Source organism: Colossoma macropomum, unplaced genomic scaffold, assembly GCF_904425465.1.
Source record: "Colossoma macropomum unplaced genomic scaffold, Colossoma_macropomum, whole genome shotgun sequence".
Lineage (NCBI taxonomy): Eukaryota > Metazoa > Chordata > Actinopteri > Characiformes > Serrasalmidae > Colossoma > Colossoma macropomum.
This window is the reverse complement of record NW_023494801.1, coordinates 32365724-32437812: the sequence shown is the minus strand read 5'-3', so window position 1 is coordinate 32437812 and position 72089 is coordinate 32365724. Positions and strand designations below refer to the sequence as shown.

At 40.1% G+C, this 72089-nt stretch overlaps 1 protein-coding gene across 3 annotated transcripts; it reads right to left on the bottom strand.

Annotated features, from left to right (window-relative positions):
• Positions 1-29995: 29995 nt before the first annotated feature.
• Positions 29996-67206, bottom strand: med25 (mediator complex subunit 25). 3 transcript variants are annotated; one of them, XM_036589931.1, is made up of 20 exons: positions 67003-67206; positions 65193-65333; positions 65065-65110; positions 64856-64980; positions 64019-64117; positions 63768-63888; positions 61266-61425; positions 58800-58933; positions 57881-57950; positions 52862-53121; positions 52610-52705; positions 48278-48363; positions 46943-47000; positions 44792-44899; positions 43525-43698; positions 41819-41926; positions 41520-41591; positions 34554-34721; positions 32535-32649; positions 29996-30654 (listed from the first exon to the last, which is right to left on the bottom strand). In XM_036589931.1, the coding sequence occupies exons 2-20, from the start codon at positions 65327-65329 to the stop codon at positions 30548-30550; spliced, it is 2244 nt and encodes a 747-aa protein (XP_036445824.1). In that variant the 5' UTR covers positions 65330-65333; positions 67003-67206; the 3' UTR covers positions 29996-30547. The 3 variants fall into 3 exon arrangements, with proteins under 3 accessions (XP_036445824.1, XP_036445826.1, XP_036445825.1); XM_036589932.1 differs by having other exon boundaries at positions 30433-30654; positions 32535-32646; XM_036589933.1 differs by lacking the exon at positions 41520-41591 and having other exon boundaries at positions 30307-30654.
• Positions 67207-72089: the final 4883 nt, after the last annotated feature.

Genomic DNA, 72089 nt, shown 5'->3' with positions numbered 1-72089 from the left:
ACAATGATTTTTATTCACTATTTGTATACTGTGTTGCACTAAATCAAGTTAAACTGGACTAATATAGTCAGTCAGTGTTCTACAAGTACTGACGATATACATGATATGTCCAGAAAAGCATGCTGTATTGTATTGTGTCGATAACGATATATAGTCATATTGACCAGCCCTAATTTGCACAGCAGCGAATGATGCTTTTCCAATATTATACATGCCTAAAAAGAGCATTTGCCCCAAAATCAGTCTGTACTTGTTGCACATCCAGAATGAGTCACACTGTTTTCATTATAATTTCTTATATCATCTCAAGGTCCATCAGCATTGCATTGTATGTCCACATCATGCAGCCCTAGTCCATGTGGTTACTGAATAATAAGCCTCAAGGTGTCATAAGCCTGGATTTTAAGGAGTTAAAGAGTCTGCAGAAAACCTACAATCCCCTCATCGCACTGATCACATTTTTGCATCCGCCAGAACTTGATAGAAGCGGCTCCAGGTGAACTTACTGCAGTATGTGAGTCGTCAATAGTGCAGGTTGCTGGACGAAGCCCCCCTCCGCCGGCTGCAGGCTGCTGCTGTTCTGCAGGCGATGGCGCAGGTGAGTGTGTCAGGAAGGCCGTGTTACACGCATGATGCGTGACACATGCTAATCGACACGCTCGTGGAGAAGAGATGATCCCACCTTTGAGGCTCTGATGCTTTCTTCCATCGACGTCACGAGCAGTGAAATCACTGGGAGAGAGAGAGATCAGTCGCTTTGGAGATGTTTTGGGTTCATACTTGTTGTGTATGTGTATATGAGGGAAGGGGGGGGTGGCAGGCTGTGCTCTCTCCTCTACGGCTGTGTGTTACCTTGGCAACGCTGAAGCGCAAAGCCTAGACCCCCCCCATACACACACACACACACACACACACACATCCTTGCCCCTGCCAAGCATGCTTACCTATAGCTTCATTTAAACGCATTTAAATGCTGTTTCATGGCAGTTTGACAGATCATCGGAACAGACAGAGCTCAATATCTGGTGGTACGATTTGACCGAGGGGAGGACATGACTGAGGGGCTGGAGGGGTGGTAAATGAGGGTCAGTGCAACAGAGAGAGAGAGAGAGAGAGCGAGAGAGAGATGTAAAAAGTGACTGATTTTCCCCGAGTCTGAATATAGAACATTATCAATTCAGCACTAATCACCCAGTTGATAACCCCTCATATCCGAGCCCAGATCATTCTTTTTTACCCCCTACAGTATTCACGAGGCACCGAGCTTCATGGAAATGAGACATCTGCTCTGCTAATATCAGCTAAGGCCGCAACATTTAGTTGCAAAGCTGATAAGTCAATGATTCTGGCAAAACAGAGATGCATTGTTCACTTCAAAACAAGCAATAATGCTCTATAATGTCCACACAGTCATTCTGACAGACTGTAATACACTACAGGAAGTGTAGGGGGCGAAATGGCTTCTACTGTTTCATTTATAAAGCGCTCTATAATGTTCATATGATCCACACAGTCACTCTGACAGACTGTAATACACTACAGGAAGTGTAGGGGGAGATATGGCTTCTACTGTTTCATTTAAAAAGAGCTCTATAATGTTCATATGATCCACACAGTCACTCTGACGGACTGTAATACACTACAGGAAGTGTAGGGGGCGATATGGCTTCTACTGTTTCATTTAAAAAGCGCTCTATAATGTTCATATGATCCACACAGTCATTCTGACAGACTGTAATACACTACAGGAAGTGTAGGGGGCGATATGGCTTCTTCTGTTTCATTTAAAAAGCCTCTATAATGTTCATATGATCCACACAGTCATTCTGACAGACTGTAATACACTACAGGAAGTGTAGGGGGAGATATGGCTTCTACTGTTTCATTTAAAAAGCGCTCTATAATGTTCATATGATCCACACAGTCACTCTGACAGCCTGTAATACACTACAGGAAGTGTAGGGGGCGATATGGCTTCTATTGTTTTGTTGCACCTTAACATAAGGAAATTGGTCGTACAAATTCTAATAATATTCAATATAGTGTACTCTAATAACATGATTATAATTGATATGTGATAGTATGTATATATATATATATATATATATATATATATATATATATATATATATATATATATATGATGTGATAGATTAATCAACGATATTAATAGCTGTTAATTAGAGCTGTACGTCAGTGTCGTCCGTCTCTGTTCTCTGTGTTTACTCGAGGACGTTGGTGAAGGTAAGACGTTGGAAGATGTGCTTCTGTGTCTGAAATGATATTCATGTCGGACTGGCGTGTCCTCAGGGGGCCAGGCACCGCCAGTCCCCTGCAAATCAGCCTCCTGAACCACATCCCTCCTTCTCCCCTCTCCTCTGTTTTCATCTCCTCCTTTTCTCTCCTCCTCCAGCTCTCCACTCTCCATCTCTCCGCAGTACACAATAGAGCCCTCACTCTGCTGACGACACATCTATAACATTATCTCTCCGGTTCTACACCTAAACCCACCAGAGAGAGAGAGGGAGAGAGAAAGAGAGGAAGAGAGAGAGATTGAGAGATAGAGTGAAGGAAAGAGAGAAAGAGAGAGAGACAGAAAGGAACAGAGAGAGAAAAAGAGAGAGAAAGAAAGAAAGAGAGAGACAGAGAGGGAGAGACAGAGAGATAAAGAGGGAGAGAGAAAGAGAGAGAGATAGATGAAGACAGAGAAAAAGACAAGAGAGAGGATAAGGGACGAGAGAGAGAGAGAGTGAAAAGGGACGAGAGACAGAGTAAAGGGACAAGGGAGAGAGAGGGCTGGTTGTACATCTATAGTAATGTAACTAATCAGAATGTCTGCACTCATCCCTCCATCCCTCCGTCCCTCCGTCCCCCTCCTGCGCTCTATGCAGTAGCAGTAGCTGTATTGTTCGCTCCATTGGAATTGAATTCTATAGCGGTGGATGCACTCAGTCTCTCAGCGTTTGCATCCTGGCCCTTTCACTGCCCGCCTCCTTCCTCTCTCTCTCCCTCTCTCCCTCTCTCTCTCTCTATTAAATTTCCAGTCACACAACAGTGCAGTGGATATCCCTCCCTCCCTCCTTTTCGCTCCCTCTCTCACACACAGACGCGCACACATCCTCCTCACCTCCTCCCTCCCTCTCTCTCTTTCCCCTCTCCTCCGTCCAACCCCCGTCTTTTCTCCCACAGATATGTTGAAATGGGCCTGGAAATCTCTCCATCTCTCTTTCTCCCTCTCTCTATCTCTCTCTCTCCCCCCCTCTCTCCTCTCTCTCCATCATTTCAGCCACTTCTCCTTCTATTTCCTCACCCACACTCCTCTAATTTTTCATTATTTTCTTTTTTTCCCCCAATGTTTAAAGCTAATTAAACACTCGGCCCGAATGCCCCCCGTTCCCCCCCGGCTGGATAGGTGTCACCGTTCCGCAGTGTGTGTGTATGTGTACTCTGGCGGTCTGCCTACTTGCCCCCTCTCTCCCCTGTGAGAGAGTGCGGTGTCTCCGGCGGGGCAGCTGGAATGTGAATGATGGTGTGGACACCACAGGCCATTAAACGAACAGTGATGCAGGCCGGACGGAGGATTAACGCAGCTCGCGCGATGAAGACGGAGCAGCGAGTGTCACTCTAGTCCGCTGATCCTCACAGTCAGGAGAGAATCACCAACAGAGTCAGAGATCAGATACACTCCTAAAAAAGACGGTTCTCCTAGGGTTCTTTAGTGAATACAGAGGTTCTGTATAGAATCATGAACACTTAAGAAGCCATTCGCATGCTTAACTGATTCAGATTGATGGAGAATGTGTTGATTCTACATAGAACCTTTTTGAAAATGGTTCCGTATTGCAACAAAAAAGGTTCTGCTATTCTTGTAACAGTAGAAGAACTTTTTTTTGGTGCTAAACAGAAACCTTTTCAAAAAGGTTCTCTACAGAACCATCCACAATACTTTCTCCATCAATCTGAAGAACTATTTCACCATGCAAATGGCTCTTTGAGTGTTCGTGGTTCTGTATAGTAATAAATAGGGTTCTTCTATTCTTATAATGTCAGGTTTATAACCATAGAAGAACCCTTTTTGGCGCTATCTAGAAGCTTTTTCAAAAAAGTTCTATATAGAGCCATGAACACTCAAAGAGCCATTTGCATGCTTAAATGGTTCTTCACATTGATGGAGAATGTGTTGATTCTACATAGAACCTTTTTGAAAATGGTTCTGTATAGCAACAAATAGGGTTCTGCTATTCTTACTACATCAAGCTTGTAACAATAGAAAAAAGGATCTATACAGAACCATACACAGTACTTTCTCCATCAATCTGAGGAACCATTTCACTGTGCAAGGAACCATTTAAACATGCAAATGGCTCTTTGAGTACTCATGGTTCTATATAGAAGAACCTCCTAGAGAAGCTGTATTGTTCTAAGCCTGACATCGTAAGAGAAGCAGAACCCTTTGTTTTGAAAAGCAGAAAAGTTTGTTTTGAAAATGGTTGTAAATGTATTGTGTATAATTCTATGTAGAACTTTTTGGAAATGGTTCTACAGGGCACTATAAAGCGTTCTGCTATTCTTAAGATGGCAGGCTGTTGTAACAGTAGAAGAACCTTTTTTGGCACTATATAGAAGCCTTTTCAAAAAAGTTCTATATAGAACCACGAGCACTCAGGGAGCCATTTGCATGCTGAAATAGTTCCATGCATTGTGAAATAGTTTCAAAATGATTACTTTTTTTTACATAATTAATTATTATTTTTTTGTTTAGTGGGCAAATATTCTGAAAGTATTCTTCTAAAAATGTGTAACTGTAATCTGAATGCTGCTTGGACTGAAAGCAGATACTTAATTTCTGTATTCTGTAATATGTATACCCAAAACACCTCTGTTACTCTGTTACATCCCAACTCTGGGGTATACCAGGGGTTCCTGGTATAAAAGGCCCATTTATTTATCACCAAAATTAAGGCCCATGTGATAATAAAGCTCTAGTGTTTTGGGACATTTTCAACACAGCTATTTTTAGGTGCCCACCCACACAATATGCAGTGAACTAAATGTATCATTGAGCAAAAAATTAAATGGATTAGGGTAACATACTGGTTTATAGCAGAAATCGGGGAGAACAGTGGCAGAAGTGAAACATTTCTGCAGCACATTTTGTACACCAGTCAGTTACAAGTGGACAGTTGAAACTTCAGAGGGAATTTATTTTGTCTTTTGAGGCAAGGGGCAAAAAGTCGACAAAGCTGCCTGGGTGCACCATTGAGGGAGGGCCTATACTAACATTGTTTACCATTTAAAAAACATTTTACATTTCCTTTTTTTTGTTATGTCATTTATTTTATTGATTTTTGTGACAAAGTGCCATCACCAGATATAAAATATTTAAAAATTAGTGCAGAAATATTTAACTTGTTGACTCATTCATGGTAGAGACTCAGATTTCTTCACAGTGGTGGTGATAGGAACCAGGGTTCAGCAAATATAGCCATTTTATTTACTATTCAAAACCACCAGTGAACCTACACGAGTCTTCTGAGCTTCATATGTAATGTTTATGATGATAAAATCGTAGAAAATCCCCCCAAAAAAAATAAAAATAAATAATAATAATAATTTTAATTCGAATTTAATTCTACCACCCACTATTAGTGAATTGTAAAAAACACATTTTAGGCCGAAATCTTCTCAAATCTATCATATAACAATGTGTCAGATATCTGGCAGTGAATTCATAACCATTTCATGTAGTAACTTCCTGTGAGGGAGCTTTTAGAGGTGGACGTCTGGTTCCTATCACCACCACACTGAACAATTCTGACTCTAAGTTTCTCTATAACAGAGCTTTTCACACCAAACCACTCTGGATGACTCTGTTTACGTCTTAACCATTTAATTATGCAGAAATTTTGAATAATCAAAGAAATTTCTCTTTAATAATTGTTTGGGGACTGAAGACACCGAATGATCCAGTTTTGAAAGCAGTGCAGTTGTATCGGGCCTTCGTCGCTGTATGTTGCGCTTCATAATGTGTCACATTCTCGAGAAAGGTCAGGACTGCAGGCAGGTCAGTCTAGATTAAATAATCATGGACGTCCCTGTAAAGGCATCGTCCTGAAGGCAGTATATTGTTCCTGTTTGGACAAAACTCTCCATTTCTGTCATTTTTCATTTTTTGACATAATTTCAAAAAGGCAGTTTGTGTTGTCTCAAAATTGTTCATGATGAACAGAGAAACAGAAATGGTCTAAAATTACTTGGAAAAAATTATTTCTCTGTTTACTTCCATTACAAATTAAGAATGTTTTTCTCTGTCCTGTAAAGTTACTTTCTTGAAGATATGAGGTTTTGTTTCGACAGCAGTGATATTATTACTGTAGGAACAAAACCCTTTTTGTCATTTTAATTTTTTTTCATCATTTGAAAACCCTTTTCTTTTTTCTTTTTTCACTGTATAAGAAAAATTCATGAAGAACGGGGCAATAATGGTCCAAAGAGTCCAAAATTACTTGGAATAAAACTTTCTTACATTCACTTACATTAAAAGTTAAGAATGTTTTTTCCTTCTTCTATTCTGCTAAGGTGACATAAGCACGTAAGATAGTGCTAACAGCATTAGCATTTATGCTAGCCTCCACAATATGTGTGTTTTTGCTCATATTTTCACCACCAACAGAGAAAAATATTGATTCTACACATCATTCTGTGGAATTGGAATACATTTTGAAATGTATTTGAAATGAAGCCCATTGCACATATAAAATATGCCAATGTATAAAAAAGCACACTTCAAGCTTAATAAAAGCAAAATATGATTAATGCTAGAGACACGCTACAAGCAAACTAATGCTTCTACGCACTGAACTGGTATCGCATGAAAGTAAGTCTACTATTAAACCTCAACGCTGCTACTCAAACTGTAAGCTACCGCTGCTAATGCAAATTGAAAACCACGTTTGACGAAGTTTCCTGGGGTATTTTAGTGAGATCCTGCATGTAACAGTATTTGTATTGTGACTAATTGGCCAAAAAAGTCAAACTTTAAGACCCAATATTGTGAAAAGACATGCTACATTAGCTGATTAGCTCACTAGCATTTCTCTTGCGCACTGATTTCCTAGGCTGAATAGCCAATCAGTGAACTCTCACACTCGAAACAGACATATAAGTATGAACAATATTCAGGCTTCAGTATAACTACTGTTTCAGCTATGCAGTGCACTTTAGTCCATGTTTATACATAACAGCCATACAGTGTCTTAAGACACTTTTCCACTGCTTAGTATGGCTCGACTCAACTCTACTCACTTCTGGTACCAGCTACTTCCTTTTCCACTGCAGATGTAGTAAATGGTCTAGCCTCAGTATATACAGTATAGCCTCAATGTAAATTGTTGTCATAGTGACGCCGAATAAAACTTCAAAATTTTGTCTAGAAGAGGCTGATGGCAGCAAGACAAAAGACTACATCAGAGTTCAGATGACAAGACGGTTCGAAAAAGGTGGCGCAAAGGGTACGCTAACCTGCCAGCTACGCTTAGCGTAAGTGTTTAGCAATTCTCTCCAACCAATCAGGGATCTGTAGTGTTTTTACGTCACCTTTTGGTATCAGCTCAGCTCTCTTGGAACCTCAACGGAGGTGGTACCAACAATATTACGTTGTACCAGGTACCAGATTTGCCTAATGGAAAACCAAAAAAGGCGAGTCGAGTCGAGTCAAGCCGGTACTATGCAGTGGAAAAGCAGCTGCAAACCACATGAGCATTACTGAACAACTCCATATGGTTGAAGCAAGTGCGTGATGATTTAGGCATGCAGTTAGCACCATGCTAATTGGTGGGGTATAAGCATACATTATGTATTAGCTACATTAGCCTTTTAGCTGCAGCGCAAAAAGAGGCAAACTTCAGTCACGAAGCATGTCTTGGCTGATCGACTACTGTCGTGGTAAGAGGAGGACTGTGTGTATGTGGTTTTTGGCTGAACTGTCACTTTACAGTCCCGGGCCCGCTGGGTATTTGCTGTGTGTTTGTGCTTCTACTTTGGGAAGGCTGTGCTGCTGCACCGCTCTGATGCATTTTAGCCCTGCAGACAGCGTTCTGTCGCCTGCTTGCCTGCGTTTGCCATGCAGCGGCTGTAATGAGTCTGTTCTCCGCAAGGGCTTTTCTGCCGCATTAGCTTCGTCTCATGATCCAGAGTGCTGGAGCACATCGCAGCGTTGAAAAAAACACTGCAGCTCCAGGTTGGTGCTGAGTCTTAAACACTACTCATGCTGGATTAGCTTCCCAGATGAGGCTATATAATGTAATTTGTTGAGATTTGATTGGCTGGTTGGTTCTGGATAAAGTCTCTGTGTAATATGTCCAAATTTCTACTGACAGCCTGGACTGAAAGGGAACCGGTCTCACTCAATAACAATAACAACACAGCCGTGTTCATTCACAGGTTCTGTTATTCGATTACTCCAGATTCATAATGGATTAATATCTGTACCCAAATATTAATGTAATGACTGTAATAGTACACACACTGCAAAACCATACTGGATTACAATCATGCCACAGTTATTACAGTCAGACTGTAAAACTACACACACTGCAGATTCATACTGGATTAAAATCGCTCCACAATTATTACCATCAGACTGTAAAAACTACACACACTGCAGATTCACACTGGATTAAAATCGCTCCACAATTATTACCATCAGACTGTAAAAACTACACACACTGCAGATTCATACTGGATTAAAATCGCTCCACAATTATTACCGTCAGACTGTAAAACTACACACTGCAGAACCATACTGGATTAAAATCGCTCCACAATTATTACTGTCAGACTGTAAAACTACACACACTGCAGATTCATACTGGATTAAAATCGCTCCACAATTATTACTGTCAGACTGTAAAACTACACACTGCAGATTCATACTGGATTAAAATCGCTCCACAATTATTACTGTCAGACTGTAAAACTACACACACTGCAGATTCATACTGGATTAAAATCACTCCACAATTATTACCGTCAGACTGTAAAACTACCCACACTGTAGATTCATACTGGATTCATACTTTTGATTCCAGAGTTTCAGTGTTCAGTATTTTCATACATACAACTTATGTTTAGTAGTTAATAAAAAAAGCTGAAAAGCTGCTCAGTGGTGATGACAGTTTGGGAATTTAGTGTCGTCTCATTTTTGGCTGTCGGTCAAACGTAATGTCCATTTTCTGTTTGTGCTCAAAGTAAGAAGTAAAAACGTTCAAATGGCTTGAGCGTCTCCTACAGCCGTCAAAGTCGTTGCTTAGCAACGGCGTCTCAGCGGAGTGATACAGTGTTTGTGAAAAAAAAACGTTGTTATGGTGAAATAACAGCACGTTTTAGAACGCTTCTCAACCAATCAGCTTGCGTGGCCGGAACTAACTGTATACAGCAGCATAATATACAGCTAACATACTGTCATAAAAAGGCTACAGTACTGTTGCCATTATTCAGTGTTATGGCCTTAAATTAGCTAAATTATGCAGACTGACTGTTTAGGACTCGAAGATCAGGACTATTGACTTGGGACTTGACTTGAGACTCGCCTGTACTGACTCAAGACTCGACTATCTTGACTCGGGACTTGAGTGTGAAGATCTCAGACTTACTTGTTACTTGCAACTTAGTGACTCATTCTCACCTCTGATAAATACAAATTTGCAGGGAAAAAACAGGAGCATATGATGACCAAGTGAAGGCCTCAGCCAGTCCCTTTGTGGTCACATGACCTCATAATCAGATATTTGTCCAATCTAAGAGCATGTTAAAGTGGCTCAAAACTGATCAGATTTTTGTGTTCACATTTGTGCCACTTCATGCATGTAATGTGACCACAGCCTTACGCTCACCCGTGCCTGCGCTGCGCCGGCGGCCTCCTCTGCAGACTTCCGTCTCTTTACCTCTCCAGCATATTAGGCCATGTCAGAATTACGCATCGTCCTGAGAAGCAGTGCTTCAGGGCACACGTCAAAATATACCGCATGCTGTAAGTAATTTATGCTATGTTTATGTCAGAACCTGAAGCTTCCTCCTGCGGCTGACAGCGAAGAGACTTAATTGCGCGCTCTTTTGAAGGGCCGTGGTGAGATGAGGAGATGTGACGTGCGTCGCTGCTGCGCTTATGACATCCCTACCCACCCCAAACAGACAAAACAAAAACAATACACCCATATAAAATTAAAGCCTCGCTGTTACTCTCAATAATGCATTAAAATTTAAGCACTGCATCAGTGCCTCAGCCAACGTAAACCAGTCCCTACAGTTTCACCTCTCTCCCTCTCTCACTAATGGAGTCCTATCAGTGTTAATGCGCTGCTCCATTGTGCTCCACGACGACTCCATCTCTGGACCTCCATGAAGAAATGGTGCATTTGGTCCCTGTTTGTTCTTTTCTAGTCTTTTTGAGATGGACGAAAGTTAAAAAGCCCATAAAAAGAATCAGCAATGAAAACAAAATGTGACAAAACACAGTCTAGTACTTTATCATGTTTCTTTTGTTTTTTTTTTTTATGATGAGTATCTCCCCAGATCACTCCTCCCACCCTCCAAAAAAAGTTTTTGTGGTAGTGTTACATTTAAGGGTCATTCTACAGAAACGTCCACTTCTCTATCTCTCCATAGGAGTCACTGGTGTTACTGATCCTCATTGGTGTTACACATAAGAAAGGAAACACCAGAGACATTTTAATAAACAATGCATTTTACAAAATGGCTGCTGCAGAGCATTAAACCACATGTTGTCAATCATGAAAAATCCACTAAAATATGTAATTTAACCCGTTTTTTTTTTTTTTCTCAGTTACCTCAGAATAAAGTCGGTCACACCAGTGACTTCAGCTAAAGGCTTCATATGAAATCATGAGCTAAATGAGAAAATCTCTGATAACTGAAAGACACAGTGGACTCACCATGAGCTTTTCTTCATAGATCCTCAGGAAACAGGTAAAAGGAAGTCAAGTGATGTCATCAGTGTGATTTTTATTTCAAAATAAGAGATTTTTTGTTACGCGGTAACACCAGTGACACGACTCCTGGGGAACTTTCATTATATATTTTATAATATTTATTTTGCATTTGTTTTCTCTGTGTCATTTAAATCATATATTTCATAGTCATGTATAGTTTATTGCAGTTAAAATTGCAGAAAAACATTTTTCTTCAAAACATGGCACTCATCACTTCTGTCGTGCTTGGGATTCTAGATAATTGATTCAAGAACCAATATTGATAAATTGATGGCTGAAGAAGGTGTAATTGTTAAAATAACTTACTGTTTTATTTTAAAATATAAATGAATTGTAACCCTAACATGTTTTTCTAGTGTAATATATCTGTAAACACTAGGGACACAAAAATGGACGTTTCTGTAGAATGACCCTTAAGTCGTGTCTCTGCACTGAATATATTCTTATTCTTGTTCACTGAAATGTTCAGTCAGAGTGTGACTTAATAAGGGAATCTATTTGGAAGCAGCATGTACATAAACACAATTTCAGATTTTATTTACTGAAAATAAAATATCAGAATATGTACGTTTGTAAAAGATACCAGTACGCTACTGTTATTTTCATGTTTTAGGATGTAACTGAGGCAACATGGGAACATAGGAAATACAGGATCTTGGAAATATAGGCATCTGGAAATACAGGACTCTGGGCATAAAGGACTTTTAGGAATGTAGGACTCTGGGAATATAGGACATGGGAAATATAGAACTTTGGAAATATAGGACTCTGGAAATATAGGGCCCTGGAAATATAGCACTCTGGAAATATAGGGCCCTGGAAATATAGCACTCTGGAAATATAGAGCCCTGGAAATATAGCACTCTGGGAATATAGGACTTTCGGAATATAGGGACCCTGGAAATATAGAACCCTGGAAATATAGGACTCTTGAAATATAGGGCCCTTGCAAATATAGGACTCTGGGAATATATGACTCTGTAAACATAGGACTCTGGAGATATAGGACTTTGGAAATATAAGACTCTGAAAATATAGGACTCTGGGAATATAGAACCCTGGAAATATAGGACTCTGGGAATACAGGAATATAGGAACATTGGACTCTGGAAATATAGAATATATGACTCTGTGAACATAGGACTCTGGAGATATAGGACTTTGGAAATATAGGACTCTGGAAATATAGGACTCTGGGAATATAGAACCCTGGAAATATAGGACTCTGGGAATATAGAACCCTGAAAATATAGGACTCTGGGAATATAGAACCCTGGAAATATAGGACTCTGGGAATGTAGCACTCTGGAAACATGAGATTGTTTGTATAGTTTGTCTGTATTTATTGTCTGTCTGCTGCTGTTCTGTGCTAAATGTAGCACTGTGTCCTTGAGAAAACTACAGTTTGCTCCTCTCTCAACACGTCTGTGAGGAGAAGAAATGACAGTAAAGCTGACTTTGACTTTGACATTGAACGACCCTGGTCAGTGTATGCTTGCCTGCTGGGTAGCTGAGCATCTAGTTTCCCTAGCAGCTTAGCTAGCATGTTAAAAGACGGTTGGCGTTGCTCTTTAAAGAACAGACTTTGACAAGTAACTGTGGAACAATTGATGCAAATTGCTGGATCTCCTGCCAGCCTCTCCTTCATTTACTCTAATCTGATTTTTACAGAGTAACTTGACTCATGACTGCACCTCATCACATCTCAACAACCTGATTGGAGGAAAGTTGGCAAAATTTGCTTCTCATTCAACTCCTTTTTGCTCTCTGGCCTGCTTTGCTCTGCTACTGTTCCCACAATCCTCTGCACACAACTGTCACATGTCCATATGAAATCAATGGGAGGCACAAGGAAAACCTTCTTAGCACAGGCTGGCAAAATTTGCGTGCTGCTGTCTTTCTCTATAGGAAACAATGGAAGGCCAAACGAAAAGTGCTTCACTCCGCTGTAACGTAAACGCAGGATGTCCTTTAAGTAAGTCTGATTCAGCTGAGGAGCTCATGTTCTTGGCAGTAACCAAACCAGTGAAGTGAAGGGGATGTTGGAGCACATATGTGCCGACACAGTGACAGACTGGGTTTAGCATCCCTGCTGCTGAGCTGTGTCGTTTGGCTCGCACGGATAGATGACCATCACAAAGCCAAACGGCCACTGAACGATCAGGTGGTGATGTAAGCGAAGCGATCCAATCAAACGATGGCAAGAACACAACCCGCGTTTTTATTGGTCACTCAGAGGCGTGTAAAATCCGCTCCAGTGGTGTTTACACAGTATGGACTGATGGTATGCCCCAGTATGTCCACAAGGTCAAGGTGAGGTCATTGATTTTTAAGTCAGAACACTTTTTGGCAAAATTCTCCTCATATTCTGGCAGCTGTCAATACAGTACATGTTCAGAGAAGATATGCAGCCTCTATGGCTGCCCCAGCTTCTGCAAATGGGGGAAAGCAAACAGTGTGGACCACCAACGTCCAAACAATCAACACAAAGAGTATCTACCAGGGTTGGGCTGATAGACAATGCCATCCTTCATCGTCGATGGCTGACAGAGATCATGATGTTCAGCCAGCATGGTGATGCCACCCCCCACCACTGCCCTGCATCTATTGAATGAAAAACAAGTAAAATATTCTGTGCTGCTCAGGCTTGAATTGATGTTCTGAACTAGAAATCCGCCGAGGGTAAACAAATGCGCATACTTTTCACGTACTTCTTTATCATTCTAATAGCTAAAACAAACGACTCTGACTCTGTGTAATATCTTTTCCTACACCGTTTTGGTGCAGCCGCTGATGGGACGCTGCTTGACGTCACACGTCAGACAGTATTGGTTAATTACTTGGGAATTAAAATAGCACAAACGTCTGACTGACGTCACTCGTTGAAACTTTATGGCTTTATAACCTGAAAAAAAAGCACAAACATTTCTTTTACCAGCACAAACCAACACAAACATAGCACAAATAAATGCAACCATTTTTGTGTGACGTAGACGTTAACGGGGGGCTGAGTGACGTCACAGGTAACAAAATGTACTGTTTAATTTCTCAAAAACGACAGACGATAATTTCTACAGTACAAATGCAGCACAAACGAACATTTCTGACCACATGGGGGCAGTCATGTAACTGATGGAGTACTTTGCTACAGAAATCTCAGTTTGAACACAGCAAGATGAATTTTATGGTTTTGAAACATTAAATATATTAAATGAGTTGATTGCTAGGGCTAATAAACAGCTATGTTCGTAAAGTTAACAGTTACATTTTAAGTGCCAATTAACTGTTCGTGTTTCAGTTCAATAACGTAACACATTAATAAACCACTTTTCTTAGAAAACTGCATTTTCAGTCGTCCCAACACACTATAACTGCACTGCACCTTGAAATATAATCATTAAAATTGCGTTATTATTGCATTAATGTGTTCGTCCATATAACATCTCACACTTCAAACATCATGAGTCATAATTCATACATTATAGGTTATGAAAATGTATATTTAGCCCCTCAGCATTCACTCAACCCTGTAAACACATTCACCCCTATAAAATATCTGGAATATTAAAAACATCATAATTTGAATATGTGGAAGATCATGGGAAGAAGAAACATTAGTTTTTCTTTGTTTTCAATGATCTTGCGATTTTGACTGATGAGGTCAACCCTGTTACACAAATTATGGATTTGCAGTAAATTATAAGATTTTATATAAATAACTAGAATGTCTTTAGAGTGCGTGAGCAATTCAAAAGGATCCCATTTCTACATGTCATTAGCCTGGATTCTACTTAACCACATTTTGTGTGTTTGCTAATGCTATGCTAAAAACTCAACCTTGTCACTGTCAACTCTGTTACTGATTTAAGACACTGTCAGCAAAGAAACTGTGTGGAAAATGTTCCAGAAATGGGTTAATATATATTTTCGAATGGTTAAATGTGGGTTTTCCTAGATTTAAATGTTGGAAAAAACAAAATGAAGTTTCATTTTTAAGAGTTATGAGGATTAAATAGCAGCCCAGCTGTGGAATCCCCCTGCTAGACAGCTAATTATTTAGCATAGCACATGCTAAGCTAATAAAAAGAGCTCCAGGCTTCAGAGAACTCAGTCCAACAAGGATAACGTTAGCTAGCTCAACCTAATTTTAGCTAATCTTGGCTAGCTTATTATTCCAGCTGTGGAATCCCCCTGCCAGGCAGCTAATTGTTTAGCATAGCACATGCTAAGCTAACAAAAAGAGGGCTTCAGAGAACTCAGTCCAACAAGGATAACGTTAGCTAGCTCCCTCTTATTTTAGCTAACCTTGGCTAGCTAATTAGCTGTGTCCATTAGCGCTCAAGCCATTTTATTAATGATAACAACAGAGTTAGCACAGCTCTCCCCCCCTTCAGTAAGATTTTAGATTAGCCCCCAGATCAGCCTGGTGCCCCGTGTTCTTCACTCTGTGTGAAGGTCGGGGCTTCAGCTCTGTTTTCTTCCTCTTATTCGCTTTTTCACTCATTTCACTGCCGCCTCCAGGCTGTAAAAGTCTGGGCTGAAAACCCCCTCTGTGCCCTTTGACCTGTATCGGCAGGACGAGCAGCATGACCCTCAGTGGTGGGCGTCCGCCTCGGCCGGACGAACTCAGCGCCGGTCCTGTTTCTCCTGGACAGCAGGTCCAGCCTTCACGGCCGGCAGCGCTGGCCCACTGCCGCCCAGCCATGTCACCCGCGGCTTCTCAAGCACTGCGATTACACCCAGTAAACATCTCCACCGTCAGCACTTTCAAGAAAATAAATAAATAAATAGATAAAATAGAGGGTTTTTTCCGTTTCTACTACACAGTAAGAAAGTAAAGCGTTGAACTGATACAAATGTGCATCATTTCCACATGAACAAAATATCTTTCATCAACACAGTTATTGCCGAAAGTAGGTAAACATAATTCTGTTGATTGTGTTGATGGCCTAGAACCCATGTGTCAAACACAAGACCCACAGGCCAAGTCATGCCTGTGACACAGTCCTATTTGGCCTGCGAAATTATTTTAATTTCCTATTAACATTAGCCCGTTTCACCATGAGCTGCACTACAATCCCCAGCATGCACTGCAACATAATGTCCGTCCATAAAAGAAAAGATGCCGGGTGTCTAGTTCAAGCAACCAGGCAGGTTTAAAAAAACTACAGTACGCTGGGGACATTTAAAGAGGTCTAACAGTTACCTGTAGCTACTGTAGTCTATTGTTTTATATAAAGCCCATTTATAGTTGAATGTTACTTAAAGCTGAATGTACTGAGCATCTACAAACCATCCAAATAAAGGGTTACCCAGTTCTGGCACATTTTGAATAAACAATGGCCAGTTTGGGTCACAGCAAAAGGTAAAGTAAATATACAATAAAAACACAACTGGCCCAAAGATTTGTTGAGGTTTTTTAATATGGCCCTTTTAATGGTTGAGTTTGACACCCCTGATCTAGAATGAGGGTGCAGTGCCCACCGACCTTAGTTGGGTGACCATGCCAGTTCAGATTTGTCTAAATTTCTGCATAATTAAATGGTTAAGATGTAAACAGTAACTCACCAAACTACTCAGAGTCAGAATTGTCCACAGTGGTGGTGATAGGAACCAGACGTCCACCTCTAAAAGCTCCCTCACAGAAAGTTACTACATGAAATGGTTATGAAGATGCTGCATGATGTCTGAGATGTTGGCGGAGTGATACATGCAGTCAAAAGTGTGAGTCAAAGTAGTACCCAATCAAAACTTTTTTTTTCCCTCCAAACATTTTTTTCTTTTTTTCCAGATGCCGCAATTTTACCATCTTACCATCGTGAGACACTGTTTTATGTTTTGAGGTTTTAGCCTAAAACACAATTTAAAATCCGGTGATGTTTGAGGGGTGCAGCAGTGTGTTGTACGCCAAAATAGTCCCCAAACAAAACATATTTTTTCAGATTCACCCCCATCATCAACATCACATATTGTACATTTCTTAAACACACTACAGTATAAAAACTCAGAAGACTCGTGGAGGTTCACTGGTGGTTCCGGATGGTAAATAAAATGTCCATATTTGTGTTGTAGTCATGGCGACCCCTTGGTCCTATCACCACCACTGTAAAGACATCTGAACCATTTCACACCAAACCACTCTGAATCACTCGGTTTACATCTCACACACTGAATTAAGCAGAAGTTTTGAAAAATGGGTGGAATGCTCCTTTAACACAGTTTATTAAAACTAATTTGGTGTGACCGTCCATCAAAACCTACCGCTGTTTTAATGTAACAAATATCCAGATGCTTGTGAAGGTGATTTACATTCATGAGCATCTGAACATTGTGTTACTCCGCAGGACGATAAGCGCGCATGAGCCGCGTCGGGCACCCTAATCTACAGTGATGCAGAGATCCTAATACGGATATTTAAACAGATTATCGTTATTTATGGTGCTAAAGGGCCTTCAGGTTAAACTGCTGTAAAAATCCTGTTTTAAGATTATTTTCCTGATTGCATGTCGAGATCTGACATAAATGTTTTCACACTAGACTGCAGAATGAAACTAAATATAAACATAACATACAGCTAAACGTAAATCAGAGCTAAACATGTTGATGGGGGGCTTAAACTCAGGGCCTGCAGGGTTACATCACTGCAGAGTGGAGTGTTTTTGGTGCATTCTTGGTTGTTGTTAACTCATAAAGTCAGAAAACTGTCATATTACTAAATCATAACTAGCAGTTGACTGAGTCTAGATCAAGGGTGCTTAAACTTTTTGTCTTGGGGGCCCAAAATGTAGTGTTTCTGGTGGGCTGGGGGCCAAAAAGACAAAACAGTATACAAATAAAGAAGGTAGGGAGGTTTAAAGTCAGTGTATTTTACAACATCGCTGCAACAAATAGTATCTTGTTAAGTGAAATGATCTTATATCTAGTCGATATATCTAATATTTTCCCATTTTGAGATGGTTGTGCACTTATTATAAGATTATCTAGCTCATTTCTAGACATTGTTTATTTGTTTTAGCTGATTTTATCATGTATAATTATCTCAGTATAGTGGCAGATAATTTTGCTGGTTTCAAGCTCATTTCTTACAACAAGCAAAATTATCTGCCACTATAGTGAGATAACTTTACATAATAAAATGACTGAAAACAAGTTAAAAATGTCTAGAGATAAGTTGAATAATCTTAAATTAAGCTTACAACAATTTTTGATTACAACCAAAAAATCTAGCCTAATATAAGTTTTCATTAACTCTGGACAGTAATTTTGTCCCGCTCAGATTTAGGGCTGAAAGATTATTCGTTTTTATTTTGAAATCATAATTTAAGAGAGTGCAAGTATCAAATTTCAAAAGCTGCAGTTTTTCAAAAATAACAGCCTACGTCAGGGGGCGGCAACTCAAATTTTGTCAAGTTTAAACAAAAATCAACCATTTTATTGGAGTAATGTTTTACCATCTTGGCTGCAAATATGTCTCAGTATGTGCTGATGTTCTAGTATAGGCTAAAAATATAATATAGATGAAAACACAGACTTACTTTAGCTCAGCTATAGCTGCTTTTCTCGCATCTCTGGCAGGAAGCTTTTCCACAAAAGTAGAAGATTTTCTTGTAAAATGTCTCTTAACGCTCGACTTTTTTACGTGTCTGAAGTCGCTTCTCATTCACCAGCTTCTTGTTTGAATTTTGCCAACTCTGTAGCTGCACCATTTAAGGTGGAACGGGAAAATTCGAACAAGAAGCTGGCAAATGAGAAGCGACTACAGCCTCACAACTTTTTAGTTTTTGTCAGTTTCTCGTTGCAGATTAAACGTATCAGGAAACCAGCTGGAGTGATTATAAATGCACTCGCCTCCAAATTATCGATGTTCATCTTAAATCTTTCTCTTTGTCATTTCATTAGCTACTAGCTAGGCGAGATTGTTGTCTGCGTTGCTATGGTGACCAGCAGTCTGCACTCCAATCTTCAGGGTGAATTAGCAGTTCTACATTAATGTGGCCTTAAGCTTTAAGTGGGGAAATTTACCCTAATAACAGAGCTTTTAAACTGCCGGTAGATGAGTTAGACCAATCAGAAGCAACTAAACCTCCCTGTGTTGTGACATCACAACCACAACTTACTGGCTGTCTCACACAATACATTCAGGGGTTAAATCTCAAGCTAGAAAAGGGTTCTATATAGCACCAGTAAGGGTTGTTCTAGTATTACAGGCTTAATATCGTAACAATAAAAGAACCCTTTTCAAAAAGGTTCTATATAGAACCATCTATATAGCACACAGGTTCTATAAAACACATTCTCCATTAATCTGAAAAACATTTAACGATGCAAAGAACCCCCTTTAATCATGCAAAGGGTTCTTTGAGTGTTAATGGTTCTATCTAGAACCATTTTCTTTACTAAAGAACCTCTGAAGAACAATCATTTTTAAGAGTGTAGGACCGCATCAAAGCCCATTTAGGGTTCTCAGCTTTTTAGAGTGTACAGCTCTTCAGCTTGGTCTGTTGTTGCCGCGGCACCCGAGAACGTTCTGGCTGCTGATACATCACAACTCGCAAACTCAGCTAACGTGGAAGCTGTCCGAGTTACGACTCTGTCAGTCCAGAGTGCAGCTTCCTTGTGGTGAAGTCTGTGGATATTCACAGCCTTTTGGAGGACCATCTGACTCTGCATGAAGGCCTGGGTGGTTCTCTGATGAGTGGGATCAGTAAGAACACTGAACTCGATGTGTTCCTTCAGGTGCAGAGTCTGACACCTCTGATGTAGATCCTTTAAATGGATCACGTTCACACATTCGCCTCGTACACCTCCAGCCCTCTGTCATGTACCTTTTTTAAATCCTGCATTTTTTCTCAGCTGTTTTTTTCTCGCTGAGATCTACGTGTGTCATTTGTGTGGGTCATTAAACAGGTCATTTTTACATTTTCCAACATCTTTTTATCCCTTTAAATTAAACAGGCAGATTTTTGTTACTGTACCTTTAAGACTGATATATGTAAATGAGCTCTGTTCTGATTGGGTGCCCTGAAATGCACCTTTTTTAAAAAGCATTCCTGGCTGAAACACTCCTTATAACTTCAGTGGGAGTGGGTGGAGCTAAACTGTATACCTCAAACCATGGTGAGTGGTTAAAAGGCAACTCCACTGATTTTTCAAAAATTCAGCATAATTAAGTGGTTCAGATGTAAACAGAGTCGCTCAGAGTGGTTTGGTGTGAATCTCTGTTCTAGAGAAACGTACTGAGTCAGAATTGTTCACAGTGGCAGTGATAGGAACCAAACGTCCACCTCTAAAAGCTCCCTCACTGAAAGGTATTACATGAAATGGTTATGAATTCATCAATCTCACACACTAAATTATGGAAAATTCCATGTCCATAAATTCTAATAGACCTGTCTATGTGGTTTCTGACACTGTTTGACATGCCGTGTGTATAAACATGACCGCTGTTATTGTTTTCAGCTGTGCATCAGACTTTTGTCCATGTTTCTTCATTTCATAAGTGATTAGCAACATAACAGCTAAAAGAGCATCTAAGTACAGTAGAAGTAGCCAATATTAATGTCTTTAGTCCATGTTTATAGATCACAGTATATAATAACAACATCATAAACCACATAATCAAGTCTAATGGAGAGTACTTAGTACTTAACAGAGGTGGGAACAAGTCACTAAGTCTTGACACTCAAGTCCCAAGTCAAGATAATTGAGTCTCGATTCAAGTCCCGAGTCAGTACAGGCGAGTCTCAAGTCAAGTCCCAAGTCAACAGTCCCGATCTTCTAGTCCTAAACAAGTCAGTCTGCATGCCTCAGTTAATTCATAACACTGAATAACGGTAACAGTACTGTAGCCTTTTAATGGCGGCACATTAGCAGCGTATGGCTGTATATTAATTTTTCATTATTTATTTATTTATTTATTTCACCCTTCCAAAAATCCATGGTACACAGATCACTACACTTCTAAAAAGGACAGTTCTTCAAGGGTTCTTTAGTAAAGAAAATAGTTCTAAAAAGAACCATGAACATTCAAAGAACGCTTTGCATGGTAAAAGTGTTCTTTGCATCATGGAAGGGTTCTTAAGCGTGTGCTGTAGGTGCTTCTATATAGAACCTTTTTGAAAAGCGTTCTATGTAGCACCCATAAGGGTTCTTCTATTGTTACGATGTCAAGCTTGTAACAATAGGAGAACCCTTTTGGATGCCCTATAGAACCCTTTTCAAAAAGGTTCTACATAGAACCATCTACAGAACATTCTCCATCAATCTGAAGAACCATTTCATGATGCAAAGAACCCTCCTTTTTAAGAGTACGTGACAGGCATGTATACACAGAGTCGTGCAACTACGCATGAAAAGAATTTTAAAAGTACAACTGAAAAACTTCATTTTTGATGATTTCTATGTAAATTTTTTTGTAAACATTTGATGGACAGGATTAAAATAAAGACTAGCTCAGCACTAAAACTACTTCCGCCCTGAAAACAACCGCTAGTTTGAATTGAATTTAGATGACAACAGAAACCAAAACGACCAAACTGAACAAGTTTTACAGAAAAGACAAAAAGATTTTGGTGAATGTCCGAAGCTGAAGTTGACTTTTTATTTGCCAGCAGCTTCTTATTTAAATTTTCCGTTCCACCTTAAATGGTGCAGCAGTTACGTTCCGGCACCTGACCGCGGCACCATTTAAGGTGGATCGACAAATTCCAATATGAAGCTGGCCAACTTCAGTCAACTTCAGCCTCATGGTGAACGTTGCGCTTGTTTTACCTGCAGAAGCTGTTAGAATTGGTCAGATAGACACGCTGTGTTTGTTTTGTCCTGCTATCGGGAGGAAAACGGTCAGTTCGCCTGGTGAGTTTCTCCAGTAAGGCTGGAGTTTAAGTGCTGATCAAGGGCATTGATAGAGTCGGTCAGTCCGAGTCACTGGTGTTGAAGCCAAAGTCGAGACCCAAGTCTTTACATGTCCTGGCTGATCAGTCAGGGGTCAGTTTGGGGTTGGGGGCGGGGGGGGGTGCTGTATAAATGTGACTTCATCCTGTTGAGAAATGGCTGATCTGTCCCTCTTAAGATGGAGGAAGCATCTCCAGGCCTAGAAAGCGCTGCTTCCAGAAGCCTCCGGCTGCTCCTGTGAATCTGAAACAAAAGTCAGTGGAAATTAACTGCCCCAGAGCAACTCTCAGTGGCTCCCTGACCCACTTTACTCCACTGGCTGGGGCTCAGCGATGGCAGAGCAACCCCCAGCAAGAGCGAGCTGAACCACACAGCAGCTGGAGCTGCAACAATGCTCTCTCTCTCCCTCTCTCTCTCCCTCTCTCTCTCTCTCAGGCCTGTAAAATACACGAATCTGGAGCTGCTGATTCAACTGCATCGATTCAGGCACGTTCAGAATGATTTATAATGGCTTATTACAATATTCAGTAAAGGCTAATTTTAGGCTGCAGTAAAAATCTTGTGGACTTGTACACTGTTAGAAATAAAGGTTCTGTACAGGTACATTTATCATTCATCGAGGTACAAACAATGTAAACGTTCCCTCAAAGGTACAACAGTGGTTTTAAGGTCTGATTGTGAACCTTAAATACGTTTTTCCAGGTGAAAAGTTCGTATTTGTATCTTTTCATAACCGAATGTTTTAAAACAGAACAGTAAAATAAAAGCCTGGAGACGAGACGGGGTGTGTGGAGTCAGTACAGCTTAGATATTCATGATACATTATATTTTGCTTGTGTATGTGTCCACCCTGTGATGGACTGACGGCCTGTCCAGGGTGTTGCAGCTTTCTGCCCAATGTGTGTTGGGATAGGCCTCAGCACCCTGTGACCCAGGAGGATAAGCACCTTAGATGATGAATGAATAAATAAATGGATGAATGAATGAATGAATGAAATGTCGCAATATTTTTTCTGACATCTGATAAATTGGAACAAAGTAGTGCCATATTTGAGATTTCATTAACTGAATTAGAGATTTCAGATTTCAAATTTGAGATTGTACTGAGATTAATTGTGAGATTTCAGATTTTAAATGTGAGATTTCAGATTGTATTGAGAATTAGGATTTCAAATTTGAGATTTGAGATTGTAGAGATTTAAGATTTCAAATTTGAGACCTGAGATTGTATTGAGATTAAATTTGCAATTTCAGATTTAAAATTTAAGACTTGAAATTGTATTGAGATTAAATTAGAGATTTCAGACTTCAAGTCTGAGATTGTATTGAGATTAAATTTCAGATTTCATGAACTGAATCATGATGAAATTTGAGATTGTGACAAAATTTGGTGTTTCAGGATTAAAGATTAAATTTGGAATTTAATGATGAATTGTAAATAAATTTAAATTTTCATTGACTGTATTAGGATTCAATTTGAGATTTCATTGATTGTACTGTGGTTAAATCTGAGATTTCATGAGTCGAATCATGATCAGGTTTGAGACTTCAAGATGAACTGAAGGGTGATTTCATGATGCAGACTGATGGTCATGATTCCTAAATAATCATAATCAAACCAAATCAGTGTGAGATCAGAGATTTACCTCCTCTCTCTCTCTCTGTCTCTCTCTCTCTCTCAGAGAACAGAGCGGTCTGAAGTTCGGAGGTCAGGCTTAATGCAGCAGTGTGGAGGCACCAGCCGTCACTTTTCCAGCCGCCGTGGCAATTTACTCAGTACAGAGACGCACTCGCACCGCCAGCGCCGCACATTAGGAGACAAAACACGCATCAGCGTCAAAGACCAGCTCACAACAAACAGCTCTGAGAGTATTCACTAAAAACAATACTGATACAGAACTACAGCACACACAGCCAGAGAAAGTAGGACAAGGAGGGAGAGAGAGAGAGAGAGAGAGACAGACAGAGACAGAGAGAGAGACAGACAGAGACAGAGAGAGCGAGAGAGAGACAGACAGAGACAGAGAGAGAGATAGAGAGACATAGAGACAGAGAGAGAGGAGAGAGAGACAGAGAGTGAGTGAGACAGACAGAAGAAGAGAGAGAGGAGGAAAGAGAGACATAGAGAGAGAGAGAGAGAGAGAGTGAGTGAGACAGACAGAAGAAGAGAGAGAGGAGGAAAGAGAGACATAGAGAGAGAGAGAGACAGAGAGAGAGAGAGAGAGGGGGGCTGTTGACATGACCCGAGTGGCTAGGAGAAGGATGAGGACCAGTCACTGAGAAACAGAAGAGCCTCTATCTTTTAGAAAGAGAGAAAGAGAGAGAGAGAGAGAGAGAGAGAGAGAGAGAGAGGAGAGAGAGAGAGAAATAAAAGAAGAAAGAAAGAAAAACAAGAGAGAGTAAAAGCAGGGAGAGAGAGAAAGAAAGAAGAAGAGACGAAAGAGAAAACACAGAGGACTGAGAGAAGTGGAGACAGTTTAGAATCAGATCCCAGTGTCAGTGTATCTTAGCAACAGTCTCCGTTTCCCGGGTGATGGGGACTAACATCACTTCCTGTCTGTGCGTGTGTGAGAATGTGTGTATGTGTGTGTGTGTGTGTGTGTGTGTGTGTGTGTGTGTGTGTGTGTGTGTGTTCGTGCGAAGAAATAAATATATACATACATACATTTAAGCCTGTTTCCGAACACTGCGCAACATGTAAATAAAGACAGAATGCAATGATGTGAAAATCACTTAAACCCTATATTTCACTGAAAATAGTACAAAGACAACATATCAAATGTTGAAACTGAGAAATTTTATTGTTGTTTTTTTTTTTATTGGCCCATTTTGAATTTGATGCCAACAACACGTTTCAAAAAAGTTGGGACGGGGCAACAAAAGCCTGGTAAAGTTGTGTAACGCTATAAAAACACCTGGCGATTGGCAACAGGTCAGTAACATGATTGGGTGTAAAAGAGAGAGAGAGTCTTTCAGAAGTAAAGATGAGGAGGGGTTCACCACTCTGTGAAAGACTGCACGATCAAATAGTGCAACAATTCAAGAATAACGTTTACTCAACATAAAATAGCAAAGAACTTCTGCTTTTCATCATCTACAGTACATAATAACATTAAAAGATTCAGTGAATCTGGAGAAATCTCTGTATGTAAGGGAAGTGATCTTTGGCCCTCAGGCGGCACTGCATTAAAAACAGACATGATCTGCATCTGCATCTACAAATACAAGTTACAACTCCACCATGCAAAGAACAAAACGTACATAAACAGGATCCAGAAATGCTGCCACCTTCTCTGGGCCAGAGCTCATTTAAAAAGGACTGAGGCGAAGTGGAAAAGTGTCCTGTGGTCCAACAAATCAACATTTGAAATTCTTTTTGGACATCATTGACGTGTCCTCCAGGCTACAGAGGAGAGGGACCGTCTGGCTTATTCTCAGCACACAGTTCAAAAGCCAGCATCTGTGATGATATGGGGGTGCATTAGTGCACATAGCAAGGGTGACTTGCATATCTGTGAAAGCAACATTAATGCTGATTAATATAAGCAGGTTTTGGCAACATATGCTGCCATCCAGACAACATCTTTTTCAGGGAAGGCCTTGATTACTTCAGGAAGACAATGTAAAACCACATTCTGCACGTATTACGACAGCGTGGCTGTGTATTAAAAGAGTGCTAAACTGGCCTGCCTGCAGTCCAGACTTGTCAATTTTGAAAACATTTGAAACATGAAACGAAAAATGTGACAAATGAGCACTGCTGTGTCTGATCCACTCATACCAGCGCAACACACACTAACACACCACCACCACGTCAGTGTTACTGCAGTGCTGAGAATGATCCACCACCCAAATAGTATCTGCTCTGTGAGGGTCCATGGGGGTGCTGACCACTGAAGAACAGGGTAAAAGGGGGCTAACAAAGTATGCAGAGAAACAGATGGACTACAGTCTGTAACTGTAGAACTACAAAGTGCACCTATATAGTAAGTGGAGCTGATAAAATGGACAATGAGTGTAGAAACAAGGAGGTGGTCAGAATGTTATGCCTGATCGGTGTATACTTGACTAAATATTTGAATGATGACTCATCTCTTTTAGCACGTGCAGAATTGTTGTCGCATAGTAAAGCCCTGATATAACATATCATCACAACATATACAGTATACATGCTGCGCTGAATCGGCCTGAAGACAGCACAGCATCGATTGTAGTGCTACTATTTCACTGCGCGGTGCAGCTTTTCCTGCCCTTTGCTCATGTAAGAGTGAAACTGTGTGTTCAGATGCAGCTGCATGTGTTTGCAAAACCTCTTCTCCTCCTCCTCCATCACCATGGTGATGCTCTCCATCTAAATGCAGGTGTGCCTACCTCACCTTAGTCTTACTGTACACAGCAGTGCATTTCACAACAAAACCACACAGTCCACCAGCACAGGGTCTCTCTTTGTCCCACCACGAATTCACAAACAATGCACAGAATATTAAAATGATACTGTCGCTGTCGTATCAAAACCCTTCAAACCATCTTTTTTTTTTAATAATTTGAAAATGCCAGCTGTTCTTTACCTTGGATGATTACTTTATGATAAACAGAACAATAAATATGGTTCGAAATGCACCAAAATTTTTTATAATTTTTATTTTGAATGGTTAACTCCTCTTGAATTGCTTATTATATTATGTAGGCTGGGATCAGAAAGGCGACCAAAAGCAGAAAGCATGAACTAGCAACAGCCTAGCAACACCTTAGCAACCACCTGGGCTAGCACAGCAATGGCCTAGCAACACCTTAGCAACCACCTGGGCTAGCACAGCAATGGCCTAGCAACACCTTAGCAACCACCTGGAATAACATAGCTATGGCCTAGGAACACCTTAGCAACCATCTGGGATACCATAGCAACAGCTTAGCAACACAGCATATGGCCTAGCAACATGTTAGCAACCACCTGGGATAGCACAGAAACAGAGTAACACCTTAGCAACCATCTGGGATATCATTGCAATGGCCCACAACACTTTACTTACCACCTGGGATAACATAGCTATGGCCTAGGAACACCTTAGCAACCATCTGGGATACCACAGCAATGGCTTAGAAATCCTTTAGCAAGCTCCTGGGATACCAGAGTAACAGCCTAGCGGGATCCTGGGATAGGATAACAACAGGGAGTAGCACCTTAGCAACCACCTGGAATAGCATATGACCTAGCAACACCTTAGCAACCACCTGGGATATCATTGCAATGGCCTGCAACACTTTAGCTACCACCTGGGATAACATAGTTATGGCCTAGGAACACCTTAGAAATCTGGGATACCACAGCATATGGCCAAGCAACACCTTAGCAACCAACTGGGATATCACAGTAATGGCCAAGCAACACCTTAGCAACCATCTGGGATACCACAGCCTAGCAACAGTTTAGTAAACACCTGGGATATCATAACACCAGAGAGTAGCACCTTAGCAATCACCTGGAATAGCAAATGGCCTAGCAACATGTTAGCAACCATCTGGGATAGCGTAGAAGCAGAGAGCAACACCTTAGCAACCACCTGGAATAGCACAGTAAAAGCCTAGAAACACCTTAGTAACCACCTGTGATAACAAAGCTATAGCCTAGGAACATCTTAGCAACCACCTGGGATACCACAGCAACAGCCTACCAATGGCCTACCAATACCTTAGCAACCACTCGGGGTTACTATAGCAACAGCCTAGTAAAATATCAGCAACCACCTGGGATAGCATAACAATAGATGGAAACACCTTAGCAACCACATGGAATAGCACAGCAATGGCCTAGCAACACCTTAGGAACCACCTGGGATACCATGGGAATAGCCTAGCAAAACTCTGTCAAACGACTGGGATACCATAGCAACAGAGAGCCTTTATTACAGCTTCCATACTTTTCAGGAAACATGCGGAGGAAACTCTCTAAAGTTCAGTCTTAGAAGTTGTTTTAGTATTTTCTGCTTCTCACAATCCCAACAAATTTAGGCTCCTCAGTTCATACAACCTTACTAAACATCTCAGATGTCCAGTTTCAGTGATTCTGGTTCAAATGTTCTTTCCTTTTCTCAGTGAGGTTCTTCTTGACAGCTACACATCCTTTCAGACCCACAGCGCTGAGTCGTCTTCTCACAGTGGAAGGATGGAAACACCTGTGGATGTTTTCAGATCTGAAGCAGCTTGATTTTCTCCTCTCTCAGAGATGAAAGCTTTAAGTGCTGTTTATCTGATGGGGGCATTTTTGCCATCTACCAGGTCTTCCAGGTGGTTGTTAGGAGGCACATTTTCTCTGTAGCTTTTTTGAAGTCCAGTTTTGGAAACTCCTGTTTATTCCTTTTTTCCTTTGACCCACAGATTAGCACACCTGTGTTAGTACTTATGGGAGCTTTGTACTAACTGACCGCAGCGGTCAGGAGAGCAGCGATGGCCTGTGTGTGTGTGTGTGTCTCTGCACCATTCATACAGACAGCGTGGCGTGCACATGCGGTCAGCCTGATTGTGTGTTATGCCAGGGAAAACATAGCCAAGTGGTGCCATCTGGTAGGACTAGTTGGCACATGGGGGGCACTGTATGGTTCCACGACATATTGGAGTAGTTAAAATTAACACTGTGACACCGTTTGGCAGAAACAGGCATTAAGCAATCTACTGCTCCGTCTATTTCAGTCACTCTGACTGCTCACACACACATACACACCGCGCTCATGTTCATCTGCGCTCCGACACAAACATACTACACACACATACATACTGTACTGCGCAAAAGTCAGAGACCATTCATTTCATTTCCAGTCAAAACAGCCATGCTGTTCACTTTTCAGGAGATATTTCTGAGGAGATTAGATATCAGATAATCCACTTGCATAAGAAAGGAGAACGTCAAATAAAAAAATAAGTGAAAATACAGGCATTTCCAGAACACTACAGAGAAAATGGGGCTATTAACAACCACCTGGAAGACCTGGTCGACACCAAAACTGCCCCCATCAGATAAACAGCACTTAAAGCTTTCATCTTTGAGAGAGAGGAGAAAATTAAGATCCTTATTAGTCCCACAATGGGGAATTTCCACCTACATACACTAGGGGGCAGTGAGTACACTTGCCCGGAGCGGTGGGCAGCCCTATCCGCAGCACCCGGGGATCAGTTAGGGGTTAGGTGCCTTGCTCAAGAGCACCTCAATCACAGACTGTCGGCTAAGGGGATCAAACTGGCGACCTTCTGGTTGCAAGGCTGGTTCTCTAACCTCCAGCCCACGACTGCCCCTAATCTTAATCTTAATCTCAAACACTAGAGGGCGCTCCCAAACTAGTCCAAAATGAATAGGTTAATATGGAGCATTTGAGCAAATGCTTCAATCATGGAACCAGTCAGCACTCAGTAGCAGTAATGCTAAACAATCATTGGTTTTCTTTGCTTTTTTAGTGAAATACATCCTTCCACTTTCTAAAATTAGAGTGATTAAAAACTATTTTAACTTCTCGTTTTTAGCCGTTTTGCTCCATTTACTCCCATTCATTGAGGACTTGCTCGCAGGCGCCCTCTGCTGTTTTGCAGTCCTGTATTAGATATAATAGGGGAAATAGGAAGTGGCCACACTCCTCAAAAAACAGTTTTGGTGTAGCTGTCAAGAAGAACCTCACTGAGAAAAGGAGACGGACACATCAAACAAAGAAGCTGAACGATGGACTGACCACCCCAGAGTCCAGACCTCAACACCACTGAATGTGTTTGATTACTTCAGAAAATGATCAACCAGCTTCTAAGACTAAACTTTGGAGGTGTGTCTGCAGATTCTTTGAGGGACTGAAAGTGAGTCTCCTGAAAAGAATGGAAGCTGGAATGAAGGTAAAGAGTCACTGAACACTCAAACAGCTGAGATTAGATTTAGTTGTTGTGGCTTTTTTTCAGCTTTTTCCCTGATTCTGAAAAACAAATAATGTGGCTGTTTAGAGTGGAAATTAAATCAGTGAAAGTCTCTGACTTTTGCAAAGTACTGTATATCCATATTTTTCCTGCTGTAAGACACTGTTTTTCCGAAAAAAAGACCTCTTCAGATGAGTCCCAAAAAATTGCCTGACAAAACGGATCAACTTTATTTCATTTTTGCATAAAACAACACAGCCTAGTCTTGTAAAGACAACTTAAGAAAAAAGTAAAACCTATGCAAAGTAAAAGTTCCATAAAAATACAATAACAATAATAATAATAATCATAATAATCTGCTCAATTAAACCGATAAAGGAGGAAAAAGAGCAAACGTATCATTAGACAGCGACATTGTTCAGTTTAACTTTAGCCTTTAGGATCCTGCTCTGTCTTGTGGGATTATTTCAGAAAGCTGGATTTCTCACATTAGCCCCAACATTTAAGACGAAAGTCGAGTTTGTCCAGTACGAGAGGAGGTCAGAATGTTCCAATGTGGCTAATCAGTTTCGGGTTCAAGTTATCCAGCTTACAGAGAAATCCTGCTTTGTGAATAATGTGTGTTCCTCCATATGTAAATATGACCGTTTCCATGTAACTCAATATCTAACCTGCCCAGCTGCAGTTTTCTTTTAAAGCAAAAAGTGAAAAAGAGAAAAGGAGCAGGACTCAGTGAGGGATTATGGGTGATGAAGTCCTCAAATAAGGTCCATAAGAATCTCATCCTCCATCACACTGGACACCTGAGGCATCCCAGCATTCTGAGCCACAGAGCCCCTCGGACCCGCCTGCATCAGCATCTGACCTGAATGGAGGGATCGAGAAGAAAAGAATGTTTTTAAGTAGAAAATCAAAAATCTTAAGCATTTTGAAGGTCATTAAAGGGAAATTCCATCAATTTTTCAAAATTTCAGCATTATTAAGTGGTTAATATGTAAATGGGGTCATTCAGAGTGGTTTGGTGTGAAATGCTCTGTTCTAAAGAAACTTGCAGAATCAGAATTGTTCACAGTGGTGGTGATAGGAACCAGACGTCCACCTCTAAAAGCTCCCTCACAGAAAGTTATTACATGTTGTAGTAGCCACATTTACATGCAGCCTAATAATCCATTAATAATCCAACTAATAGCTCAATCAGAATAGAATACATCCATGTAAACACCATTCGGAATACAGTTTCTATCTGACTGAACGAGGTGGTTGGTCCTGTAAATAATCTGTTAAATAGAAGAATAATATCCGTGTAAACGCCTGTATCTGATTACATTCCCTATCAGAAAGTTTAAGTCCGTTCTGATCATGTTCGTCGCGTCATAGTGAAAGTTTATACCGTTCAACATGGCGGAGCAGAAACTGGTCTGCAGAGGAGACGAAGTTTATGCTCTGATCTTTAAAAGACGGCGGTATGACGGACGTCCAGCTTATGTGTCTCAGAACACGACGTCTTCCTCTCGGCCTTCTTTAATAAGGACATGTGAAGGACGTTTTCCTGAGTCTGACATCATTTTAAAGCAATTAAAAACACAAACACTGCTCACTGCTGCTCATCTCACTCTGACTGGACTCACAGGATGCTGGTTGTCATGGTAACGTCTACTCTCCATGCATGCATATAATTTTGGATTACTTGTAGTGAGCATGTAAACAGAGATTTTCATCAGATTGTTGAGTAAAGTGAGAATAAACACCTCAGTCTTCATCTATAATCAGAATGTATTCAATCAGATTGGCAAAAATCTCTGCATGTAAACACAGACAGTGTTTTATGATGTTTTTGGACTAAAATGTGTATTTTTAATACCTTGAAGGTGGAGAGGTACATGCAAGGCATTATTACACAAAACAGACTTCCAAGAAAATCAATTTTCCACTATTTTACCATCCCCAACTTTCCATATAAGCTCAGAAGACTCGTGTAGGTTCACTGGTGGTTTTGGATAGTAAATAAGATGTCTACATTTGTGTTGTAGCCATGGCGACTCCTGGTTCCTATCACCACCACTGTAAAGAAGGTCTCTACAATGAACCATTTCACACCAAACCGCTCTGAAATTTCATTTTTGCATAAAACAACACAGCCTAGTCTTGTAAAGACAACTTAAGAAAAAAGTAAAACCTATGCAAAGTAAAAGTTCCATAAAAATACAATAACAATAATAATAATCATAACAATCTGCTCAATTAAACTGATACAGGAGAGCAAACGTATCATTAGGCAGTGACGTCGTTCAGTTTCATCCTGCTCTGTCTTGTGGGATTATTTCAGAAAGCTGGATTTCTCAGATTTGCCACAACACCTAAGCCGAAATTTGAGTTTGTCCAGTACGAGAGGAGGTCAGAATGTTTCGATCTGGATAATCACTTTCGGGTTCAAGTTATCCAGCTTACAGAGAAATACTCTGTTCACATCTCACACACTGAACTGCGCAGAAAGCACACGGCATCACATGCTGAAGCGGCAGTGAGAGAAATCAAACAGCAGAGCTGGAAAAACAGCGGCCTGGTCTGACGGTCTCCAGACAATTCACAGACGGACACAAACGCGAGTATCATTTGAAGTGGACTTCTGGGGGGAAAAAAGACGACAAACCAAACAAGCAAACAAAAAGGCCCCACAAGGCCTAATTAGGGCCGGTCAGTTGATGAGTACGAGCGCGGTTGGCAGGACGTTCCTGAGTGGCGTACCTGCGAGAGGCTGCCTCCACTGGGGCTGGATCTGAGCGCCCCCTGCAGGGTGCACCATCTGCTGGTTCAGACCCTGGAGAGGCAGCATGCTCTGCATATGAGACACACCACTCTGCTGAGAGAGAGAGAGAGAGAGAGAGAGAGAGAGAGAGAGAGAGAGAGAGAGAGAGAGAGAGATTGTGCCAACGTTGTGAAACTAATATGTCACCATTTGTCAAACATTCAACAACAAAAAATAAAATAAAAAATTCATCTGTATTGTATCATCACTGTCCAAAGACAAACATGTATTTCCAATTCTTAGATTTTTACTGTTGTACATCATTCGAGCACAGTCTCCTTTACATTGTGTACAATTTTCACGATGGATGCTCCAAAAGTGCTTGAAATAAAAATCTTGTTAAATTAAGAAAAAGAGAGAGAAAGAGAGAGGTAAAAAGATTTTAAAAAATAAATAAATAAGGGGGAGCGAATGTGTGAGAGAGAGAAAGAAGCATGGAAGAGGGGAAAAAAAAAGAAAGGGAGTCAGACAAAGAGAGAGGGAGGGGTGGAAGAAAGGAAAGGAAAAGAAAGAAAGAGGGGGTGTAAAGAAAGAAAAAGAAAGAAAGAAAAGACAGAGAGAGAGGGGAAAGAAAGAAAGAGAGAGAGTGAGAGAGATATTGTGCCAATGTTGTGAAACTATTATGTCACCAACTGTCAAACATTCAACAACAACAACAAAAAAAACTAAAATCTACCTGTTACACTGTTACATCGTCACTGTCCAAAGAAAAACGTGCATCTCCATTTTCTCAGATTTTGACTGCTGTACATCATTCGAGCACAGTGTCCTTTACATCGTGTGACATTTTCAGGATGAATGGAATCAACAGAAAAGCTCCAAACATGCCTGAAGTAAAATCTCTTTACATTAATTTATACTGAAAGTAAAGGAAGTTTTTGCCCTGTAAACTATTCTGGAGATTTGTTTTTTTCTTGGACAGTGATAATAGTTTATATTAGGGTTAATTAAAAAAAATACAGAGAAATTGTAAGAGTCAGATAGAGGGGGAGGGGGAAGAAAGAAAGAAAAAAAGAGAGGGGAAAGAAAAAAAAACAGTGAGAGAGAGGGGAAAGAAAGAAAGAAAAAGAAAGAAAGAAAAAGAGGGGAAAGAAAGAAAAAAGTGAGAGAGAGAGCGAGGAAAGAAAGAAAAAGAAAGAAAGAAAGAAAGAAAAAGAAAGAAAGAAAACGAGGGGGAAAGAAAAAAAAGTGAGAGAGAGCAAGGAAAGAAAGAAAGAAAAATAAATAAATAAAGAAAGAAAGAAAGAAAGAAAGGTGAAAGAAAGAAATAAGGAAAAAGAGTGAGAATTTGTGAAAGAAAGAAAGAGTGAGAGATAGAGGGGAAGAAAGAAAGAAAAAGAGAGAGAAAGAAAGAAAAAGTGAAAGAGAAAAAGAAAAAGAAAAAAGAAAGAAAGTCAGAGACAGAGAGAGAGAGAGAGAGCAAGAGAGAGAGAGAGACACAGAGAGAGAGCTAGAGAGAGAGAGAGCGAGAGAGAAAGACACAGAGAGAGAGAGAGCGAGAGAGAGAGAGAGAGAGAGAGAGAGAGAGCCAGAGAGAGAGAGAGAGCGAGAGAGAGAGAGCCAGAGAGAGAGAGAGAGAGAGAGAGCGAGAGAGAGAGAGAGCGCGCGCGAGAGAGAGAGCGAGCGAGAGAGCGAGAGAGAGAGAGAGAGCGAGAGCGAGAGCGAGAGCGAGAGAGAGAGAGAGAGAGAGAGCGAGAGCGAGAGCGAGAGCGAGAGAGAGAGAGAGAGAGAGAGAGAGAGAGAGAGGTGTATAGTGGTTTTTAAGGGTTTTGTTGAGGTTTTGAGGCTCCAGTGTATGAAGTTCTCGCAGCCTCGGAGGAGAAACGTGAACGTGTGATTCACAGGAACGTTTCTCACTATGAAACAGCTGCCGTCTCACGCAGACTATTTAAAACACGCTGCCGTGTCATTACAGCAATTACATAACATCCTGATCAGCGTCTGTCACGCGTACTTACTGGCTGCTGCTGGCTGAGGAGGAGACTGCGCAGCTGCGGATTGGCTCCTGGGTTGGGGAGGCGGAGCATAGCACCCGGGGGCTGGGGTTGACCTTGAGCCACTTGATTGGGCGGGGCTCCGCTGACCGGAGGCTGCTGATTGGCCGTTGCTGCCGCTCTCATTGTCAGCTGAGAGAAAGTCGAAAGCAAAATAGTGAACATACTACGACAAATACCAATTTAACTTCATTCAAAGCTACACTATATGGACAATAAACAAGCGAGACAGGAAAAATTTAAAGGCCTTTGAACTTTGGCTTTGGTGAAGACCGTTGATAGAACCTTAGACGGCATAGAAATCTAACGAATGGATCCTCAAATCAAGCCTCACCTCTCACTCGAAGCCCAGACCAAACTGAAGCTCTTATTTTAGACACGCTCTGGGAAGAACAGATTCATCGGAAAAGACTGTTATGTTTGGAAGAGCTGAAGGTAAAAGAGGAGGAGCACCGATAACAGTTTGTGGTTCTTTGTGGGCAGGAACAGACTCTGATGCACCAAGATGAACTAAAAAAGTTGCTGTAATGAACTCACCATCACTCCAAGTTTTTCAGCTGTGGTCCGTAATATACAGGGTGATTCAAAAAGATTCATCCGATTTCAAAGCGCCATATTTTTACAACCGTGAGGCGTCTAGGAACCAATCACAATCCAATTGAAAGAGGGGGTCATAGAGTTTCTCACCGGAAGATGGCTCCCTTCAGTCTGAGAGGAGATGAGACCCCTGAGCAGAAACCGTTCTGCGTTCTCCACTTCAATAAGAGTGAATCCGTCATAACTGTGCAGCGCGATTTTCATCGGCAGTGAAGCTCCAACAGCTCAGAGCGTTCGGCGTTGGTTCCCCAACACTGGATGATCTCCGAAATCGCACTGAAAGAGCCGTGAGTGCAGCGACACCCGACATGCTCGATGGAGTACGGGATGAATTTGACTATGGCATTGATGTTGTCTGTACAGCTGGAGGAGGTTCATATAGAGCTCTTGTAAAATTACACGATAAACTTAATGCTGAACTAAACCATTTACAGTTCACTGCATTGTTCTGTAACAATTACAAGTGAAATAAATCATTTTGAAGTCAGATGAATCTTCTTGAATCACCCTGTACTTTCTCTAACCGCCGCATTTTCATAGCGTGCTGCTCGTCAAAAGTAGGGGTGCAATAAATAATCAACTTTTTGTCGATTAAAATTGATGACCAAATTAGTTGTTAACTAATTTAATAGTCAATTAGCTGGTGACGTCATCACTCATGTTTTTTCGTGCTAACTAGGAATGTTTCGACATCACCGCTTACCGAAGAGTTAACAAAAGCACAACTAAGCCTCGACAAAATCCTCAAAATTGTGAGCTTTTCACGCTTAATGTCAGTTGGGCTATTTGTAAAGCTGTCATTAGCTGGCATGGGAGCACATCCTCCATGCTGGAGCATCTGAAGAGGAAACACGTCGGTTCACTGGATGAAAAAGATTCATCTCGGTAAGTTAGTTGTGCTAGCTTAGCTAATGTTAACGTTAAAAGCTGTCCTACTTCATGTTATGAGCTGAACTGTAACACTTTCTATTTGGAAATGCATGTTTTCTAGAATCGTTAATGGAGTTGGAACAAAGAATCAAGTAACTATTATTCACAAGGAACCTGTTCACATTACAAAGAACATTTACAGTTTTGAACAGTGCATCGTTGTCTTAATGTCGAGGTTTGTTCAAATTCAGCAAACATAGGAGAATGTTTGCAAACAGTTTCCTGTTTATGGCTGGAGTGTTGCTCATAGATATACATGCATACATACATATATACATACATACATACATACACACATACGACCATGTTGGGTTCAGCCAGGCACGTCAATAGCGCTGCCATTTTGGGACGGTCAACATCGCTGCTGGAATGCATTCCGTACCATTACAGAGCAGCAATTTAAGAAAAATTTGAAATTTCGACAGGAAAAAGATTTTATTTATCTTTTGTATTAGCAGGAAAGTTCATTAAAACTGTGAAATTTTAAATAAGTTATTCATCTTTTTTGTCTTCATTGTTAGTTAGCAAATGCATAAAACAACCTTAACCTAAATTTAATAGCTGATAGCTACATACATAAGAGTTATTTGGTAATTTAGCGATTCATAATCCGAAGAAACGATTATTCGCTTCAATAAATCGATAGATTATTCGATTATCAAAACAGTCGTTTGTTGCAGCCCTAGTCTAAAGCTTTTGTGCTCTGCTACGAGCAAGATGAGCTGCTGGCTGAACATCGGACTCGATGTGAAAGACGCGTGTTTGTTTTCAAGACGTGACGTGTCTGCCGTAACAAGAAGTCGATGTAAAAAGGGCTTAATCTTACTCACTGTAATTTTGCTATATGACATAAAAAGTAACTACAAAATTACATACTTAGTCACACAGCTCCATAACGAATTACATTTACATTTGATTTCCATTCTGTATTGAGGGGTTTGAGTCAGCTTTTTTCTGTTTCGAGGTCAAAGAATGACAAAAACATGGAAAAATGTAAATGCGAATGATTTTTTTTCTCCTGCAAAACAAGACTGTACAGACTTTTCACCAACTTCTAATTATAACATCTCCTTTTCGACTCAAATGTAGTCTGGATTAAAAAGTTTAGAATCTACACCTTCCCAAGAACTTCTCCGCTTGTTTCGCGACGCTACGAGTGAGAAATAATTCTGTAACACCTTCTATAAATACCGTGTCTATAGGAATCTATAAACACTTTCATAAGACATAATAAAATGCATTCGTTAGGCATTATTAAGTAGTGATCATAATACATTGTTGTCAGTGCCAAAGAAACCCAGTCTCAGCTTGTACAATGCATTATAAATAAGAATCCTAACAATAAGTTTCTAAAATATACATCTCACTGTACTTTTGCCTCACAAATACAGCTTACGAGTGCTCATAAAGGGGTTATAGTAGCATATGGCTATCAATAATAATCTAATGACATTTATTGTCACTTAACTTGAAGCTTTCAAAGATGTCACAATATGTTAAACAACAGCTACAAGCAGATCGGTATCATTCATAAGGTGTTATGAATTATGGCACTGACAATAAAACATGTTATGAACATTACTTATAGTTCATTATGATGCACAATACTACAAACCCAGTTCCAATAATTTTGGGAAAGTATGTGAAAAGCTAATAAAAACAAAAAGCAGTAATCAGTAAATTCTATTTATCCTAAATATCCTTATAGTGTAAAGATTTGTTGCTCTTTTATTTATAATGTTTATATTCTTAATTTTGTGAAGGACAGAGTTTAGGTTTTTTTACTTTTAGTATTATATATATTGTCTGTATGGTAATAAGTAACAAACTGTAACCTTCTTAAGTAATTAATAAGGTTAATAGCTTGTTCATTAATTCTCTTCGTGATAGTGAACTTCCCCGCTGTGGGACTAAAGAGTTACCTTATTTGACCTGTATTAAACTGAAATCAGTACAAAAACACAATGTTTTACCTTTCGAACGTCATCGTTTCTTTTTGTAAATATTTGCTCATCCCAAATTTGATGCCTGCAACACTTTCCAAAAAGGTTGGGACAGGAGCATGATTACCACTGTGTCACATCATCACCTTTCCTTTTAACAGCATTTACTAAACGTTTGGGGGCTGAAAACAGTGATCCAATTTTGAAATCATATATTTTTTTCCCACTTATACTTCAGCTGCACAACTGTACGGGGCCTTCAGCAGCTGCATTCCAAAGCCTAGACTAGACATTTCACAGCCACTACGTCATAGAAGGCCGTTCCAAAGTGAAAGATCCTTCATATGCAGCCTAGAAATGCAGTCTACGTTCGGAGCGATTTCAAGGATGCAACAGATGTTTCCAGGCCTTCGGTTATAGTTCTCTGTACACCACGAAAAAGAGGGAAAACGAAGCCGCTGGAGCAGAGTTTGTTTTTTAAATGTTAGTTGTTCACGATCTTAAATTCTTCTTCGTTCTCTTATTAAGTGTAAAATGATTAATTAAAGCAGTCGTCCATATATCGCATATAATCCATATATCGTATTTGTAGCGCCGCAATTGCAAGAGGCGGGACCTTTCTGGTGACGTCACCACACCGCCTCGTTAGGACTGCTCCATTTGCGTGACCGATAGGTTACTAAGGAGGAGTCTTCATAGGACAGTCCTACCGAGGACCCGCACTACCTCGGCTGCAGCCCAGGCTTTGCAGCTAGTGTCATATTTTGAACTTAAAAAAGACACGATATGTTAAATAACAGCTGCGAGCAGACTGGTATCATTCATAAGGTGGGACACAGGCAGGCCAGTCTAGCACCCACACTCTCTGATTATGCAGCCATGCTGTTGTAACACGTGCACAATGTTTCTTGCTGTTGTCATGCTAAAATAAGCATGGATGCCCACTGAAAAAGGTTGTGGTTGTAGTTGTGGTTGTACTTGTGGTTTTCGGCCTTGTCCTTCACACACAGATATCACTAGTTTTCTTGTATGCGTAGTACATGTTTATACACATACATAGCCATGTTTATGAATGCATTATAACATCATGAATGTGCTCATACAGTCTTACAGACATGGTACATAGTTAATACTGAACCAGGTGTGTTCAATCAGGTCAAATACCAAAGTACTGGAGTCTAATACTCCTGTTTTTGGAGTCCTGGTGTTTGGAGTGTGAGAGGTTTAGGGGTTTTTAGGGTAAATGCACTGCATGCAGTGTCAAGTCAGGACAGTGAGCTGCTCACTCACACAGGACTGAAACAGGCAAAGAGAAAAGCAGGAATGTTCTTGGAAAAGGGGAAAGGTTTGGGCCCGACTCATAAAAAAATTCATAACATTGATTTTAAGGAGCAAAAAGTCAAGTCAATAACTTTGGCTGATATAATTTAATATGCTTAAAAATTTAAATAGATGCCAACAGTTTCAGTTAAACAGCTTCACTGACTGATATGACTGAAAACTGTTAAATATGATGCTCAGTTTCAGTTCAATGGTCAAATTTCTTAAACTCAATATAGCAGAAGTGATATAAATATACAACAAACCATTTATAAGTGACCTTATTATTTAACCCTTACACAGATCAATTACATTAACTCTCACAATGCTGGGCTCCATTAGTGCCTGATTGGTTGGTTGTTTTCCAAAAAAATCCTGAGTGTGGTTTTCCTACAGAACATTTAAAGGGGATCAGTCATGCTGTCGGAGTCTTGATCAATTTTCCAGCCCTCGAAACGAATGTTCAGAACAAAAATCATGATATTTATCTGATATATAATTTGAGAGATATTGAGATACTGAATTAAGTTTAACCTCAGAATACATGAAGCTTGATTCCTACATCGCCCAGAGTTCCTTTGCGCCTTTTCAAAGGTGGTGTGGGTGTGGCTATATCAGCATAGCACTGGCATAAGAAGCACTGGCCACACCCCCCTCATCTACCATGAGTCACTTAGCGCTGCTACTTCAGTGAGGATCTTTATTTCCTTTGGAATTAACGCTTTTACACTGTGCCAACCTGTGCAGGAAGAAAAGTCGGTCTAGATTGCACGCGACTGAAAGACTGTGAAACAGGCAACAGTTTAAAAAATAGCTGCTGCTATAAATAACCTGAACTGCAACAAGACATCATTTGTTCTGAGAAACATTCATGTGTGCTCAAGACACTTCACACCAAAATATTTCAAGAAGGAATTAAACAGGCCTGTCACAATTATTACATAAACGGCCCATCGCAACTGTCTGAGCTGACCGCAATTATATTCCACACTTGTTAGCTTTCACAACGATGAGTTTACGGCGCAATAAAAAAGGTAAACTGGGCGCATTCTCATTGCTTTGCTTGAGGTAAACACATGCAAATAGATGATTTTATGATTTTAACCATTTTTTCCTGAAAGTCTCGCATGACTGACTCATGATGTTAAAAAATAGCCAAACGTGACCGTTTCCCCTTTAAAGAAACATCTGGATTTCTGCTGTTGATGTTCATTCTGTAGAACCATCATATTGGCTGATTTGGGCCAAACGATATACAGTCGAATGCACAAGTTGTAAAAACTCCAGTCAAAATGCATGTTTTGTTTGTTTTCTACGTAAAAATAAATTTTAGTTTAAAACTGTAAAAAAACAATAAAACATAAAATCTCCCAATACATTCAATTCAGCACAAACAGTAACTGTGTATTAAAACGTACAGAAGTGTGTTCTCTGTAGAGCAGGGTTTCTCAACCACTGGGTCGAGGACTACAAGTGGGCCGCGAAAGAGACACCCCTGGGTGGTCTTTGGACCTATACTGAGGGGGTCCAGCGGTCCATAGTTGGCCCGTGATGGCACTTTGTCATAAAAATGTGACAATGCTTAGTTAACAACATTAATACAAGCCCCACAGTAGCAGCGCACAAAGGCAGCTTTGGCAATTTTTTTTTGCCCTTTGCCTCCAGAAACAGCTGACCTTGCAATTGTCCACTCATACCAATATTCTGGTGATATTTGCCAGGAGAACGTTACCTGCCTGACTGCATTGTGCCAGCTGTAAAGTTTGGTGGAGGAGGGATAATGCTACGGGGTTGTTTTTCAGGGGTTGGCCTAGAACCCTTAGTTTACTGATCTAAGCATTTAAGCAAAAATGTTGAGTTTTGTTCTCTTGTGGGCCTTCAAGCCTTCTAGTGATAAACAGGTGGGCCTTGAGGCGTAAAAGGTTAAGAAGCTACTGTAGAGGACGTGTTCACTCATTTTTACTTAGAAAATCAACAAAAAGACACATCTGACCAGGGGCGCCCAAACTTTTGCGCACGGCTGTATCAGTCGGGTCCCCAGCAAAGTTTTGGATCAGGTGCAGAGTTTTAGCTTTGCATACAGAGGTTTATGTGAAAGGGCGCGTCTGTAGTCGTGTGAGTGCGGCTGAGAGTTTCTCACCATGTTATTCTGTCTCTGCTGGTCCTCCATCATTGTGACCTGACTAACCGGAGCCATGCCCACCACCACAGACTTCGGGCAGAGAGAGGGGGAGCGGGAGAGGAGGACGAGAAGGAGGAAGAAAAGGAGCAAAAAAAAGGAAAAAAAAGGGAAAAAGTGAGAGCAGAGGAGTAGGGGTTAGAACAGCATGCAGCTTCCGTCTGACAGAGGACAGAAATGGCATTCAGGGCAGTGTGAAGACTCAGCAGTGCAGAAAAAGACAGGAACACAGACACAAACGCAGGCTGCTGATTGGTTACCTGCTGCTGCACGTTGCCATGGGTGACGGGAATGGAACCGGGCGGCCTGTTGAGGAAGTTCTGATTGGACGGCACCTGGCCGGACTGCATCTGCCCCGCGTTACCCATCTGAGAGAAGAAACGCAGTCAAAGGTCAAGAGACTTATTTGTGTGCATGTACATTTAGAATAAGTCGGAATTCTGATAAAGGAAACTAAAAATAAAAACAGTGATTATTTTATTTAGGTCCGCAACAGAGTTTAGGTCAGGGGTCGGCAACATGCGTCTCTTTTACTGCCCTGTTTCAGCTCCACAGCTGAATTAGATTTGTAGGTAAAAATAAAATAATCATCCTTTACAGTAAAATAAAGCTCTGCTGATTGTTCAACACAGTTTTACACTAAATGATCTTAAACGCTGGTGTTAATGTAGAAGATCAGCGCAGACTGCTGGTCACCATAGCAACACAGACAACAGTCTCGCCCAGCTGGTAGCTAACAACAAGGCAAAGACGAACATCGAGAATTTGGAGATTAATGGACTTATTTGTGTTTATAATCACTCCAGCTGGTTTCCTGATACGTTTAATCTGCAACGAGAAACTGTCAAACAGTAAAAAGTCGCAAAACTGAAGTCGCTTCTCACTCGCCAGCTTCTTTTTTGAATTTTCCCAACAACTTTCGAACAAGAAGCTGGCAAATGAAAAGCGACTTCAACCTTGTAAAAAAATCTAACGTTGAGAGACGTTTTACAAGAAAATGTTCTACTTTTGAGGAAAAGTTTCCTGTTAGAGATGCGAAAAAAATAGCTATAGCTGAGCTTAAGCTTACAGCAGAGCAAAGCAAGCCTGCGTTTTCGTTTATATTATATTATACATATTTACATCCAAGATGGTAAAATAGACATAAAATGTTGTGGCTCCTAAGGTGGTTTGATTTTTGCTAAAAGGACAAAATGGCTCTTCTTAACATTCGGGTTGCAACCCTAGTTTAGGCTTTTGTGACATGGTATCATTGTGCCATTGATATTTTCGTGCAATTTTAGTGCACAATTTCTCTGACTTCAACCCCATCCAACACCTTTAGGATGAACTAGAACGGAGATTGTGAGCCAGACCCTCTCGTACAACATGCTCTTCTGGATGAATGGGCAGAAATTCCCACAGAGACTCTCCAAAATCTTGTAGAAGCTTCCCAGAAGAGTGGAAGATGTTACAGCTGTAAAGGGGGACCAACCCCATATTAATGCCTATGGATTTAGAATGGGGCATCAGTGTAATATGTAGGTGCCCCAATACTTTTGTCCACATAGTGTATGTAAATGTCTCTGCTCTGATTGGCTGTCTTGTATTGTGCCTCATTCAAAAAGCAGTCTCTAGAGCTTCAGTATGAGAGGGTGGGGCTAAACTGCTGCAGGCTGAATAGGCAGATATATAGACATGAGTTCTTGCGACATCACATGAACAATGAATTCAGAACAAGCTGTTTTTGCAGTTTAATGTCTATATATGGACTGTATGGACAGTGGAGTGAACAGCACAGTCTGAAACTTTATAATATTACTTGCATATTATGATAAACTCCTCTACTTTAAAAAGGAAAAAAGGTTTTCTATGATAAAGGCCCTTTAAAAAGGCAGGACAAGGCCAGTTTTCCTTGAAAAGGGCCCTTTAAGACTAGTAATCATTTCGCCGGGGGTGATTATGCATGTGTGTGTCCGTATCTCACCGTGCGGTGCTGCTGAACTTGTTTATGGTTGGTGATGACCTGTCGGATGCCGTTAACAAAGCCGCTCTGGTCATTAGGGATCAGGCCCATGAAGATCCGTTTTTTCGAGGAATAGAGCAGCATGAGAACCCGCACTTCACACGGAGCGCTGTGGGGGAAGTGAACACACCCAGCCTACACACACACACACACACACACACACACACACACGCACACACACACACACACACACACTCCATACATTATAGATTGAACTTCAGGGTTTTCAAAGTGAATGTGAAAGCCTCTCACGCCCCAGACACTCCTTCAATAACGTCTAATTCCTGTGGAACTCTGTATGATATCCGGATGATTTTCATCCAAACAGTCAGAATTGCTCTTAAAGAGAGAACTCATCACCCTCAAAGTGAAATTCAGAGTGACGTGAAGAGCACCCGTTAGTGAAAAATAGCCCTATCACAGTTATACACCACCGCCTGGTCAAATACTACCCTCTAGTGGACAATAATGGGAGGTACAGCCTTTAAATATAGAGACTAAATAGACTAAATATCCAGCTTCTAAATGATTCAATTTGATTCCGATTCATTCTGAAATTATTCAATGTATCATTTAATCAGGTTACTTTGGTACAATTTAGAATTATTTATCCACAATACGCGAATGTGTCTAGAGGAACTGGTTACAGCCAATACAGACAATCATAAACTGAGACCTTTTCCGTCAAAAAGAACATAGTTTGAGATTTTTATTTCAGCCAATACTTTACTTAATATTATTATAACTAATTATAATCCATTTCAAGTGTTCTAGGTGTTTCTTGCACTTGCACACTACTAGTATGGTACCAATAAATCATCATTTTTAATTATAGTGCTTTTCTATGCTCAAGGATGCTTTACAATCAAAGAACATGAACACAAATAAGCCTTTCTTGGTGATTTAAAGTAGAATCTCGACATAAATCTCCAAAACTCAGCCTCTCTCTTTAAGTGTAAGCCCCAGTGGTCAATTACCCATTAAACCTGCCTGTATTCCCATGTATGTCAAAAATACTGTATTATCTACAAAATAGGAACTTTACACATGAAGAAAAATGCATTTTAGCTTTCAATGCAAGTTAATGTAGAGAGATTTCATCCCAAGTAATTCTGGACTCTTTCTATTGGTCTATTCGTCATGAATTTTCACACAAGGTAAAAAAGCAGCTGGTTTCCAATAAGCATTTGTTCCCACGGTGAGGAGCAGTATGTGTAGATGTACTCACGAAGCCGTTGGCCATGATGCGATAGAGACCCTTCAGAGACTCCACGTCTTTGTTGGTGAAGAGAAACTGAACCATGCGAGAGTTCCTGAACAGAGGACCCAGCGTCGTCTACACAGACAGAAACACAGGAAATACCCCAATAAAATATCAAACATGCAGTGCGTCTCTCTCCTCTACAGATCACTGTACGTTTTCAATACAGCAGCCAGCCACCCAGTTCAGTCTGATTACTGAGTTCAGGTGTTTCAGCCACACTCATTGCTAACAGGTGGTTAAAATTAAGCTCATAGTCCTGCAGTGTCCACAGACAAACACTGGCAGTAGAGGGTTGTACTGAAGAGCTCAGTGACTTTAAACATGGCTCTGTCATAGGATGCCGCCTCTGCCACAGGTCAGTTTGTAAAATTTCTGTCCTGCTAGATCTGCCCCAGACAACTGTAAGTGCTGTTATTGTGAAATGGAAGCACCTAGGAGAAACAACAGCTCAGCCACGAAGTGGTAGACCATGCAAACTCACAGAGAGGGGCAGCTGAGGGCTGAAGCATACAGTGTTTCACTCACTAAAGAGCTCCAAATTGCCTATGGAAGCAACATCAGTAAAAGAACTGCATATTAGGAGCAGAACCCAAAATGGGTTTAAGCCTAAGATCAGAATGCACAATGCCAAGTGTCGGATGGAGTGGTGTAAAGCGCCGCCACTGGACTCTGGAGCAGTGGAAACGTATTCTGTGGAGCGACCAATCACACTTCTCTATCTGTCAGTCTGATGGATGAGTCTGGGTTTGGTGAATGCCAGGAGAACGTTACCTGCCTGACTGCACTGTGCCAGCTGTAAAGTTTGGTGGAGGAGGGATGATGATATGGGGTGTTTTTCAGGGGTTGGTCTAGAACCCTTAGATCCAGTGAAGGGGAAATCTTAAAGCTTCAGCACCAAGACATTTTGGACAATTGTCTTCTAACTTTGTGCAGGAACATTTGGGGAAGAACCTTTTCTGTTCCAGCATGACTGAGCCCCAGTGACCAAAGCAGCTCCATAAAGTCATGACTGGGTGAGTTTGGTGTGGAGGAACTCGACTGGCCCTCACAGAGCCCTGACCTCAACCCCATCCACTACCTTTGGGATGAACTAGAACAGAGATTGAGAGCCAGGCCCTCTCATCCAACATCAGTGTCTGACCTCACAAATGCTCTTCTGGATGAATGGACAGAAATTCCCACAGAGACTCTCCAAAATCTTGTAGAAGCTTCCCAGAAGAGTGGAAGCTGTTAGAGCTGCAAAGGGGGACCAACTCCATATTAATGCCTATGGATTTAGAATGGGATCCATAAAAGCTCCTGTAGGTATAATGTGTAGGTGTCCTAGTATATATATGTATGTATACGCACACTGTAAAACATGATTCAATGTATTAACTTAAAAAACGTAAGTAAGCCAGTTGCTTTAAAAATGAGTTCATTGAACTTGTTTTTACATTCTGTTAACTTATTATTTGAACATCGATCAATGAACTCAAAATTTTAACTAAACCAGGTTATATACTTTAAGTGATAACATTGAATCCTTTTTCTATACATGTCAATAATATCTACCAGAGTGCTGATACTACACAAGACATTTTCATACAGCATGTATTTAATGTATACGACCATTTAAAGAGGTTTTAACTGCTTCTTTTTCAGAGGCCCTACAGAAAACAGTGTGCACAGTTCTAAAGGTAAACACTGGCAGCAAATCAGAGGTTACTAATGAGGGCAGACAGAGGCTTAACAGGATATTCTTCAGGATATATCTTCAGCTTTCACTGCCTTTCCATTCGAGTTTCAGAGAAGACCACGCAGCAGAAACGCCCCACCAAAACTCGTCTCCTGAGTGTTCAATTAGAGTCTGTTTAAATCGCAAATGAGCTGGCAGAAACCGCACGTTAGTTCATCTTTGCTCAGAACACTTCCAGCCAAATTCAGCTAAAACTGTATATCACCGACTTCTCAGAGCTCATAATCATGAAAGCGCTGCCATTTAAGAACCACCTGCTACAAAAGCGAGAGCACAAAAACACACAGCTTCAGCTAATAGGCTCCAACTGTGCGGCTTAAAACTGGGCCCTGCTTTCCTTCTTCATCCTAAAGAGAGGTTTTTCCCCCCACACTTACCAGCAGCTGTTGGGGGATCAGCTGCATGATGAGTTTCTGTGGCCACTGCTCAGCGTTTCTGCAGTTTAGAGAAGGAGAAAGCACAGAAATAAGCATGTATGAAACACAAATCTACTATTTTAAATAGATAAATAGATAAGTGTGTTTTTTCAAGTAAAAATACTATGTAACATTAAGATAAACATAATAATACAGTAAAAAAGAACAAATGCAGTAAAATGCGACAAGATCGTCTTTATTTGCATTGAAGTTCATTCATATCTCACTATGTTAGTTTTGGGGATTTGGAGACCTCTCTGGTGGAAATGAGTAATTGCATGATACGTGCGGAAGAACATTTTTTAAGGTGGGTTGTGCTTCGATACGGAGCCCTGTTGGTGACATCCGTAATAAATAAAAATAAGGCGTGGCCACGCCGTATTAACATGTAGGAACGAGATAGTAATATGTGGCCACAACTTAGTAAGGCGTTGGAACGAGACAATTAAGTCATGGCCACAACTTAGTAAGGCATGGCAATGGCCACGACATAGTCCGAAGCTACAGAGCCCTGCTGGTGACCCGTATAAATTCAATTATAAAACTGATAGTTTCGGTCCTAAAATCTGATTGACTCAGCCGCATTCGATCTATGACATCTATGACCACGTCACAATAACTAAACTCTGTATCACTGCGCCACGGCACGAAAAAAACTTTGTGCTGTTAAAGGAACAATCTTGGACTCTGATGCTGCTCACATGGAGCACCAAATGTACTAAAAAAGAAAGAACCCTGTTTTTGTTTAAACTGAGGGGAGACTTATGATCTTAACTAGAACCAGGCTGGTCAGCTAGCTAACAGGCTAAAAGAGCCAACAGCCTAAACAGCTCCATCATTAATATCACAGGCTGGAATTAAAGCACTTACAGTCTGATTAACTGTAAAACTGCAGTATAAAGTCTGAAAATATCACTTGAATGTCTCACACACTTCAAATTTCGCATCAAACCCAGGCTGAATCCCAAACGGCTCTGTACTCCCTAAATAGTGTGCTAGCTATTAAAGTTTAGAAATTCTAGCCTCTTCAGCCAAATAGTGCATCATTTATGGAGTGTGGATGTGTCTGAGTCCCAAATGACTATTTCTTAGCTGTATTTTGCTCTGTTGGGTTCAGGATCCAGTATTTAAACTCCTACGTAGTGCACTATGTAGGGAGCAGGGAGCCATTTGAGATTCAGCCCCAGCATGAGAATAGTATGGGTATAATAGATAGAATGAGAATAATAGGAACTGCTGGCACGGAAGGATGTAAACAAAAGCAGTGCATGATGGGAGCTGTAGTTTGGCACTCACAGATTCTCTCCTTGGTTGACTTGCACTTGGCAGGGCAGTGAGCGGGTGAGTTTGGTGTTGGAGTCCATGGAGGACGCTTTCGGCTTCTGTAGTGATTTACAGAGGAGGAGAAGAGAGGAGAGAGGAGAGAGAGCAGAGAGGAGGAGAGGAGGAGGGGAAGAAGGGAGAGAGCGAGCAGGGAGAAGGAGAGAGGAGGAGAGGGCAGGAGAGAGAAGGAGAGAAGAGAGAGGAGGCGGGAGGAGAAAAGAGGAGGTGGAAGAGAAGGGAGGAGAAGAAAGAACAAGAGAGAGCAGGGAGAAAGGAAAGGAACAAAAAGAGGGGAGGAAAAGGAGGGATAAAATGAGAAGGAGAGGTAAGGAGAAAAGAGATGGAAGGAGAGAGAAGGAAAGGACAGAGGTGAAGAGGAGAGGGAAGGAGAGAAGAGTAGTGGAGAGAAAAGGAGGCAGGATAGAAGAGGAAAGGGGAGGGGAGAAGAGGAGAGGAGAGAAAAGGGGGGAGGAGAAAAGAGGGGAGAAGAGGAGGAAAGAGAAGTGGAGAGGAGAGAAAAGGAGAGGAGAGAAGACGAGAAGGGTGAAGAAGAGAGGAGAGAAGAGAGAAAAGGAGGGAGGAGAGAAGATGGAAAAAGAGGAGAGGAGAGGAAAGGAGAGATGGGAGGAGAGAAGGAGGGTGGAAAGAAGAGGAGAGGAGAGATGGGAGGAGAGAGGGCGAGAAGGGAAAGAAGAGGAGAGAAGTGAAGAAGAGAGGAGAAGAGAGAAGTGGAGAAAAGAGAAGTGAAGAAGAGAAGTGAAGAAGAGAAGACAAGAGGATAGGAGAGGAGAAAGGAAAAGGGGGAAAGGAGAGAGGAGAGGAGACAAAAGGAGAAGAGAGAAGAGAAGATATGAGATGCGACAAGAAGAGAAGAGATGAGATGCGACGAGAAGAGAAGAGACGAGAAGAGACGAGAGAAGAGAAGAGAAGAGAAGAGAAGAGAAGAAACAAGTAGAGGTTAAGACACAGACAGACAGACGCAGTGAATGAGCCTGACTGACTGAGCTGGGCTGCCTGAGTGTGAACTGTCCAGAATGTGAGATGATGCAGGACAAACATGGAAACAGTTTTAAGCTGTTTTCACTCCTAGATCGGCTGACAAAGTCTGATTCAGAATTCAGTGAATGCTCTTTTACTCTCACGTTTGCTGCCATTTGAGTCAAAAAAGTCCTACTTTGCATCAAAATAGTCACTCATAACATCTGTATTTATCAGTCATAACAATAATGATAAAACTGACTTGATATAAACTTCTTTATGATTGCTTATGTTCAAACTGTAAACCAATCAAGTCACTGATACAATATGATCTGCAAGTCGTGCCAAAATTAAAGAAATTGCTTCACTATTATTTAACAGCTCTGCTTTTATTAACAGCAGTCTGTCCCTGCTGTCGGAACAAAATCTTGTATCTGCAAAATGGTAACTTTACAGGAGAAGGAAAAAACTTACTTTACTTTTAATGTAAGTCAATGGAACCAGAATGTTTTCCAGATAAATTTGGACCGTTTCTTTTGGTCCATTAATCATGAAATATGAACACAACGTAAAGGGCAACAGGTATTTTCAAATTATGTCAAAAACTGAAAAATGACAAAAATGGAGGTAAGAGGTTTTGGTCTGACAGCAGCTGCAAGAGCGATGAGCGTCTGTAAAGGGTCAGATGTTAAAAGAGGCAGATTATATGCAAAGAGTGCAGCACTGATGCTAGAAGAGGCAAAAACATGCTCCAACATTCATTTTCCCCATTTGGTGCGGATCATCACAAAAATGTGCTCCCTCAGCAGTGAACTCGACCCGGGTTCATCTGGAACCAAACCGAGACCCGGGATTTTGGCCTGACCACCATTCACGACCAAACAAGGCAGGTGTGAAAGCGCCTTAGATGATGTTTTTAAAACGTAGAAGCTTTACAGTCTTCATACAGAGCGCAGATGAAACCAGAGCAGTCTGCAGTGACTCAGTGAAGCATGTTCAACCCTACTCCTCCAGATGGCGACTTGGTGATGGGCCACGGCATCGGCCTGTTTGGTCTGCTGGCACGATAAATCACCGTCCAGATGGTGATAATGACCACCGTGTGTGTGTGTGTGTGTGTGTGTGTGTGTGTGTGTGTGTGTGTGCATGAGTGTGTATTTGTGTTTCCTGAACATTTGTGTTGACTCGTCAAAAACCGTGTCAGTAGCTGTTTATGTTGGAGCGTGTTCCCTCGCTGTCCAGATGTTGTTCTGGGTGACCTCCTCGAGGATGGATCGTGGCCAGTAGAGTGAGAAAGCCTCCACCAGTCAAAGACTAATAAAGATAACAGGGATGTTCTGAAACGATCTGAAAAATCTAGGTCTATTTTAATGGGTCAGTATCGGGTCAAGCCCACAAACCTCTGTTAGGGCTAGAGATGCACAGATAGCAATACCTGATCCTTCAGTGTCGGCCAATGCAGAGTACCGATATCAACACTAGCTCTATCTAACCTAACTCACCTACAAGTCCTGATATTTATACATTTTAAAAATATTTCATTTTGGTAAAATCTATGTTCTGCATCACAAATAAAACACACTCTGACTGGCTAGATGGCGTTTACTTGTTAGATTGCATTTATTAGATGCTTAAGAACCATGTTTAACAATTTAAGTAAAGGTAAAATATCTTTACTGTGTAGAGAGAACTGAACAGTAACCAGATAAACCTGTGGTGTTTACATATCAGCACCCAGCAGCTTTTCTGGCTCAAAAACGGAGCTGAATGTTGTTTCACATCCAAGTTTCTCAAGTTCTTTGTCTCATATGAGCGTCTTGTTCAGTCGTGCTGCATTTCTGAGCGTCAGTTCAGTGAATATCACCGTCATTCTCGCTGTCAGTTTAAGCAACTTTCAGTGTTTTTTCAGTCTTGGATGAAACGACGGGCCGCGAGACCCCGCTGCCGAGTGATACAGCTGACCGACAGAGGTGCATCACAGGTGGGGCTAGTGGACGCACAGGCCTGGCTAGTGGGCTGCTATGCTTAAGGCTAAATCGAGGCTAAATGCTATCATTATGCCGAGAGTCCGGCGGTTTCCTTCCGCTCTCAAAATAACATTAACTCAGACTGTAAGTGACCAGACCGCGGCAGTTGAGTGATTACTGAGAGAAGCAGCTCAGCTGTTCAGGTAACACCAACACTGCCGTTACAGATTCTGCCATGAGCTTTTTACAGCTGCTTATCTGCCCAAACCGCCGACGTGTTCGGTTCTCTCTACTGGCAGAAACTGCTTCGCGGTATCGGTCATATGTATCGGTATCGCCATCACCAATATCGATACAGTACCGGTATTGGTGCAACACTAGTTAAGACTATACATTCACTTAACACGACTGCAATCTTGAAAACCAAAGTGAGGATGAGGTGGGAAAATTCCAGAAAGTTGCTACAAAAGATGATTTGCTGGACTACCAATCTTGGACTGAGGCCTAATTTTACAATATATGTATAAATGTATAAAAATGGGACGAAGAGGGACGTAAAATACCAGGATCAGTGATGCTGAAAGGCTGCAGCAGCTGGACATTATTTGCTCAATGACACTGAATTTTCCTGTTCCACCTTAAAAGTTACATCTTGGTGCCTCATTTAAGGTGGAACGGGAAAATTCAGTGTCATTGAGAGCTGAAAGGCATGAAAACAGATGAGGAGGCTGCTCCACTTCTGTCTGACAGGTGAGTAATATTACCTTTTTTTTTTTTTCTGTTTCACACAATCAATAGGTCAGTATTGTTTTGTCTAGTTTGTTAATGTTTGTGATAGCTACTACCAACTAAATAGCTTTGCAGCATCAATTGTAGCAACAGTTTGCGAACCCACAACTTAGTTAACGTTAGTTACGTTACTTGTTGTGTTCACTCTAGTGTTATACCATGGTATTTATCTGTACAACATTTGCCAAAGGTTTTATGGCCAGAAAGATCTTTGCGAGCCCCGTGTCCTTCGCCTTGGCAATAGGTGTCCATGAATTTAGGGGCGGAGCTTCTGAAGGAGCACTGAATGGAGGGGTGTATTCGTTTCGCTGTTTAAATATGAACAATCGTTCTCCAGAATCATATAATGCACCTTTAACAAATGAATTTTCATTTAACCTAACATTCGATTAACAATCAGTTAATCAATGAACAATTATATAAGCTGCTCATATAAAAAAATAAACAAATTCAAATAAAAAAATAAATAAATAAACAAATAAATAGACAGACTTGTGCCAGTTAATTGAAATGCCTGATGAAGACTAACTACGCACATTCTGCTAAGATGCATGAAGAGCCGTTCTCTCACCTCCTGCCATTCCAGAACTCCACTCCACACCACAACTTTATTGGGCACCCCCTGCTGACCACCGATGGGATTCGCCGGTGATGCTGAAACACCAGGCTAGATTAAAAAAAAAACAAAACAAAAAAAAAAACATTGAGATAAATCCATTAGATTAACATATATACAGTTGCACACAAAAGTCTGTGAACCCCTGATCAAATTCCACCTAAAGAATTGTAATTGAACTGAACTGAGATTTACACGCCTGCTTACCATGCCGGGCTGGGAGGACGGTGGCGCCTGCTGATTGGGTGCTTGCTGCTGTTGGGGGGGCTGAGGGGCCTGCTGATTTGGCGCAGGCTGACCAGGGGGCTGGACTTGTGACGGCTGCGGTTGCTGCTGAGGAGGGGCTTGTTGTTGGGGCATCATGGGTGTGGAGACCGTGGTGACTGTGGACAGGCTGGGCTGGCTGGCCGGGGTTAATTTAACTGGCTGGGTACTGAAGGGTGGACCTGCATTCACCATCCCTGGAACTGAGACAGATAATGAGATTAATTATACAAAATAAAAGTAATAAATAAGTTTCTAGTTTAAAATGCATGAGGGAAAAAAAACATAGGGTTAAACTGAATACAAATTAATAACAATTAATTACTTACTGCTAATAAAAACAACTAAATATACAGGGTTACAGATGTGCTACAAGTTTTAAGTGGTGTGTTCTGTAAAGCACGTCCAACCTAGCAACAGTTGCTATGCAAGAACACACAGTTACATGCAAACGTAGGCATGCCTACACATTTTACTGCACAATTACTGCATATTGCTGAAAAAAATAATGTACAAATGCTACGGCACATTTCATAAATTATGTTTTGTCCCCCAATATGTTAAACTCCGAAAATAAATAGAAATTGTACACTAAAACTTCCACTAAAAAACGGCATATTTAAACGTGTTCTCTGTAGAGGATGTGTTTACTTATTTTACTTAGAAAAATCAAAAAGCAAGGTTTGACCAGGGGTGCTCAAACTTTTGCATGTGACTGTATTTGTGTGCAGAACAGAAACAGGTCAATTAGACATGCTAGGCAATGGATAAAGTACATAAACTAATCCATTTACAATCAAACGATCGAAGTATGGCTTACGTAACATTTACACACAATCATATTTTTGCCATAAAGATTGTGTATATATATAAAACAAATGCAATTCATTTATTAATTACTAATCATGTAATCCACCCATACACTTACTGTATTACCAATTATAGATATCTATCACATTTGATATTTCAGCTTGAAAATAACAGAAATTGATCTGGGGTTCCCAGACTTTTGTGTACAACTGTATGTATTTTCATATGATAGATTTATCTTCTGAATTTATTCTTAAAAAATATATATATATATATATATATATATATATATAAATAAATGTTTGTTTTAGGCTTTAGTAGAAAAAAAACGTCAACAGACATAACTGTTAGCTTGATGCTAATATTACACAGGGTTTCCCATTGACAGGCTAACCGAAATTAGCATTACGCTTCCATAGAAATTTGATTAAAAAAAAAAGCCACTTTAAATTTAAAACGGTTTGTGGATTATTGGTATAAATTGCTATATTTATTTAGAAAAATTACTATATTTATAACGGTGGGTTTTACAGACATTAAGTACGTTTTTACACACAAGTTAATCGGCCCTGAAGCGTCCCAGAACTGTCTGACCAACATCCTGGGTGCTTTCATTGTCCCTAGGATGGCAGGACATCGTTAGCCTGGAGCCCATCATAAGATTACGGACTTTAGAGTACAGTTTAAAGATGCGTTTTCTGTTGTTATTGTCTTTTTCTGTTGGTCAATCTGTACTGCCCGCTTGACGACACACTGGTGTTCATACAGAGAAGCTTCTGATGATCCAGCTTCTCTGCAGCCTGTAAATGTCAGCAGCACTAATGAGATGCTCTGTGTTGACAGAGACTTCGCAGCTGTTTTAACAGCAGTTTTCATGTGAACTGTGTTATTTTCTGCTCGGTTATGCTGTGTGCGCTTGGCTATGCCTGCTTGCTACAGCAATGACTTTTAACAAGAACTTTCTTTGGCTGATTATGACGTCCTCCGTTTGGTACACAGAGGTCAATCATATAATCATGTTTTGCTGTTGTTAAAATGAAAAACACTGATTTTGTAGACATTCAGCTCAACAGCTATAAATAATCATCTCACTTTTGGTTCTGCAGAGTCTTTTTGTTTATGAACAATGTGCTACAGTTCATTAAAATATACATCATCTCATAAATAATTCAGCTGCACAATCAATACACACACAAACACTGACACAGGTGGTCGTTCGATCTTTAACCAATTAAATATTAACTGATTTATAGTCTTACGCAACAAGTATTTTGCGCAATGCTATAGAAGAACTACTTTTGGTCAACTGATAAACCTTTAGAGAACCATTTTTAGCAACAGAGTGGGAGTGTGAAGAACATTTTAACTGCAAATGTAGTTCCCTCATTCAAGAATAGCTTTTAAAATGGAACAAATTTCATTTCTGGATAAAAGTTATTTCCAACTATACTGCAAAAAATGATATCTCAGTGAGTGTAAACATCTTAAATGTAGTCAACATATCTATATATCTAATATTTGTTATTATGAGACTGTTGTAAGAATATTGCCAGATGATTTAACTTATTTATAGACATTTTTACTTGTTTTTAAGTAGTTTTATCTTATAAAAGTGTCTTATTTCATTGGCAGATCATGTTACTTCTTTTTAGCATTTAGCAAAATTATCTACATTATTTTCAAAACAAGTAAAACAATTTGCCAGTGGAATAAGACACTTTCACTGAATAAAATCACTTAAAACAAGTATAAATGTACAGAAACAGGTGGAATAATCTTATAATATTATTACAGGTTTATTGACTGCATTTAAGAAGTTTTCACTTGTTAAGATATTGTCAAGTGAAATTATCTTCCAGTCAATATATCTAATATTTCTTATTTTGAGATGGTTGTGTACCTACTTAAGATTATTTAGCTTATTTCTAGACATTATTGACCTATTTTAGGCAATTTTATTGAGTAAAATTCTCTCACTGAACTGGCAGATCATTTTCCTGGTTTCAAGCTCATTTCTTAAAACAAGCAAAATGATCTGCCAGTATAGTGAGATAACTTTTACATAATAAAATCACCTAAAACAAGTAAAGATATTTGGAAAAAAGTTAAACAATCTTAAAATTAGCTTACAACAATCTCAACAGGAGAAATATTGGATATATCAACTAGATTTAAGATAATTTTACCAGACAAGATACTATTTTTTGCAGTGTACTGCTCTGCTGTGCAGTTATTCATCACAGAAGTCAGTCAGGTCTGTACCATTTACAAGCCAAACACACCACTGATGCAGTGATATCAGTCATATCAGTAAAGTTTAGAACATTAGCGCTGGAGGACGCCTTCAGAAGACCACACTGGACAGTGCTCGCAGGAGAACTACGGATAAATCAACCAGCAGCAAACTAACAAATGCTGATAATAAAGCTAGTAATAAAGTAAGCTGTATTTTAAAGGAAAAAAAAAAACATTTTATAATATTTTATATTATAATAATTAGTCCCGCCTCTAAAACGTTTATTTATTTGTGATTAAAACTTAAAGCTTTCTTCAAAGAACATATACAACCCCATTTCCAAAAAAAGTTGGGAATGTAAATAAAAACAGAACGCAATGATATGCAAATCATGTAAATCATATTTTGTAAAGGAAAATACTACAAAGACAACATATGAAATATTGAAATGAAGAAAGTTTATTGTTTTTTGAAAAATGTATGCCCATTTTGAATTTGATGGCAACATGTTCCAAAAAAGTCTCTGTAAGTGTTTGGGAACTGAGGAGACACTGTTGTAGTTCTGAAAGGGAAATGTTTTCAAGTACTTGTTTGATATTGGATTTCAGCTGTTCATCAGTTCAGGGTCTCCTTTATCGTATTTTTCATTTTATAATGCACCAAATGTTCTCAGTGGTGACAGGTCTGGACTGCAGGCAGGCCAGTTTAGCACCTGGACTCTTTTAATACAGAGCCATGCTGTTGTAATAGATGCAGAATGTGGTTTGACATTGTCTTGCTGAAATAATCAAGGCCTTCCCTGAAAAAGACGTCGTCTAGACAGCAGCATATGTTACCAAAACATGTATATATCGTTCAGCATTAATGGTGCCTTCTCAGATGTGCACGTCACCCATGCCATGTGCACTAATGTCCCCTATACCATCATGAATACTGGCTTTTGAACTGTGCGCTGATAACAAGCTGAGTGGTCTTTAGTCTGGAGGACACGGTGTCCATGATTTCCAAAAAGAATTTCAAATGTTGATTCGTCAGACCACAGGGCACTTTTCCGCTTCACCTCAGTCCATTTTAAATGAGCTCGGGCCCAGAGAAGGTGGCAGCATCTCTGGATCCTGTTTATTTATGGTTTCTTCGGCATTTTAGAGTTTTAACCTGCATTTGTGGATGCACTGATGAACTGTTTTCACAGACGGTGGCTTTCAGAAGTGTTTCTGAGCCCATGTAGTGATTTCCACTAAAGAATCATGTCTGTTTTTAATGCAGTGCCACCTGAGGGCCCAAAGATCACAGCCAGCAAATACTAGTTTTTGGCCTTTTCCCTTACATACAGAGATTTCTCCAGATTCTCTGAATCTTTTAATGATATTATGTACCGTAGATGATGAAAAGCAAAAGTTCTTTGCTATTTTATGTTATTCCTGAATTGTTGTACAATTTGATCATGCAGTCTTTCACAGAGTGGTGAACCCCTCCTCATCTTTAGTTCTGAAAGACTCCGCCTCTCTGAGATGCTTTTTTATACCCAATCATGTTACTGACCTGTTGCCAATTAACCACCAGATGTTTATTTTAGCATTACACAACTTTACCAGACTTTTGTTGCCCCCATCCCAACTTTTTTGGAACGTGTTGTTGGCATTAAATTCAAAATGGGCATATATTTTTCAAAAAAACAACAACATTTCTCAGTTTCGATATTTGATTTGTTGTCTTTGTACTATTTTCAATGAAATATAGGGTTTATATGATTTGCACATCATTGTATTTTGTTTTTTCTTTTACATTTTGCACAGTGTCCCACCTTTTTTGGCAAATGGGGTTGTAGATAAAATTTCTCATATGGACAGTAAAGGGGGAGGTGAACAAACAAAACAGCACAAGATCCTGAACGAATGAAATAAAAGTGAACTCACAGCGACTCTTCTGATTATTAGCCGCCTCCACAGCCATCGCTGCTGCAGCTGCAGCCGCATTTAGAGAGGGCTAAATAGAGGGAGAGACACCAAAAAACCAGAGAGAGAGAGGGTGAGAGAGAGAGCACAACACTGAGATGTACTGTATGGAAATGAGAGAGCTCTATATCTCTCAAAGAATAGTATGAAGAACATTATCAACAGCTAATAATAATAATTTTGTTTTTTATTTTTTCCCCGAGGTCCACTTACAACATATGCATGATTTTATGTATCAAAGGCAGTCATAATTCAGTATGATCAATCCCAATCTCTCTTTATCCCTTACAACTAAATAGGCTATTTCTGTTAAGCCTGATATATGTAAATGTGCTCAGCTCTTATTGGCTGCCTCAGTCAAAAAGCAGCCGAGACGGAAAAACCTCAGATTGAGTGGGTGGGGCTAAACTACTGCAGGCTAAATAGGTGTATATATGTAAAAGTGCAGGATTTTGTGACATCAAAAAAAGGCTGATCTTGCAGCGTTTTTTCATGTTGGGGCAATATGGCAAAAATATAATATTGCGATACTTGAAATTTTGACGATACAAGATACGTCACAATTTTTTTTAGACATCTAATCAGTTGAAATGGAGAAAAAAAAACATTATTGCTACAGTTTTCAAAAATACCATCAAAAACTGTGAACTCAATAATTTATTCAATATTTTGCATACTGTGCTGCACTAAATCCAGTTAGGCTGGACTAAATTTGCTCTCTTTATAATGCAACATGCAGTTGGTCAATGTTCTACAAGTACTGACGACATACACGATCTGTCAATAAAGGCATTTTGTATTGTGACATAATTTATCACGATAATGATGTATATTGTCATACTGCTCAGCCTTAGTTAATGGTATGTTCTGAAACATTTACCTGGTATGGGTGAGCGGCGCTGATTGGAGTAACCTGGGCGGCAGCACCAATAGGAGGCGGCTGACCGACAGGCATGGACTGTGGGGGTAAGACTGGTTTGAGAGGGACTGAACCAGAACCTCCTCCAGGGGCAACTAAACAGGGAAACACAACAGAACTACTTTTGAATGACACTGTATGTGCCTTTCATACATACAGTGTGATAATTAAACAGACGTTCCTTTTCCAGACGGACAGATGGTCACATCAGTCGGTCTGCTTAATAACAGTGTCATTTATGTGCAAAAGTGCACAGTATATTTGTTTATTCTCGACAGCATTCTGACTTGTGATTAGGAAAAAGTTTCAAGCCTGGTAGACCAACCGGGAAATCTGTTCAGAGCATGAAGTGTTTAACTAGTATTTCATCACGAGTTAAATTAAATTGCAAAAAAAATGTGTTTTTTTGAATTGTCTACGGCTTTCTGTTTAATTTTCACTGATTTTCATGGCTTATTTCAGAGTATTTTGCTGCGTGAGACGTGCGGAAAAAAAATTGCCGCCGGCTCTATTTTCTAAACACCGCACCGCTTTAGTGTGGCATCTGGGACTCTCTGCCGCTTTGCACGAGTAGCCTGTGTGAAAGTGCTGAGCGGTTAACATGGGCTCCGAAATGAAAAGCAAGACCTTAAAATGAAAAGATCAGGCCTTACAAACCACAAGCATGCAACACATGGTCTAGAACAGTGGGCTGTGGTGGTACTGCTCAGAGGCTGTTAGCAGTCATTACTTAGCTCATCACAATATGCAGGCATTTAACCAAACTATTCATTTTTAATATGACAAATATTAACGTTCCGATAAATATTTGCAAAAATAAAAAAATCAGAAATACCTAAATATTTTGGCCGAGCTCTAACAAATGCACGATTGATATAATGGACATGGACATATATGCTTATACTTAAAATACAAGTCGGCATAAAGATTTTGTTTCTCTATGTTGATTAATGTGTTATATTTGCATGTATTTTAAATAACAGGGCTAGTTAAACCTTTCTGTGGACTGTTAAAGCTTTTGTGGTAGGTTGTTGGTTGTTGCTGGTTGGGAAGTCCAGGTTTAAAAGATCAGGTTAAAGCCGATTTTACACTGTCTGTGTTTACAAGATTGAACATATTCCCATTATAGATGAAGACTGAGGTGTTTATATTCTCACTCTACTCAACAATCTGATGAAAATCTCTGTTTACATGCTCACGACAAGCAATCTGATCCACAATGACGTGCATGTGTAGACGTTACCATGACAACCAGCATCACGTGAGTCCAGTCAGAGTGAGATGAGCAGCAGTGAGCAGCGCTTGTGTTTTTAATTAGTCTAAAATGACGTCAGACTCAGGAAAACGTCCTTCACATGTCCTTATTAAAGAAGGCCGAGAGGAGGACGTCGTGTTCTGAGACACATAAGCTGGACGTCCGTTCCACCGCCATCTTTTAAAGATCAGAGCATAAACTTCGTCTCCTCTGCAGACCAGTTTCTGCTCCGCCATGTTGAACGGTATAAACTTTCACTATGACGTGATGAACATGATCAGAACGGACTTAAACTTTCTGATAGGGAATGTAATCAGATACAGGCGTTTACACAAATATTATTCTTCTATTTAACGGATTATTTACAGGATTACCCACCTCGATCAGTCGGATAGAAACTGTATTCCGAATGGCATCAATTGGACTAGTGTATCCTGACTGAGGTGTTTACATGGACGTATTCTATTCCGACTGAGCTAGTAGTCGGATTATTAATGGTTTATTAGGCTGCATGTAAACGTGGCTACTATGTGATTACAGCAGTCTTGTACACCTTCTGTATGCCACACTGCATGAGAGGCTGAAAATCTTGGCCAAACTCAATGCCAGACAGTGTACATTGAGTTATGCTACATTTCAGATTACTAGACAAAAATTTATGATGCATGAAAATGACAGCATGACAGCATTCTGCATGCACAAAATAGAGCTGCAGTGTCAAAACAAACCCTTGCCATAATAAGGGAACAGTATAAAAACGGCTAGATAGAGATTATATGTCGTAGCTGTGGTCACACTGTGATATTTTCTGATACTGCCAGATCTCAGTTTGTCTTCAGTCAGAGGAGGTAAATCGGTCAATGTGGACTCATATTAAACATTCAAAGACCATCGATTTTAACTGACGATCACAGAGTTCGTTCATGATTTGCGATCATGGTCACGAAAATGCTGTCACAGGTTCAGTTAGGTCTTGGTTCTCGTTAGCGGCAGGCATTTCAGCATTAAAATACACATAAGAAAATCTTTTGTATGGATAAACAAAACAATAAACTTTGAAGATTTAACATTCATTTACTGCAGGTGATCTGTAGCTGACAATTTGGTCAATTTAGTGATTTATATCTGTGTTTCATGAGTTTGCATATGCAAATAACTGGACTGTTTCTTACCCGGGAGCGCGATGCCACGGATGAGCACCATGTGAAATGGATCCTGGCTGTAGTCCGGATGAGCAGATTCCGCCGGTGCTCCGACCGGGGAAGCCCGCTCGAACAGAGCTCGAAGTGCTGGAAGTTTCCGTGGAGAAACCACAGAGAAATGGATCCCCCTCTGCAGCAGGAGTACATATCAGTTACAGACAGACAAAGAGACGCAGACAGAGAGTCAGACTTACTAATCTCAGCACAAACTCTTAACTGAAAAGGCTGTGTGTGTTTTCATTGTATGTATGTTTGTCCCTGTACTCAACTAGATGTACACTGTTTTTGCTACTGTGCATTTCCGGAAATATAATGTACTTTTTATGATAATAATACATTGTATTTTTAATAGAATATTATTTTAGGGTGCCTCTTAACATCTTGCCAGAGACCACGGATGAAAATTTGCCTTTCTGGCCTCATTCATGGTTCTGTTGATACTATTTATTAATAGGCACTGTGCCTACAGGCACTTATTTGCATATAAGTGTAAATACATTTAAATAAAGAAAACTGCAGGGTTACAGCAGCAACTAATATGCAAATAAATTAGCAAAGTCCACAAAATGTACAAAAAGACTTACAATAGACTTAACAAATGTGTGCTATGATGCATGTGAATATTCATAATATACACAATAGAAATTGAGGTACTCCTTAATGAGATTTAAAAAATGAGCACATAATAAATCACACACAGTTATTTTGCAAGAGATGCAAAGTGGTATATATACACCGATCAGGCGTAACATTATGACCACCTCCTTGTTTCTACACTCATTGTCCATTTTATCAGCTCCACTTACTATATAGGTGCACTTTGTAGTTCTACAGTTACAGACTGTAGTCCATCTGTTTCTCTGATACTTTGTTAGCCCCTTTTTACCCTGTTCTTCAGTGGTCAGGACCCCCATGGACCCTCACAGAGCAGATACTATTTGGGTGATGGGTCATTCTCAGCACTGCAGTAACACTGACGTGGTGGTGGTGTGTTAGTGTGTGTGCACCTATATAGTAAGTGGAACTGATGAAATGGACAATGAGCATAGAAACAAGGAGGTGGTCATGATGTTATGCCTGACTGGTGTATGGTATAACTAATATTATAATATATTATAATATAACTACTTTTACCTTGCTAGTTCATGTCTCTGGTAATTTTATGGAAGATTCTTCATATTATATAATTTAAAAGGCAACATTTTGACTCTCTGTTTTTTTTTTCATGCATCAAAAATGTAGTGACTTTTGTCCCACCTCTAAAACATTTTCTGATTTTTGCTGAGGTCCCTGTGCACCAGCAGGCGGGGCAAAATATTATTAACCAACAACATCATGTCTCATCTCACCCTCCCACCTCCATTTTCAAAACCAGTGTGCTGGACTATTGCGTCTGATTACACTGTCCAATTACTTTGCGTTTGTTCCGCCGTAAGCACGCTGGTGCAGTATGGCCGCCGCTTTACATCGGCTTTTCTTTTGTTTTGTATTGTTTGTGTGTATGTTTTGATGTTTCCCTGCTGGCTGAGAAGCCATCGTTCCACCGAGACGGCAGCCGAGAGTGATTTTCCAACCGTGGCTCAGGGGCTTCTTGGACTGGCTGTTTGGGTGATGCTACATCACAGCTATGATGCGGCCTGGACTGGCTGCTTCAGTGAAGCTGTATTGCGGCTACGAGGCTGCCTGGACTGGGGACCTGCTCGACACTACATCGCAGCTACATGGCTGCCTGGACTGGCTGCTTGGTTGGTGCTGCTCTGCAGCTGTGGGGCTACCTGGACTGGCAGTGTTTGGCTGCATGAGCAGCGCTATGCTGCAGCTATGAGGCCTCTCAGGCTGGCTGCCTAAGCGATGCTACATCGCAGCTACGTGGCTGCCTGGACCGGCCACTCGGGTAATGCGGGAAAATGCTACGCCCTCACGGCTAAGGACGTTTTCGGCCTTCAAGACTTCCTAGGCTGGCTGCCTGTGTGACGCACCGTAGTTGTGGAATGAGACTCCCCCCACGGCTAAGAACTCTTTTCAGGCTAGCTAACTGACACTATACAGGGGTCATTGTAATCCCCCCTCACTAGCCGTTGGAAATGTAGTTGTGTGTGTGTGTGTGTGTGTGTGTGTTCAGTGTTGTTTTATTTATTGTTATGTATTTTGTTACTTTCTGATCTTTTCTTAAGGCTTCCTTGGGTTTCAGAAAGGCGCTATATAAATTGTAGGCAGCATGTTTGTAACCATGTGATGTAATAACTTTCTGTGAGGGAGCTTTTAATGGTGGACATCTGGTTCCTATCACCACCACTGTGAACAATTCTGACTGTGTAAGTTTCTCTAGAGCAGAGCGTTTCACACCAAACCACTCTGAAAGACTCAGTTTTCATCTTAACCACTTAATTATGGAGACAAAACAAAGGCAGGAGGAAAGCCAAGAGCGATGGATGGGTATGGGTTTCAGTTACGGCTGACAGAAGTACTCACGTCTCGTATGATCTGGACGAGGCTGTCTGTGGTGCAGCCGGTGTAACTGACGCTCTCCACAGCGGGCAGCAGGTACGGAGGAGAGTTACACAGCAGCACACAAACCTTATGAGTCTGACCGCTGTGAAGACAGAGGAACAAGAGTGTCCGTTTGGGTTTCGTCTCAGGAAAATGAAAGCTGTGACGATGCTACTGTATATTATATATTATATACACTGTATATTAAAACAGGGCTCAGGAAAATTACTCACATTTGTTCCCTCATTTTCTTGAAGTCGTCGAAAAGCTGCAGAGCCACAGACAGGCCTTCAGCAATTAAACTACAGCTCTCTGCTCCACCGCCCATGAACCTGGGGAAAGAGCACAGCAAAACTACAAATCCCAGCAGCACTAGGGACAAACGCCAACCATGGAGTTAGGAAGTGTTTTTAAGTACCATAATATGCTTGGACAAGTATACTGTGACATGACATAACTTATCATAATAACAGTAAATACTGTCATACTGGCCGCCACACAGTCAAGTAAACGTTAATTTATATAGCGCTTTTCACAACAGGCGTCGCCACAAAGCAGCTTTACAGAACAATCTGAGTCTGAGCCCCCATGAGTGTCGCCAATGCCGACTGTGGCAAGGAGAACTCCCTTAGAGCAAAAGGAAGAAACCTTGAGACGAACCAAGACTCAAAAGGGGAACCCATCCTCCTCTGGTCGACACCAGATAGCAAACAATAACACAATAGCAAAATGAGCAGAGAATAAGGTTTGACTGTTTAGTATAAGATACAGAAAAGGAGAAAAGCAGGAGGAGCAATAGCTATGAATAAATAAGTCATAGGCATGTCACGAAAATCACTGTGGTGGTTGACTTAAGCTCGGAATTTCCAACCTCTGACTAAGAAAAACACCCACCTCAACTGGGAATTCCAACTAGGAAGTGGTGGTCAGTTAGTCAGTTAGTTAGAACAGGTTATACATACATACATACATACATATACATATACATATATATATATATATATATATTTATATATATATGCCATGGTGGAACATGATCTCTTCAACACTCGCTCATATTAAGGACTTACTGAATGCTGTCAATCCATGACACAAACTCGAAGGCCGAGCTGGTAGGAGCATGGCACTGGACATACGATTCTGGAGCACAGTCCACTGTGTTGAACACCACCAGTCCATACTGTGTCCCACCATACTGAGGAAGAGAACAGACAGAGCTTTACCAATTCAGTCACTGTGGACTTGGAACAAAAATGATTTTAAAGAATCCCAAACTTACATCTCCTCCAAAGTCTGTTTCAGCAGGCGGACCCCCATTAAAGTACCTGCAATTAAGGACATCAACAGGCCAGTAAGATACTGCAAAACTGGAACAAAGTTCACACAAAACCTGTCACTGCTACTCACTCAATGGCTGGCAATATGTAGTTCTTCCGCAGGGATTCAAAGTACGGACCGAGGTTTGCTGTCCCCTCGATAACGAACACCACATCGGAGACCTGGTTGGCCCCAATTTTGGGAGCAGTGTCCATATGGGTCACCATAGCTCTGGAAAATGAAAGGTCAAAAAGCAGTATTTAAAATCCATCGCCAGCAAAACAGTAATCTTGAGTGAAGGTGTAACGATATAAATACAGCATAAAAAAATCTGAATTCCAGTGTACGTAAATGTAAAACTGCATTGCCCAAAAATTTCTCTCTCCTGAGTTCCTTTCATTTACCTTCTTTTGTGGAAACCACTGTTAATTAGTAAGTGGCAGTATGGCCAAAGATTTCTATCATGGTCAATGTATATATTTCAAATAAAACAGATTTAGAATAACCAGCCATCTGTGTGCTGTGACTGAGCCTTTCGTAGCAATATTATAGATGCCAGATTGAGGGTTTGTGAAATTCATACCATAACATCTTTAAAAGTTATTCAGTAAATTTATTTGAAGAACTTATTAGCTTATAAAAAAAATTATATCACAGCATAATTATAATTTCCGAAGATTTCTTTACAGTGGTGGTGATAGGAACCAGGGGTCCCGATGTTCACAACACAAATATATTGCATTTTATTTACTATCCACCTACACGGGTCTTCTGAGCTTTTTATATATAACGTTGCTGATGACAAATAATGGCTAATCTGTAAAAATAATTTTCTCTGGGAACTATTTTGCCTTCGAACACCCGGTATGCATCCCTCCTCTACGAGTAGATTAAAATAAATTGATTAAAATACATGTTAGACCCAAACAATGTCACAAAACTACTGTAAAACAACGTCTCAGATATCAGGCAGCGCATTCACAATCATGTCATGTAGTAACTTTCTGTGAGGGAGCTTTCGGAGGTGGACGTCTGGTTCCTATCACCACCACTGTGAACGGGAAAACCGAATAGTATGTCATTATATGAAATGGTTATGAATACACTGCCCGATGTCTGAGACATTGTCAAGACAAGACAAAGTTTTGGTCTAAAATGTATTGTATTCAATTCATAGTTGAGGGATCCTGGAAATTGTTCTAAAGCAAAATAGACCTCAAAAGAAACTTAATTTTTCAGACTTACCACTAATTAATTATCATAATTCATTATCACCATTACATATGTAAACTCAGAAGACACGTGTAGGTTCACTGGTAGTTTTGGATACTAAATAAAACGGCTAAATTTGCATTGTAGACATAAATTTTGAAGAATTGGTGGAATTCCCCTTTAATAAACCAGCTGTGGATGAACCACACAGAGAAAGTAACAAGATGTATTTCCAAAGCACCTGTGAGAAATGAAAGCACGTGTATTTTAAAGAAAAACACATATTCTGCATTTTCTACAGAGATAAAGTTAAATGAAATATGACCAATGGACTTGGCTAACTAGCCAGCACCTAGCTTGTGCGCTAATACATTGAGCTGTGTAACTCATAAACACATTAAAGAGTGTTATAAAAGCTCTATAAGACACTGTTAAACTTCGACTACGCTTTACACGCAAAGAACTCGTAAAATAAATCAACTGAAAAGCAGTTAAACTCATTATTCTGCTTTGAAGCTGGCTAGGTTGGCTTCCTACTATCCAGCTTCTGGTTCGAATTTTCCGTTCCACCTTAAATGGCGCTGCAGTAACGTTCTGGCGCCTCAGAATTCTGAAGGCGCTGCACCATTTAAGGTGGAACGGAAAAATTCCAAACAGAAGCTGAGCTTCATGAATGATAGTAGCTCACCCGGGGCTTTTATTCGCACCACACCAGAAACCAGCCGCTTATTCAGGTCTTCAGATTCAGATCCGAGCTTTAATCACACTTTCAGAAATTCAGTCTTCATATTTTTGCACATATTTTCCGAAACTTTCCGCAGCGCGATGACAACAAACATCCAGATTTACGGCTCGGCTATCGACACAGTGGACTGGTGGAAGAAAAAGACCGTCAGGGACGGAGAGTCGACAACCGAGCGATTCGATAAAAATCAATGCTGGGTATAAACCAGCGGCGCTTGTTGACGTCATCAGAAATGAAGCAAATAATTAGGAAAATTAAGTAAATTGTAAGAATTCATGCCTTTTCCCCAGTTCATTTTAGTGGGATGAAGTTATACTAACCTTAATTACATTTCAATACGAGGTAGATTCGTTTTTCTAAATGCAAATTCTAATTATTATCTAATTACATGTTCAGATTAATTTCTAGCTAGAAAAATGTAATACATTTTCACAGAAAACAATGGTGTAAACCAATGTAGAATATATTTTAAATGTATTTATCAAATACATTTTTGAAATGTATGAAAATGACCAAAAATGTAGTTGCTGAATATGTCTTTAAAATGCATTTATTTGTATTTGTTATTATATTTTTTAAGGTCACAGATACAATTAAATATACATAAAGTAACTAAACAGTACTAAATTATATATATACATACATATATTTATACCTACACAAATGTATGCACACATATTTTTATACACATGTATTAAGCAGTCATATAATCATTTATATATTATTACTACACAGAAAAATAAATGGAGTAAAAGCCTAAAAACTCCTGAGTAGCCTACTGGGGTGGAACTTCTTACTCTGTCAGCACTGGAACTGAAGTTTGTCAGACTCTGTTCTTCTCTTCCTGTGTCCTTATGGTCTAAAACCAATGTTAAAGCTCCAAACTGGGAAGTGCAAACAACAGTATAGCAGCCCAGCGTCACTGATCCAACACAACACACACACACACACACACACACAAACACACACACACACACACACACACACAAACGTCATGTCAAAAGCTAAAATGGGAAAAAGGAAACATTAAATTCCTTTCATTACAAACATATTTGAACAGAAGAAAAATGATTATCATTTAAAAAATACTCCAGTAGTGCTTAACTAAATATAATTCTAAGATATCTAAGATATCGTTTTACATCCTAATGAAGGCCAGGAACACAACTATCAGTCATATTTTAGCCACAAGCTCACATTCAGATTCAGGCCTGCTGAGGTTATGAAGGAACTGGTGACTGTCTATCTGAGCGTAATTCACTCAGTGAACAGCAGAGGTCAGCAGTGCCACATTGAACCAATGAGCTGATTTGTTTTTGCAGAAATGCTTTGAAACTTCTTTTGAGCCTCTCTCAGTTTATATTTATGTGCCTAATTGATTTATTATTAATTTCTTTTAAATAATTATCTTATAATCAACAAGGTACACAAGCTGCAGACAGCATTTCTTCTGAAATCATGGCTGTTAACAGTAACAGCCTCTACTCTTCTGGGAAGGCTTTACACTAGATGTTGGAACATTGCTGTGAGGATTTGATTGAGCATTAGTGAGGTCAGGTACTGATGTTGGATGGTCAGTTCTGGATCACTCCAACTCATCCCAAAGGTATTGGATGGAGCTCCATCACTCCAGAGAACACAGTCCCACAGCCTCTATTGGGCATGCTGGCCTTAGGCTCATGTAAGGCAAAACAGTCTCCTAAGAAAGCTAATTTTCTCAGATTTATCACTATTTTACCATCATCAACATTATTATAAAAACTCAGAGGACACCTGTAGGGTCACTGGTGGGTTTCGACAGTAAATAAAATGGCTATATTTGTGTTGTAGTCCAGAAATGTGTCTTATTGACATGTGTGGCACATTATGAATGGCAAAATAGAACAACAAAGACTTTATATGGTTTTGTACTGTTTTCAATTCAACACATATTTAACTGAATTTAATAATCACTGATTTGGGTCGTTCTCCGTTTGAAGTGTGAATTCAGGTGGATACATTTTTAAAAAAATCAACTTCTTTCATCCCAAAACTAAATAATCTTGTCCATTAACATCTCCTATGATCATATATGCAGGAAGGAGAGCTTCATTCCAAACATATTTTACAGTCACTGGTGTTGTATGAATGTGGTGTAACACCAGTGACGGTGACTCCAGTGACTTTCTGGTTAAAACTGAGGATTTTGTAAATTGGCTGACTCATTGATGGTCAGGTGACCTTGTGTATTTAAAATCAGTAATAAAAATGATTTATGACATTATTTTGATAGAATTGTATCCACCCAGCCATTAAAGCATGTAACACCAGTGACGCATAGAAGTTTTGAGCATCCTGATAAACAAAATTATTAATAAATTAATGAAATATAGTGAGCGAGTGTGACCTTCTCATGTCTTGAGATTCTTCCTCTCTGATGAGCCTCGATCCAAAGAAGCAGTTTAATAGAGCTGAAAATACTGTTAAAATGTAAAATAAAAGTCCTGATAACACCAGTGACCAAAATCTCTGTGACAAATGAATTTTTTAATAAATACACATTTTTAAATGTAGTTTAATGTTAACGATATAACAAATAAGCATGAATGTGTTTTATACAAATTCCTAAGCTAAACATCTTAAAAATATTGTTTTATATTAAAAATGGTTGAAAATTGGTTTTGTGATGAGAATCGTAAGGGAAATCTTAGCTCAACTGTGTAAATGTGCATACCGACTTTTTCTTTAGCTGTGCCGAATATTTTAAGCATCTTTTGTAGCATGGAAAGCCCTTTGTAGCATGGTTTCCCACTGCAAATGACCCAGTTCTGTTTTTATTATCACTTCACATACCATCCCAACTTTTTTGGGATTGGTTTTGTATTTTATCTTTATTCTCTAATATGTTAAACACAAAAAAACAGAAACTGTGCTTTAAAATGAAAGAAAAGCCATATTTAAGCATGTTCCATGTAGAGCATGTGTTACTTAATCAACAGAGCTTCTCATTTGTTTTGGATATGACTGTATTTCATCTTACATGCTTCAATATACGTATATATCGTCATATGTGTTGCTGTAATCATACAAAAAGGGCTGCTTTAACAGCATAAACTGCTGAAATGCTCTGACGCTGTAGTCAGGTTAGCGTACAGAACGGTGTTTCTGGGTCTGAGGACAACCTGTTTCTTGTCCTTGTTGCTCCTCGCTGTTAGAAAGTGAATAATTACTGAGTCTGGCCCCCCGGCGGTCCCACCTGCTGTCAAACCAGAACAGCAGAGCGCCGCCAGCGACCCTGCCTTCAGTCCACAGCACTGCACATGCTGATATTTCATTCTTTCCTACAATAGAACCGACTCCCCCGCGGCCAGCGCGGCCTAACATCCGGCAAAGAGCAGCAGAGTTCATCAAACTCAGAACCTCCCAACACACAACAGTTATGAATCAATTTAATCTTCTCTCACAGCGGCCGTGAATTCAGCCTCTGCCTGTTCTGCAGGTCCAGCAGGTGAACTATGTGTTTTTTTTCCTTCAGAAACAGTAATGAAATCTATTTTGATGGAAAAGTTCCTAATTTCCAAAACTGGAACTGGGTTCTTGCCTTGATAGATGAGCAAGTCAACATGCCTTGGGTTTATTTTGAGTTGTACAGGACTGTTCGACACTCAGTAGCAGCTCAACACAGTCTCAACATCTCTCACACAGAGAGACAGCAGTGTCCTAGTTCATCTGATAAGAGAGAAATGTGGAATTTTTTCATTTGATTATATTAATTAAAATGATTGGAGTCCCGTTCTTCTGGCAGAATGGCCACTAGGTGGCCTGCAGAAACCCTCATTTTCAAAGTAGAACTTATTTTTCTTTAAAACATCTACATAAATGTAGTTCAATGTGAAATGCTTAAGAAGATACACTGCAAAAAATGATATCTTAGTGAGTGTAAACATCTTAAATGTAGCCAATATATTAATATTTCTTATTATGAGACTGTTGTAGGGATATTGTGAGATTATTTAACTTATTTATAGACATTTTTACTTGTTTTTAAGCAGTTTTGTCTTATAAAAGTGTCTTATTTCATTGGCAGATCATGTTACTTGTTTTTAGCATTATTATTTTTTTAAATAAGACACTTTCACAAGATAAAATCACCTCTTATTCACCAGGGTATATTTTGGTTTGTCCATCTGAATTTACATGACCAAATCGTAAGGCAAATAATTCAGTAACTGCGTGGAATAAATGTACACTTTTTTATTTTATTTTTTATTTTTTTGTAAAAGCTCCCCTCAAGTTTATAGAAAATGTGTTTTATGATCACACATATTGCTGTATGCTTACAATTTACTGCTGAAAGCCAAAAATCTTAGATGCTCTTTGTATTTTTTATAAAATTAATTTTTACAGAGCAGATCACTGAAGAGACGCCATCTGTTTATAGTTTATAGCCCAGATTTGTGGAAAAATGGGTCGACTTTCAGTAGATAGACAAAACTGAGTTCAGCTTCTTTTATTATAAGGGTTTAAAATTACATCACCCATCTATTTGACTGGAAAGAAGACAGCTACAGCTCTCATACGACCCCCACCTTTTGAATGTAGCTTATGAAATATGAAAGTTATGAAGAATATGACGAAGTGCGTTTTGGAACCACCGGTGGTCTCGAGGAGTTGAAAAGGTTAAAACAAGTAAAAATGTACAGAAACAGGTGGAATTATCTTATAATATTCCTACAACAGTCTCATAATGAGAAATATTAGATTAACTGACTACATTTAAGACGTTTTCACTTGTTAAGGTATTATTTTTTGCAGTGTAGGAACCAGGGGTCATGATGTCTACAATACAAATATAACCATTTTATTTGCTATTGATATATCAATACCATTTTTTCCAGACAGAATATGAATACAAGTACATGTTTTTTAGTACTCGCCAATACAAAGTCCGATACCATTCTGAATTACCTACTTTGAATTAGGCAGGTGTTGTAAACGCATCTCAACAGTTAAATCATTAAACTCTAGCTGATATTAAATGTGGATTAGCT

Excerpts from the sequence above, each read along its gene's own strand:
- med25 (XM_036589931.1), bottom strand. The coding sequence starts at position 65,329 with ATGGTGACCCATATGGACACTGCTCCCAAAATTGGGGCCAACCAGGTC. Across the intron at positions 64,118-64,855 it reads TCATGGATTGACAGCATTCA|GTTCATGGGCGGTGGAGCAG; the intron begins GTAAGTCCTTAA and ends CTCTTTCCCCAG. Across the intron at positions 47,001-48,277 it reads GTCAACCAAGGAGAGAATCT|AAACGCTGAGCAGTGGCCAC; the intron begins GTGAGTGCCAAA and ends TCTAAACTGCAG.